The sequence below is a fragment of the Pelmatolapia mariae genome, linkage group LG3_W (genome assembly GCF_036321145.2).
Source record: "Pelmatolapia mariae isolate MD_Pm_ZW linkage group LG3_W, Pm_UMD_F_2, whole genome shotgun sequence".
Lineage (NCBI taxonomy): Eukaryota > Metazoa > Chordata > Actinopteri > Cichliformes > Cichlidae > Pelmatolapia > Pelmatolapia mariae.
The window spans coordinates 63,702,090-63,774,178 of NC_086229.1; the positions used below are offsets into that span (position 1 = coordinate 63,702,090).

At 39.5% G+C, this 72,089-nt stretch overlaps 2 protein-coding genes across 2 annotated transcripts; both read right to left on the reverse strand.

Moving 5' to 3' along the window:
* Window positions 1-11,429: 11,429 nt before the first annotated feature.
* Window positions 11,430-54,462, reverse strand: LOC134623861 (coxsackievirus and adenovirus receptor homolog). The gene is made up of 3 exons (XM_063468869.1): window positions 54,336-54,462; window positions 44,859-45,191; window positions 11,430-11,773 (listed from the first exon to the last, which is right to left on the reverse strand). Exons 1-3 carry the CDS (start codon window positions 54,460-54,462, stop codon window positions 11,430-11,432), a joined length of 804 nt encoding a protein of 267 aa, XP_063324939.1.
* Window positions 54,463-69,920: 15,458 nt separating this feature from the next.
* Window positions 69,921-70,997, reverse strand: LOC134623862 (Fc receptor-like A). The gene is made up of 4 exons (XM_065470220.1): window positions 70,926-70,997; window positions 70,601-70,846; window positions 70,360-70,514; window positions 69,921-70,028 (listed from the first exon to the last, which is right to left on the reverse strand). Exons 1-4 carry the CDS (start codon window positions 70,945-70,947, stop codon window positions 69,921-69,923), a joined length of 531 nt encoding a protein of 176 aa, XP_065326292.1. The 5' UTR covers window positions 70,948-70,997.
* Between the last annotated feature and the right edge of the window lie 1,092 nt (window positions 70,998-72,089).

Sequence of the window (72,089 nt, forward strand, 5' to 3'; positions counted from 1 at the left end):
ATACCGATGCCAACTTGGTATCGATATAATCGCTATTTGGATCGATCCACCCACCACTATAGCTTATTATATATGAGAGTCCCAACACGGAAGCGGGCAGCACTGTGAGGCGGAAATCATGTGTGATGCACTTAATAAACTGCAAGACTTAATAAAATCAAGACAAAAAAAAAAAAATAATCGTAAATTTTTAATACCACATTTAGTCTGCTAATTAACTCCTTATGTCGCAGTGTTAAAAGAAGAAACTAAACACAAACACGTTTCCAGTAACGCGTAACAAACCGAGTTAAGTAGCCACAAACTGCCTCAGCCTTTCCCCTCTGCACTCCTACACTGAGAAGAAAGGCTATTTGGTTTAACAGGTAAGTCTCACCTGCACAGATCGAAACGAGGAGGCAGTCTGACAGCAGAATCCATATGAGCGATGAAGATGTTCCAGCGGACATTTCAGATGTAGGTCTCCGGGACGGGACACCTGAACCTTCTGTGGAAAACAGAGAACATATTATATCCTTCTCACACTACCTTTGTGTTGTCCTCGGGTCAAAATATGGCAAACAAGTGTATGTGAATCCCGAGGATATTACAAGGGTTAAATGAAACCTAAGTTTTAAAATAGAGAAAATAGAGACTGACCGCAATGGATCCGTTTCGGTCGTCTCACGCTTCACGTGACTTATCTTGGCTTTAAATATCCGCTGATGGCAAGCACAGATCTGATATCAGTGTTACATTTATAAGCTAAGAAGAGGAGCCTGGGAATCATGCAAGATGGACTTAAACGCTGCTTTACTATATGAGAAAAACATTTTTAATAAATCCATCCAAGAATAGAAATAACAGTTCAATTCAGTTATGTTCGAGTTATGGCCAAAAAAACTAACCTTCGACCACAACTGTAATCACTTTATCGATGAGTCTAAGTGAACATTCAGTTCACGACCACTTCAGTACAACTGGTCGTGTACATGTGTACATGTCGTGTACATGTCGTCCAGGAAATTGGAGATCGTATGAAGCTCATCAGCATCATCTACCTGAGAGTTGATCCTCTAGGTGAGTGAGTAGAGTTGAGTGTGTGATCAGAGGTCTAGTTAAAAATAGAGAAAGAATCCAATGTAGCTTCACAGAGTCATTCAGCATTTCAAATCAAAGATGGCTAACAATGGATTACTAACACCAGTCAGAGTAGTTTCTATCAGCCGGAGCTTAAGAGACTGAATAAATAACATGAGCAGAACAACAGTCTAAACCAGCTACTTTGAAACTGTCTGATAATTGAGTGTGTTTTAATTTGGCTGCACATTTTTTAGTCATTTTAAAATTATTATCTTTACATTTCTTTTCCTGTAAGTGAAAAGTCTGACTGTCAAAAGGCCTGCACTATATTACACTTCTGTCTCCATTTTGTGACTTATATTTCAAATGTAACAATAAAATTTAAAGGACAGACTGTAATTAAGCTGGTTTTATTGTGTGTATTTTTGTGAGGGCATTTAGGTATGCCTTCTTTTAGTGGCACCAAATGCTCACTTTCAGTGTTTTGATGAAATCTACATCTTTTAAGAATAAAAATTCAGTTACATAAATTCATAAATTTAGTTTTGCCTTTGTTACAATATCAAAATCAATGACTGTTTCAGTAAGATCCAAGTTCTTCTTTGAGGTTTGAACACCACAAATGTAGAAATCAGCTGTTACAGTATAATTGCAGACACTGACACTGTATGTGATGATCTGGATGTGAATCAAATTTTTGGATGATAGACAATCACTAATCTAGTATTGTACAAGATCCACTGATCAACTATGAGTGACAAATTGATCTGATATTTAGGGAAATAATTATTTGGTTTCATTTAAAACGGTAGATGTTTTCTCTTATCTGTGATGTTTTATTTAACTTTTCCTTCATCTGTCTGTTACTTCACTTTAACCGTTTCAAGAACTGTTCACATTTGTTGTTTAATTTCATTTCACTTTGATATGAGGTTATTATTGATGGTTAATAAAGTTTCACACCCATAGGGACCAAATGTTTCCTAGATGGAGTCTTCCCAACATGCAAAATTAAATTTTTTTTTGCCATTTTTCAAGTGGTGTCAAACTTTTGATCAGGACTGTATGTCCTAATCAATGAGTTTTTCTCTAAAATGAAGACTGCTGACAGGAAGACCATGAACCAAAGATTTTATGTTATCCATCATGCTTCTTTCTGGATGATGTCACAAGCTTGAGTACCAAAATGGACCAAAACAACATTCACAGTTTTTGTTCTAACTTGAGAAAACTTCAAGTCATGTTTTTCAGTCTGGAACTAATTTTCTGATTATTTTAGGAAACCATAAATGCACAATAACACTCATTGTGTCTTTCTCCTCCTGCTTTTTTTCTAATCCTTTGTTTCCACCTCAACTGAAGAGAGCAGTTCCTCTCCTCTCCACAGGAAGTTGCATGACTACATTTCTGCTGTGAAACACAGATTGTTTTTTTGAAAAGATTTCTATTTGCTTAAATGCCACCAACATGAATATAACTATAATATATACAAATGTTTAAATAGACCACCTGCATATAATCAGTCAATTTTCAGTTCGGTTCAAATTATTAACTTGCTCTCCACTTCACCTCCACGTAAACTTATTTCTTTATATATTATAATGGCAATGCAATTGTATGTAAACGGTATCCAGCTTTTTGGAGGCTAGCACAAGCCTTAGAATTAGGGCCCCTGAGGTGGATGAATTAATTAACCCTAAATTAATTAAGGCTCCAAATGTTGTAGAGCGATCTTGGTTAACACACCTCTGCAACATCACATGGAGATCTGAGGCAGTGCTTTCAGCCTGGCAGACTGGGGTAGTGGTTCTCATTTTTAAGAAGAGGGACCAGAGGTTGTGCTCCAGTATAGACTGCTCACTGTCTTTGGGCTTCCCAGGAATGTCTCTGCCAAGGTACGGGAAGGAAAAAAGTGAGCACTCTACCACTGGTACAGTGCTCACTCAAGAGTTAGTTACTGGCCCAGGTGCAGAAATGTAGATATCTGAGGGTCTTGGATTGATGGACAGATTGGCACCCTAGCTGCAGTGATGCGGCTGTTGCACCCATCCATTGTGGTGTAGAGAGAGCTGAGTCAAAGTGAGGCTGTCAATTCAACAGCCAATTTATGGTCATGACTGAAAGAATGAGAACACGGATACAATCATGGGAAATGAGCTTTCTGTGAAAGGTGGCTGGCCTCCGGTCTAGAGACAGGGTGAAGAGTAGAGCTGTTACTCCTCTGAAAGAAGCCAGCTGAGGTGGTTAAGGAAATTTCTTACCTTAGATTTTTAGAGGATTTGATATTTTATCTATGATTTGCTATTAATACGATATTATGTGTAGTATGGCATTGTCACCCAATATTTAGTATTGTAATTAGTATTACTTTACTTGTAAAACTAATAATATTTGTTCATCTCCTTTGCCCCAAGGTGATGCCACAGCAGGTAATAATAATAATACATTTTATTTGAAAGCGCCTTTCAGGACACCCAAGGACACTTGACAATAGAATAAAATACATAATAGAACAATGACAACAAAGAAAAAGAAGAAAACAAAAGGACAAGGTAAAATAAACAAAAGTGAAAATGTTCACAATGAATGTGCAGATTTGAATAGATGGGTTTTGAGTTGAGATTTAAACTGGGGGAGAGAACCAATGTTTCTTATATTTGGGGGTAGAGAGTTCCACAGCCTGGGAGCAGAGCAGCTAAAAGCTCTGTTTTCCATGCTGCTGAGGCAAAAGGAAGTCACAGAAAGTTGGTAGAAAAAGAAGATCAAAGTGAGCGGGTGGAAGAGATAGGGCTTAACAGGTCAGAAAGGTAAGGAGGAGTAAGGTTATGGTCCTTAAGGTCCTTGAAGGTGAGCAGAAGGGAGCCAGTGAAATTCCTGGAGAACAGGGGTGATGTGCTGGTAGGAGGGGGTTCTGGTAATAATACGGGCAGCAGAGGTTTGAACCAGTAGATGCTTATGGAGGGATTTTTGGGGGAGACCATGCAAGAGAGAATTACAATAGTCAATGCGGGAGGTAACGAGACTGCGCAGAAGAATGGACGTAGACTAGGTGCAAAGAGAAGGACGTAATCTGTTATTGTTGCATAGATAGAAATGTGCAGAACGGGTGAGATTATTGATGTGAGATTTAAAGGATAGTGAACTGTCTAGGATGACAGTGAGGCTCTTAACCTGAGGTGATAACTGTGGAGTTATCAATAGTGAGTGAGAAATGGTTTGCCTTTGTTACGGCCCTGAGCCTTGGAGGGAGCGGGACCTTCGAAAGGTTGGATTTAGTGCTAATGAGGAGGATTTCAGTTTTATCCTCATTAAGCTTAAGGAAATTAGAGCTGAACCAGGATTTTAATTCAGATAAGCATTCTGTAAAAGAAGAAGGTAGGAGGAATCAGGTCTGCATGAGAGATATAACTAGGTGTGTCATTGGCAAAACACTGAAAATGAAGATCAAATTTATGGAAAATGGTACCAAGATGGAGGATGTAAATTATGAAGAGAAGAGGGCTTAAGACTGAACCTTGGGGTACACCAGAAGTGACTGGGGAGAGACGAGAGCGGAGTGATTTCAGTTGGATAAACTGGGAGCGGTCAAGGAGATATGATTGAATCCAGGCTAGAAGGATGGAGTGAGAGGATAGACGAGAATGGTGAGAAGACCAGAGTCAGCTTTGAGTAAAAGATCATTAGTGACTTTAAGTAAAGCAGTTTTTCTGTACTGTGACATCAGTGAAAATCAGATTGAAATCTCTCATAGATGTTATTATTGACCAGGTGTGAATGAAGTTGAGCTGCAACTACTTTTTCAGGTATTTTAGAGATGAAAGATTAGATTAGAAATCAGACAGAGGTTGTTAAAGTTGTTAAGATCTAAGGAAGGTTTTTTTCAGCACTGGAGTGACTAAAGAAATCTTGAGAAAGAAAGGAACGATGCCGGTGGTGAGTGAAGAGTGAATGATAGCAGAATGGTTGCCCCACAGCAGAGTCTTTGGCAGTTTTATCCTGGATGTACTTTCTGACACTGGAATAAAAGCAGGAGTCATTCATATGCCACCTGAATGTGTTGGACCACTACATTGAAGGCATCAGCTGTGAGCAAATATATCCAATATATGACAGAGAACAAATTGGCTATGTTTTAATCTGGTCCAATTTGTGTTAAACCAGAGGTTCCCAAAGTGTGGGGCCCGCCCCCTAGGGAGGGTGCAAAACCATTGCAGGGGGGCACGGTATGAAAATAAAAAAAATAGAAAAAGAATGCATACTTGGACACTGCTAGCATAATTGACATGTTTTTGATGGGGCTACCACACAAACGCAAAGCAGGAGATGAAGCATTGCCAAATATGTTTCCAAACCAATTTCCTTCCAAGCCAAAGACTACAAAATATGGTGAAGCACCTCTTCTCTTTGGCTTCACCTGTACTGGGCTCTCCAAATCACGGACAAACAGAATCCCACATTCTTGATTTTTAGTTCACAAACACTTGTTGTAATGACTAACTACTCCTGACATTTTGGAGATGTTAGCTCTTTATACAGTAAAGTTACAGTGGGATACAAATAACATCAGGCTGATCCTGCTGTAATATGTTCCCCTGGTTCAAATCACGGACAAACAGTATCCTACAGTTGTTTATGTGTTTGTACCCATTTTGCACAGAGAGGCATTTTTTGAAAAATGTATTGATAGCAAAGTTGAATATTATTACAAAACTACACAAATAATTACACCGTGACACCTCTGCCTTTCTAAATGGAGGGACAGTAGCTGCATGTGTATATGTAAGCGTGTAAAACCTGAAGATAGTAAGTTTAACAGTATTTTGTCTCTATCTGCCATTGTAGAAATTCATCTCATGTAAACAATAACGTGGCGCACAGTGTGACGTGAAAAGAGGAATATACCTTTGATGTTGCATGACGAACTCTGTATTCCTCGTCCACATGTAAATGCAAAAAAACGAAGTTTTAAAAGATCTCCATTTTCGGTGATTCGAAAAGCAGTTTATGTGCGGATGAAAGGTCCAAACGCATAGAAACAGCTGCGTTTTCAAAAATACCCGTGAAGGTGTGGACGTAGCGTAAATAAGTTAGTAGTTTATTTTATTGCTACCTGTAAAATATTGCAGTTTACTTTTATTTGTTTAATTGTTTACTAAATGTTTGAGGTGTGATATAAACCACAATCGAATTTGAAAACAAAATATAGGTGTTTGTGGTTGGAGGATGTGTTCGTGCGGGGGCAGGGGTTAGGTGGTGGGGTGGGGGGCGCAAAGATTTTTCTTGTAAAACAAAGTGGGGCCTAACAAAAAAAGTTTGGGAACCACTGTGTTAAACAGTGGAGGAAGAACGGTGTATTTGGAGGATGCTGTTGTCTCTGCTGGGCTTCCTATAAAGATCACCACACACCACTGCAATACAGCTATGGCAAAACATTTGATTATATTCTTTTATGCAACGTTATGAAGAGGGTATGTGAAAACGTTTATAAACCACAGAAACTGCACAGTTTTCTCTCCTCAGTGTCTCTGCTTTGACCCACAGAGTGACCACAGAGAGCTGGGGCATTACATAGGTGCCATCTTGTTTCAGTGCAGGCTGATACACTTCACCACAGAGCACAAAGCAAACAGGTTCTCACAACATGAGTACTATTATTAGCCAAACAGGTCTGCAAAAACAATGAAAAGTAGCTGCTGTGATTTTAAATGTAGAGAGGTTTAAAAGCAAAGAGTTAAAGATCGTTGGCCTGTTTGGTTTTTCTTTTTAAATACCTCATACTAACGGTTAATTCTAGCTGCTTATCCAGCTAACAAATACCAGATACATATTTGCCTTGTCTGAGCTTTTTTTAGTGCTTATTGATTAGTTATAATATTGCTGAATGTCTGCGCCCCAAAAGTTACAGTGCACATTACATCATAGTCCATACAGGGTGGACCTGTAGCTGAGTAAACTCTGATAGTTAAGGCCATCAGTGATGGATTTTAATCTGTCCAGGAAGCCACTGTTAATAACTTTCACCTGCTAACAAGTTCAATGAAGAGGCAACAAGACAACCCCTAAAAGTAATGATTTAGCAGGCTGGGCACCACCAGCCTCCACCCCCATTCATATTCCCACACTAGAAGTTGCCTCATTTAAAAAAAAAAAAAAATAGGTGCTTCACCCCCTTGATGGCTCCCAGTCATACCCCCTCCCACGTCACCACCAGCTCACAGATTATCTACTCCGAGGTCAGTCTTCTCCGAACTCGGCACCCCTTCATCTGAAGATAAAACGGGGGACCTTTAACATCCCTGGAGTTCCTTGGGATAACCCTCGACACTTAACGTTTCCAGGCTCGCCTGCCGATCGAAAAGGTTAATCGCATCACCCTTCTCCTCCAAAACTTCTTCCTCGCTCTCTCTTGCTTCAAACGATGGCTGCTCTCCCCGTTGGGATGCTTAAACTTATCCCTCACTTGCTTTCACCCGCTGCATCCAAACCACCACTCCTTGACTCTGCCATGCTGCATAGCTCTCCCAGGCCTGAACTGCGTCTCTGGCAACTTCTGCTCGCTAACTGGAACGGCATCACCTTCTTCTACAACGATCAGCTGCCCCACCTTGACGACGTCCTGCTCTTCACAGATGCCGCCCCTTCTGCCGACTTTGGGGGCTATTACGGCTGAAGACATTCAGAGCCTTGGCGCCCTACGCAGAGGCAGCTCCAACCCCAGGTCCTCCATTTTCAGCCACGTCTTTCGAGATCTAAACCCCAGCATCGCAGAACTCATCAGCATCTCCCAAGAAGCGATTATAAAATAGCCTTGCAGCAAGCACATTGTCCTCCATTGGACCTTGCGGAACACGTTCCGTTCATCGCATCACAACTTCAACCTGCCCTTTCCGTCACTCGACATCACAACAGTTTCCAGCTTCATATCTCATGCATTCCGGTTCCTGAGCATCAAAATTCCCTCCATAAAGACATACTTCAGCGGCATCAATTTCTTCGCTAAACTGTTCACAGGTCCACCATGCCCAACCATTACGTCACCCCAGATATCACTACTCATCAACAGTCTCCAGCCTCAGTCACCTGCCACAACCCTACACCGCTTACCCCTAACTTCAGATCTACAACATCGCTGCATCTCTACCCTCCAGCTGAAGCATAGCGATTACTTCCTGGCACGCACACTCGAGGCCACATTCCTACTCGCCTTCTTCAGCTTACACTGTTCCAAATTCACCTCCTCATCCTCGAAGTTCCATCCAACTCTTCACCCGTGCATGAGTGTCATCCACCCAGTCTCCGAAGACTGCTTCATTTTCATCCTCAAACGAAGCAAATCAATCAATCGGGCAGCACCACGCCTACATACTACTTCAAAATAAACTCTCCTTTAAGACCCTTTGAATCACTAACCCTTTACCTCAACCTCAGAAAATATATGCACACCTTACCTTCAGATCCTCTGTTCATCACCGAATCTGGCCACGCCCCAATCAGGACATGGCTCCTCTCACACTTTCGCCAAGCGCCCTCGTCTTCCGGTATTCCTCCAAATCACTTCCCTGGCCATCCCTTCCTCACCGGCGTCACGACTTCTGCCTCCCACAAAGGAATCCCTGACCACTTAATCAAGCTCCTGGGTCGATGGTCATCACAAGCCTACCTGGTATACATTCACAACATTCTCCAAAACCTCCGTTATGCCCAGTCTTTGCTCCTGCAGGGGATGCTGTCTTTGGGGGTTCTGCCTGGCCCGAGAGCCGTCGTCAGTCCCCTTCAAGGCCTTCCCCAAACTGCAGCACTAATCACACTTCCTCATCCCTCATTGCTCATCGTTACCAAGGGAGTGGTCCCTGCTAGTGAATATTATGTTACCTGCTGTAGTCTGATACATGTATCAAAACTCACCAGTCCAACCACTGGAACCCAGTTTCTGGTCTCCACCAGCAAACAGACCTGAGGACATTAGCTTACACCTGTGTTATTTTTTCTAAGCTTATATTCAAAGAAGCAGAAAAAATGTGTTTTAGTTTAAAACGTTTTAACAAATAACCTTTAAAGTGGAGGGTAAAAAAGAATTAAAATTAAATATATTTTCTTCATTTTTCAATCTTCTTTGTCTCAACGTGATTCAGTAGTTTAAGATGAAATCAGAAGCGACTATTTGGCTCAGATGGACAGAAGTACATTTATAGTAACAAGAGTCCAAGTGCATAAAGAAAAATATTGCACAAAAAAAGGACAATGTTTTGTATATAAAGAAATACATTTGCCAATGTTTGTAGCACTCAACGTTCTTATTACTAATTTAAAATGAAAGCATAAATGTATGAATTATATTACATGAGACTTGGCTTCTGTCTGTCCTGTAAATCCTGGACAGACGGAATTATTCCTGCCTGATTATTCAGAGCCAAGCTACACATATTGCTGCTCCACAATAATACTGATATGTTAATGAAACAGAGCAGGGTGGACACAAACATGCATATCTTTACATTCCTCCTGCTATTAGCAGATTGATAGTTACAAATCTGTTACAAACCAAACTGACAGACAGCAATTAATGTGACTCGTGGAGATCTGAAGTGTTTTACATTAATGTTACAGTATGCAACATATCCAATGACTATAATATTACCTGCAGCCTCACACAGCCTACTGAGAGAAAAAATAAATAAAAGTGGCAAAGAAAGAGTAACGTCACTAACACAGTCAGGGTCTGGTAGAGAACAGTGTTTATTTTTAGTTTTCTAAAAACCATCCAGATCAGCTGTCGGACACACATTTCATATTTATGCATTGGAAAAGCTTCAATTAATACACAATTACATCCCTAAAAGTACATTTAAAAAAAGAAAAAACGGTTTGTTCTCTGTGGATAGTTTCTTCCTTCAGCATTCTGAAAACAGAGGGTGGTGGATTTTTTTCCTTTACATCTTATTCATAACTCATAGCTTGCAGTCATTTTGACAGGCGTCCTAACACAGGTTGCTGGTTTGCTAAGTTTCACACCAGTCGCAGATATGTTACAGTCGTACCAGGTTGTTGTGCAGTTTGGGGAATCTGAAACTGGGGACTAACTCCATGACCTCTGTGTTGATGTTGCTGTGGCATTCCTGAAATGTACAATAATACCTTGGTCATAGTATTATTAAGACTAAGTTAGATCTATAACTTCCTCCATATACATAAAAATCACGAACAAACAAAAACCCTTCAGAAAAATACAAATATGTAATAATAATAATAATAAAAGTAATAACAGTAAAATTGAATTAAAAAAAAGCTTTACAGACATGAAGCAAATCACTTTTAAGAATTACATTTCCAGCTACATTAAAAAAAGATGTACTCAAAGCATCCCCTTATGGCTAAACATAAATAAATACTTGCTGGGCTCAGTCAGCTGATATTACGGTAATGTGCCATTATTGTCCATTATGAGTACGTACACTGTTGAAACATCTGTAAACAACACAATAATATTTGAGTTGGCAGTTATGTGTGAAAATTGCACAAAGTAAAGCTCCAGAGAGTAGTGCACCATGACTGGATGGAAATTTAAGGCGGTCACATGACAGGTGCAGACGTAAACTAAGAACCTTGATTCTGTTTGTTTTGGTAACATTTTCAGATGAATTTCCACAAGTTTTCAGACGTATCTGTACTGCTGCTGTTTTTTTTCACTGTGATGAAATGAAGTGGAATATAAGTATATTGCTACAGAATCCATTTCCTCTTCAAACTGCTGTCAGACATTATCTACTGCACTCTGATGTCTCTCTCCTCAAGCAGTCCTGCTGTTTCCTGAGAAGGAGGAGGACAAACTAGTTCATTCTCATGTGTCAGAGTGACATCAGTGACATCAGGAATCCTTGTGGAGTGTTGGTGACAGTTGTTTGCCTTCGAGTCACTTCTGTCTCTGTGTTCATCAGCAGTAGATCCAGAATTCAGAAAGCTCTTAGACATTTCAATCTGCACTTCAGCGGGATGACAGTGGGAGTCCTCACTCTGTTGTTTACATCTTCTGTAGATCAACAAAAAAGCAGCAACAAAAACAACTATAACAAAAACCAACACTGCTATCATTCCAAAACGTCCTCTACTGACTCCTTCCTCTGTGTGTCCTCCTGTCTGACCTGCAGGTGAGAAACAGGTGTGAGGTGTCAGCTGTCAGGTAGGTGATGAGTGAAGAACAGAACAGAATCCATTTCCTCTTCAAACTGCTGTCAGACATTATCTACTGCACTCTGATCACATCACTCAGACCAGCTGCTTTCTACAAAGTCTCATCAACAACATCTTTAGAAACAAACATCAACAACCAGGAAGCAGCTTCACCTCTGATCACACACACTCAACTCTACTCACTCACCTGGAGGATCAACATTCAGGTAGATGCTGCTGTGCTCCCACGATCCCGTTTCCTCCATTAAGACACGACACTTGTACATCCCACTATCAGCAGTCGTCACATCCTTCAGAATCAAAGACACGTCTCCATCCTTCATCTGTCTGTCCTGCAGATCCACCCGGTTCTTAAAAGATGGATGCTGGTCATCTGGAACAAACTGACCATCCCGGTACACAAACACATATTTCTCTCCCAGGTCAGCTCTGCTCCACTCTACAACTCTGATATTGCTGTTAGGAGCTCGACATGGCAGACTGATGCTCTTCTGTCCAGACTCCGCTGGGATGATTTTCTGGTCTGAAAGAGGAAACAACACAGAGCAAAGAGGTTAAAAGTACAAATGCTCACATATATAGCAGCTAATCTGAGGGAGGATCAGAAAGAGACTACTGAGCTCTCCTGAACTGGACCAGATGGAGCACATTATTTGGCAGACCGGCCCTCACCCAGATTATTTTAAATAAGTGAATTTGTTCATTAATAAAAATGATCAGATTAAACCCTCACTGTCATTGGCAGAAAATTCTTGTAGTACTCATGAAACAAAAATGTTAGATATGATAGATTCATTGTTAATCTCAAATACTGAAGTAAAGTGGGATGTACGCAAGACAGCAGCAGTCAGAGAAATGTTGAGCCAGTTAAGTGAGCTCTGTAGCGTTACGAGAGTGACCAACCAGCTAGCAGAGCTGACACCACAGTTTGCAGAAAGAGAAAACCTTCACTCACTTCTTTAAGACTCACTCTTGAAGAAGATGGAAGGTGATAAAGAGGATTTATTTCCCGACTTTAAGAAAGAGCAAACCCAAATATGTCTTGCATGTGTAAGATTCAAAGGAGGACACCAAAGTGTTAGTAGGACAGAAATATGATCCGAGTAGAAAGAAATCTTGGGACTCACATGGGCCTGTGGGAGACTCAGTAGAGTTCTAAATAGGTATGCCTAAGGTTTTAAGAGCAGTAGGTCACAATTCTCAGGTAATGTGTCAGTCTCTACTGCTACCAAAGGTTAAGGCATGTGACCATGATGATCCCACAGTCTGTATGAAGCAACATATTGCGCAAGTGCAGGTGTCATCACATGAGAGAGTGAGAGAGGAGATTGACCACAAAAGTGGCAACAAGCTTCAGTGTGCACACAAGCTCATGTTACCTCCACCTGGGGAACATGTGTGGGTGACAGGGCAACATCCAGCACCTTGTTTATCTTGAATGTGCCTTTTTGAAATAATCGCATCAAATTTCCTTTGGACAGACGAGGGAGGTAAAAGGATATTCAGACACCTGCACAAAACTGTAAACTAGTTCCTTCCCAACCAACTCTTAGATCAGGAGACTCCAACCTGTGGCTTTAAGGTTTCATGTAGCTCTTTTGCCCAGCATCAGTTGGCACTTGGCTCTGATTGTTTAAAAAAAAAAGAAGAAGATACAAACAGATACAGATACAAACAAATATATAAATGCAGAAAGTAACAGCAATTTTCTTCTTAAATTAACTAATAACTCTATTATTTGTAGCTCCAGAACTCTAAAGCTACTCTGGTTGAAAATCAGCCTAAAGACACCTAAAGACACCTTTATATTTTCCACACAAGCTGTGGAAAATATAAATAAATAGAATGCTTTGATTTATACATAAACCCATATGTTATTTGCAACAGAACATAGAAAACATATCAAAATGGCTGAACTGAGACTTTTAACTATTTAGAGATCTTAGAGAAAGGCACAGTTTCTAACAAGTACAGACAGGCAGAGATTCACCAGTCTGCAAAAAAACTGCATCTACAAATTGTGGAAGTTTTAAAATAATGTTCCTTGACATAAAATGTTAAGGCTTTGAATGTCTCATCATTTATCGTCAGAAAATTTTTTAGCACCTGGAGGCAAGGTATAAGCTGAAAACCATTTTGGAAGCCTTTGATATTTGAGGCCTCAGGTAGCTGTGCATGAAAAACAGGCATGTTTCTGTCGTGGAAATTATTGCATGAGCTCAGAGAAAGTGAAAAGTCATCCTATGGTCAGAAGGTTTGAGATCTTTCTGGAAAATATGGATGTCATGTCCTCGGAACTAAAGAATAGAGCAGGGGTCTCGAAACACAGGCCTCGAGGGCCGGTGTCCTACAGGTTTTAGAAGTGGAAGTGCTACACAGTGGTACATGTAACCCTGTCCCAATGTATGAGATATATTGAGCCATCAAATCCAAAATAAGCTAATATTATTATTTTTTTTTTTTAATGAAATTTTAAACAGCAGCCAAAGTTTTTATTTAAGCTGTGTTTGTGCTCAAATATTTTTTGTTTCCCTCTATTTAACAAATCTTTTTTGTTGTTTTGACTTAAAAACAATCGTTACATTTTATTGTTTTATTTCCTTAATTTAAAAATTGCAACATAACATACTATTATTATAATGAAGATGCAAATAATCCTAAATTAAGGTAAAATAGTATCAGTATTTACAGAATGGTAATGTTGATAGGCTTATTCACACTTACTGTTCACTGTTCTGTGGCTCCACACAAGTTAGCACCACAGTCTGAATCAAATCAGGCAAAGCAGTTGTGAAACCACAAAACTAAACTGAACTAAACGAGTATGACTGGAAACAGAAAACTACACCAGGTTTTAAAAAAAGTCCACATTCTTGTACTTCTTATACCAGACAGTGGGTAATTATAATCAACACAAGTTGTACAATGTACAACCACAGAAAGAAAAACACTGAGACTGTTAAAGACAAGAAGCTGTGTTTGAAGCCTGAGCTAGCACAATTTTTATTAACATTTGTGAGGCTGTTTCAGTTGTTTAGTAATTCAGTGTAATACACAATGAACCAGTCTGTACAATAAAATACAAAGAAAAAAGGTTTTGATGAGCTTGGTTGACTTTTAAGCTTCCTGGGAGTTTGTGTCATCAAGTTTATTTTGACACACTGTCAAACAAAGCTAGAAGTTTGTTTTTATTTTTAAATAATTCAAAAGTAAATATTTAAATAAAAACCACTTAATGCATTTTCTTTCCTTAAAAAAAATAACATTACATTTTTCAGTTACAATTCTGAGCTGAAAATTTCCTGATTTATGTTCTCTTTGAAAGCAGCACCACTTACTCTTGAGATAATTTAACTGTGCCCTCTCTCTAAAAGTATCTGTGCTTCAGAAGCTTAACATCACAAAAAGCAACTTTTTAGAATGTACGTTAAACAATAAATTTATTAAGATTGCAAGTCATAGTTTGGTATGTAATGTTGCATTTTTATTTCAACCAAACATCCAAAAGTCATGGATACCGTGCAGTTGTTTGAAATTAATTGAAGGCAATCGTTCACATGAGGTGAATGTTACACGTTGAAGCAAGACAAAGTTCGCCCAGGTGCACATTGAGGTTCATTGCTCTTAAACACAGCAGTTCTGTGTTACTGATGGCTTCGATTACAATAACTGGCATGCGTTACTTTTGCCAGTCACTCATTTGTCTGAGCCACCACTGCCACCTACTGGTGACACTCAGTATCGCCTTAGCGGCACATCAGGTGTGCGCAAATGATCACATAAATTATTGTCACAACACCAACAAAACAAAGTGGATGTGGCGGGTGGGCACGACCACATTAAAAGAACTTCAACAACAATTCTGAAACATGCTTTTAACGCTTAAAAGACTGTGCCATATGCACACCATACAAGGAAGAGCCGAGACTAATGCCTTGTAAGGAAATACCCGAGAGAGAGCCAATCACAACAGTACACTGTTACTGCATACAGTCTGCCTGATAAACTGAAAGCCCAGCGGTGTGTTGTTTCAATTATCCAACCCTCCTAATAAAGAGTCATTCGGAGAGCAGTCGATCTCCGAGTTTTTCCTTTAATGATAACGAAAGTAACAAATCAACAACTTCCACTTTTGACTTAAAAACTAACACACTGTGATTTATACACACAGATGCTCCGTGAGCGTGAATTTGAAGATTAATCAAACTGCCTTACCCGAAGAGGATGACGGCATCTGCATTATAAAAAGCAACACTGATAGTAGACATATTCCAGCCATTGCACTTGCTTAAAGCTTACAAAAATGGATAGGACTTCGACAAAACTCAATTAAAATCACATAATGAAATTAGTTATGCCTTAAATTACACTAAATATTACTGAGCGAAACCAATTTAAAGCGATCACCGATCGGTGAAAAAAAAAAAAAAAGGATAACGTTTAATCGTTTCCCATACAACTTTATGGTCAAGTAACAGTTACATAAAAGAAGAAAATATTGCACAGGCGTGGTTTATATAACCTTTGTTTTCGAACATTCTGGCTTCTTCTGGTTTCTTCTGGTTTTTTCTGGTTGTCAGGTAGAAGGTAAATCCTTTCACTTGAGGTACGATTGGCACTTCCGCGTTCATTATAGAATACAAACAAACAAGAGCTTGCCCTCCCACAAAGAATCCATGCACGACTTGAAAACACCCTGGTTCTACATATTTTTGATGGAAAAAAATAGTGAGGCTTTTTGAAACACGTTTGAGGCAACTGTACTGAAATTGTACCAAAACAATATAAGTTTCAAAACAACAACAAACACGTCCATACTGACACCTTCTGGCAAATTTATGGCATCGTCACATCTGGCAGGTCTGTTCTGTGAAACAGTGACGCATAGCGTTGCGCAATTTCGAACAACGCTACTTGTGATACCAGACTATGAATAATTATGAGCAAAGCATGTGTCGCAAAAATAAAGTCTATTGAGAAAAAATAAAATATATGTGTGTTTATTGGGATAACCTCGTTAATTTTCTGCTGCTTTTGGACTGGGTATGCTTCATAGGGTTTTTAAGTCCAGATGTGTTTGGTTAACTTTTAAGCTTTCTAGCCGTTACAGTTTTCAGGGTTGTTCTACACTCTATCTGCTCTGCCAAATAAAGCTTTAAGCTGTATGTGGGCATAAAAGCCAGGGCCCAGGGCCCACCATCTTCAACAATGGGCCCATCCTGAAGACCCATGACCAATCTTCCCTCTAAGCTGCGCGTCTGTGCAATTGCGCACTGCTGGCACGGTCTCTGCACACAGAAAAAAAAATCTAACCTGAATTGAAATTAAAATTAATATTTTAACAATTCTGTTTCGCGTTGTTAGTCAGTAAGTGACTGGCTGCTCCCGTATGGAATTAGAACGATGCCACCTTATCCCATAGTCCAGCCAATAATGCGATTCACATTCGTATATATGCAGCCAATCAACGTCATTGACAGGCTATGACAGCGTCCTTATGTGCCGACACCGGTGTTTTAGCTAGCAAAGCGGCGTGGCTGATGTGCAGTGAAGCCACGTTAATGACAACGTGTACAACCATTGGAGATGTGAGCAGGACAGAGGGAACAATTGACGGAAAAAGTGTGGACTTTATACCAGTTTTTAAATTGTGTTGATAGGCCACGTAAAACCAGAGTTATGATAAAAAAATATGCAATGTTTGGTTTTCTTCCTGAATACTATCGTTGTTTATATTTACTGCGGGGAGAAACGGTAAAAACAGCGTTTTATAAGGAAAACACTCGAAAGCCTGTGAGCAAAAACAAAACCAAAAACCCCCCACCCTTTCCTATTGGTCGAAAAATGTACCATGTCGACCAATCAAAAAATGATACGGCAACATGGCATTTAGTTGTTTAGGAAGTGGGAAGTTTTAGGAATGACGGCGGTTTTGAGATGTGAGAGATTTGCAACATTTAGCGCAAATCTTGTGTAGTTAGTGTGTAGTTAGTGTGTAGTGTAGTCAATAGTTTTGTTGTGTGTGTCAGAACAATGAGGCGGCTGCTGAATGTTACAGGTGTTACAGCAGTGATACATCTCCTGTTGTCAGGCCTGCAGGTATCAGGCTGCTGTTCTCCTTTATCTCATAGTGGACAAACTATTTTTGGAGTGGCACAAATAATTTGTGTGGCATCAAATTTGATGCAGAACAGCTGATTGTTCTGTAAATAGTTTGAAATGTTTATTTAAAACAAAAACGCCTTGGCTGCATTTTTAGGTAAACAGCTGCAAAAATTCTATGTTGTTTGCATAACCCAGTTACTTTTTTTTTTACTTTTTTTGAAGAAGTAACTATATAATTAATTGCCCAACATTGGTCATTATATACTATATTTTGCAGACAGAGTTACAGGACTCTCTCCCAGACCACAGACTCTTAATACAAGTCAGAGCTTTATATAAAAAGAAAAAAGAAAAAAAAAGAAAGTTGTGTTTTCAAAAGAGAAGAGAAGGACCCTCAGAGCATGATGCTGCCACCACCATATTTGACAGTGGGGATGGTGTGTTCAGAGTGATGTGCAGTGTTAGTTTTCCGCCACACATAGCGTTTTGCATTTTGGCCAAAAAGTTCCATTTTGGTCTCATCTGACCAGAGCACCTTCTTCCACATGTTTGCTGTGTCCCCCACATGGCTTGTGGCAAACTGCAAACGGGATTTCTTATGGTTTTCTGTTAACAATGGCTTTCTTCTTGCCACTCTTCCATAAAGGCCAACTTTGTGCAGTGCACGACTAATAGTTGTCCTATGGACAGATTCCCCCACCTGAGCTGTAGATCTCTGCAGCTCGTCCAGAGTCACCATGGGCCTCTTGGCTGCATTTCTGATCAGCGCTCTCCTTGTTCGGCCTGTGAGTTTAGGTGGACGGCCTTGTCTTGGTAGGTTTACAGTTGTGCCATACTCCTTCCATTTCTGAATGATGGCTTGAACAGTGCTCCGTGGGATGTTCAAGGCTTGGGAAATCTTTTTGTAGCCTAAGCCTGCTTTAAATTTCTCAATAACTTTATCCCTGACCTGTCTGGTGTGTTCTTTGGACTTCATGGTGTTGTTGCTCCCAATATTCTCTTAGACAACCTCTGAGGCCGTCACAGAGCAGCTGTATTTGTACTGACATTAGATTACACACAGGTGCACTCTATTTAGTCATTAGCACTCATCAGGCAATGTCTATGGGCAACTGACTGCACTCAGACCAAAGGGGGCTGAATAATTACGCACACCCCACTTTGCAGTTATTTATTTGTAAAAAATGTTTGGAATCATGTTTGATTTTCGTTCCACTTCTCACGTGTACACCACTTTGTATTGGTCTTTCACGTGGAATTCCAATAAAATTGATTCATGTTTGTGGCTGTAATGTGACAAAAATGTGGAAAAGTTCAAGGGGGCCGAATACTTTTGCAAGCCACTGTATTTTCAGGCGAGAATGTAGCTGTTCAAACTTCAAATATCTGCTTTATCAAGATATCACATATTTGCAAAAGTGCTTCGACGTTTTCGAAGACATCTCTTGCCCGCCAGTTTGATAGCTACCCAGGAGCTCGAGGGTCACTCGAGCCACTGAGAACGGCAAACTCCCGGCATTTTCCCCAGCGAAAGATCCCCACGTAATATATAAGTCATTTAGATGACCTCAAAATGTTATTGTTTGGCTTTTTTCAGTGTTTTATTTGTTCGTGAGTAAATTGGTTTGGCTGAGATTAAAGTTATTAGATTAGATTAGATAAAATAATAAAAATAATAATAATAATAAAATAAAATAAAACTTTATTAATCCTCCGGGTGGTTTTCACACAGCTGAATAAACGTCAAATAAAATAAAATAAATGTCAAACAGAAAACTGATTAAACAGAAGTGTGAGATGGTCGAAAATTTACACCAGTGTCCTGTTATATTTTAGATAGCAAGGAGCAGACGGCTGAGTTTATCAAACTCCACCGAGACAGCGGTGACGCAAATCAGAAGGCTAGACCGTCCAATTTCATAGTCGTTTACTTCCAGCCTACCCAACATTCTGGGACCCGGCCCACGTAGACCACAAAAGGACGGGTCCTCGGGAGGATGCAGCCCATGAATTTGGACACGACTACGCTTATGCTATGATTCAGCATAGGAAAGGAAGGGGGTGAGTAACTCAAATGTGCTGTTAGCATGCTAGCTGAGCGATGCTACTGTGAACTGAGCTATTGTCTTGATGTTAGCTTCTACTCAGGGTTTTTTCTTCCAGAGCAGAAATGTTTCTGTTAAGAAACTGGCTGTTGTTTTTTTCCCCCACAATTTTAATTATAAGCTAGATATATTTCTGCTAATGAAATTAGTTTGCTAACAGCAACAGGAATGAGTCAGTGAATGTGTCAGTTGTGCTTGAGAATCATGATTTATGAGTCAGTAAAGTGATTTTGAGTACTGAACGATTCATTCATGATTCACACATCACTACTCCTCTCCTCCTTGCACGGACGTGCAAGGAGGAGAGGAGGATGGCAGCAAAAAGGAAGAACCTGGATATAAGAAAGTATTTTCACTTAAAGCCAAGTTCACCCATAAAATGTGTCCGTCATAGTAATGTTACAGGCTATGCTAGGCTTTGGCCCACATCAGTCTAAAATTGTATGTAACCATGAATAATGTGTTTTGGAAACTAACTGCACAACAGGCAGCACTATTAGTTATCTCAGTCTCCCAGAGTAGCATTTCTAATTTTGATTGAAACTGTCAGAGAATACGGAGCCTCGAGGAGCCAGGATATTAGTTACAGAGGCTGTTAAAATTATTAATAATTAATAAAATGTTGGTGACACAATTTCATCCTAATGGTACTGATATATTCATAGGGTTAATTTTTTGAGACAAAATATAATGAGGTAATCATGATTTTGCAAATATTCCACCTTGTAGTGCAGTTTGCACAAATTGTTTTAAAAAATGCACTCACCCTACGTCTTGATGCATTCTCAATCATCCAGGAAAGTAAATCTCCAAAAGTTAATTCTGTTCATCTGGACGTAGCGTTTTGTGGAAGAAACGTTTCGTCATTCATCCAAGTGACTTCTTCAGTCTCAGCTGACTGCAGGTACATGCCCCAGACTAGCAAACAGTGCCTCTGCTGGATCCTGCAGCTTGATTGAACTCAGCTGCAGCTCTCTCAGATTGGAGTTGTTGGATATCAGAGCTGAGGTCACAGTTTTACAGTGATTCTCTGAGAGCCAAACATCATGAAGTCTGTGTTGACATATGTGTTAGAAAATATGTTATTATGAAGAAGACACATTATATTTACTTCATACACTTGATGAAAAACAACTGGACACTTTGTCTTCACATCAGTGTTTCAATTGATCTGAATGTTTGACATGAAACATTATTTCTTCTCAGTCTCTGTCAGACCCACCGATTTTTAATCTTTCTTTAGATTTAATATGCAAGCCAAGGAGAGAAAAGAGGGACAGCATTCAGGAATAAGCATGGCATAAATTATTTATCATAAGTCTTGTTTTACTTCACAACCTAAAACCTGGTAAATAGTTTGAAGAGTGCACTTTTGGCACAATTTGAATGGAGACTCGGCAAGGCTGCATCATGCTGCTACATTGTCTTCCATCTGTCATGTGATTTGGATGTGCAGACGCATTCGTCGACTCTTACGTGTTAGTCTCTTTCGCACATGATCAGTGGTTTATGGCCGCTCATGTTATGTTGTAAAGATTTATTAAATAGATATTGTTGTTGCATAAGATAAAAGGTCTATATATCTCTGACTTTATTCAGATTTCACAGAGTGTATATTTGTTAATAATTTGATTTGAATTATTTTGGATGAGGATAAAGTGTAAGATAATGGGGAATTTCAGTTTTTTTTTTTTTTTTTTTTTTTACAATTTTGTTTAGTGTAATGTTTACAGTTAAGTTGTATTTTCTTTCCTTATTTAGTTTTTACGTACTGATCCTTTAATACGTCGTAATTGTGCACAGGGGGAGCGGTCACAATCGGCACTGTGGAGTAACGGGGCTTTAACTAGCTGTGGAGTCAAACAGTTTTCAGTGTGCAGAACATTCAGATAGGCTACTGTGATCTCAAGACTGTGAAAATAAATGTTTGCATGTGTGTGTTCAACTACAAGCGGACTTGGTGGAATATTTTCAACTGCACAAGGACACGTGTACAGCCTGACTACCAACCAGTGTTTCCGCAACAATAGTTGTCACTGACTGTACTTAAACACTTCACTGATTTCATTTGTACTGCTGAAACCAAATCACTATGACAACATTCAGTGTTATCCCATCCTTTTCACATGTGGCCCCAATGGCTGCCTCAAGTGAAGCTATAGACATGCAAAAAATTAACTACCTAGAAAATTATTTAGTAAAAAATATTTTTATGGCATTTAAGTAGCTTTAAAAGATTTGTGACACTCTTAAACCGACATTTAATGTTTCTAATAAACAACAGGAACAGTGTAAAAAGAATCATGAGAATGTTATAGTAAGAATCATTTAAAGAACTATACTGTAAATCTACTCTAATTTATATTATTAATCACATCTGGACTCACCGAGCCTTTCTGCAGTTCCTCACAGCTGCAACCAGTCTCTGTCGTCCCTCCTGTGAGGTGTTGTATTTCATCAGATCCAACACATCCAAAACCTCCTCTGACATCTGCAGCATATATGCCAGAGCTGAGCACTGAATTCCAGAGAGTTTCTTCACTGATTTGTTCTCTGACTTCAGGAACTCTTGGATCTCCTGATGTACCGAAAGGTCATTCATCTCCATCAGACAGTGGAAGATGTTTAGGCTTCTGTCTGGACACTTATCATAAGTTTTAATCTCCTTCAGGTTGTTGATGACTCTCTGGATGATTTCTGGACTGCTCTTTGTCTGACTCAGCAGACCACCTAAGAGTTTTTGGTTGGACTTCAGAGAGAGGCCATGGAGTTCCAGGTAGCCGCTGTCACTTAGGAAAGATTTCTCCATGGCATTGCTCAAAAGATCTTCCAGAGATGAGATGTCTTTATTAAGGAAGTCCTGCAGCACCTCTGTCTTCCTGTTGGTGTAACAGTGGAACATGTAGACTGCAGCCAGAAACTCCTGAATGCTCAGATGAACAAAGCAGTAAACTGGTTTCTGGAAGATCACAGACTCTTCTCTGAAGATCTCTGTGCAAACTCCTGAGTGCACCAAAGCCTCTGTGACATCCAGACCACACTGCTCCAAGTCTTCTTGGTAGAAAATGATGTTTTCTTTCTCCAGATGTTCAAATGCTAGCCTCCCCAGCTTCAGAAGAACTTCCCTGTCAGCATTGGTAAGCTTCTGTAGACTTGTCCCATGCCCCTCAGAGTATTTGTGCTTTTTCTTCTTTATCTGAACCAGCAGGAAGTGTGAGTACATGTCAGTCAGGGTCTTGGGCAGCTCTGCTCTCTTCTCTGTAGTCAACATGTGCTCCAGAACTGTAGCAGTGATCCAGCAGTAAACTGGAATTCCACACATAATGTGAAGGTTCCTGGATGTTTTCATGTGGGAGATGATTCTGCTGGACAGCTCTTCATCACTGAATCTCCTCCTGAAGTACTCCTCCTTCTGAGGCTCAGTGAAGCCTCGCACTTCTGTCACCCTGTCAACACATGTAGGAGGGATCTGATTTGCTGCTGCGGGTCGGGAAGTTATCCAGATGAGAGCCGAGGGAAGCAGATTCCCCTCAATGAGATTTGTCAGCAGCTCACTGACTGATGACTTCTGTGTGACATCAGACACAAGCTTCCTGTTGGTGAAATCCAACAAAAGTCTGCTTTCATCCAGGCCATCAAAGATGAACAAAAGATTACACACAGTGAGCTGCTCTGCTGTGACGCTCTGTAATGTTGGATAGAAAACATGGATCAGCTCCAGGAGACTGTACTGCTCATCTCTGACCAAGTTCAGCTCCCTGAATGAAAGCAGAACCACCGCACTGATGTGCTGGTTTTCTAAGCCCTCTGCCCAGTCCAGAGTGAACTTCTGCACCAAGAAGGTTTTTCCAATGCCAGCAACACCATATGTCAGAACCACTCTGATGGATCTCTGTTGGTCAGGTAAGGTTTTAAAGATGTCCTGGCAGCTGATTGGTGTTTCACGATGGATCTTCTTAGAAGCGCTCTCCACCTGCCTCACCTCATGTTGGAAGCGAAATTCTTTATTCTGTCCCTCAGTGATGTAGAGCTCAGTGTAGATCATTCTGAGGAGGGCTCCACATCCTGTTCTATTAGTTCCCTCAGTCACATGTTCATATCTTGTTCTCAGACTGAACTTTAGTGCATCTGAAATTTTCTGCAGATGAGCATCTGTTGACAGACAGGTAAAACAAAAACCCATGAAACCAGAGAGCAAAAAAACTAATATCAATAGCATAATAAGAAGTCCAGTTTTTCAAAAAATCAGTCCATCAGCAGAAATGTGTTAAGTCTTTCCTTTTCCACAGCTGCTCTTACTGGCTGTCTGCAGACCAGGTCTGGTTCTGGATCTTTCCCCACATTGTGGACAGGAGGGCTTTCTTGATGAATCCTTCAAGACATTCTGACACAAAGGACAGCAGGACGGTGGCTCCCCAACCAGTGGCATATCTCTGTGAATACCAAAGTAAATTCAGAATATACCCAAGTTTACATACTTTCTGGAAACTGTGTTTCAAAGACAGAAACACTCCAATCTGTGAGGTAAATTATATATTAATCCGTAATGAAATAGGACATTTCAGTGCTAATAAATTGTGAATGACCCAGAAACATTTACTTGGAATAGGCAAAGATAGTTAGACTTCATAAAAACAGTTCTTCCTGCTGACAACTGACCATCAGCTCAGTTCTGGACAAACAGTCTATTACTTTATGTTTATGGCCTAGCTCTTTTTAAATCACTTTTAAAAAGAGCTTGCTTGGGGAAAAACAAAAAGACAAAACAAAAACAAAAAAGATTATCAAAAGCCTTTCTCAAAAAGACTAGAAAAAAGATGGCATCTTAAAAAAGTTCACCCAAATAATTCCCTGTTTTTGAAAGACAGAATTTACCCAGAGCTTTGAAGAAAGGTGCCTTTTTCTCTCCACAGACTTTATACTTCCAATAGCAGTCATTTGACACATTTTGATTTGTAATCTAAAAAATAACCTACACTGGATTTGGTTAAGTTTAATTTAGTGACTCCACTCCGACAAACCCCTTTGAAACAATATCAAAGCCTGCAAGAAAGAAAATCATCATCAGCTCGCTTTACAACAGAATCAGCCTCCTACTGTGTGACTGAGGGTCCAGGTTCATGACTGAAGACTGGAGGATAATCTCGAGACTTGTCACTGTTCATGGACATGGAGCTGGATCCTGGAAACTGTGCTCCATGTTTGTGCTGCTGACGTCTGGAAGCACAAACATAGTATAAAGCACAGATGTTGTTATTGTGTGTGTTCCTGGTTTTTCTGTTGTATACCTCAGGCAATTTTCCTTTATTGATTCACAAATTCTAACATTGGTGAACAAGATAATATTATATTATCCTAAAATAATTTTTCATCCTTAAATAATTGTAACCTAGGAATTGGCAGTCTTGCATGTTTAATTTCTCTGTGATATTTGTGCTGATTGGGACCCACTGAATGTAAAAACAAAGAATCTAAATAACCCAAAATGTGATGTCCACATATGTGGATGCCAGGTCCTAGGAGGTTAAAGATAAAACTACAAAACTTAATGGATAAACAATATAAATATGTTAAATAAATCATACAAACTGAAAGAAACACACAATTGTTGCTCATATATGAGACTTTCCAGAGAATGAATTCCTCCAAAAGCAGTCATTTCAAACCTTGATCTTTAATTTTAAATAAAATCTGCCGCTGGTTAAGAACAATCCAGTGACCCCACCCCAACAAACCCATTTGAATTAATATCCAAGACTCAAAAACCAAAATCATCTTCAGTTCAGTTTACAACAGAAGGAATCTCTTACTTTGTGCCTGAGGGTTCAGGTTCATGACTGAAGACTGGAGGATAATCTCGAGACTCACTGTTCATGGACATACTGCTGATGTCTGGAAACTCTGCTCTGTGTTTGTGCCGCTGATGTCTGGAAGCACAGACACAGAATGAAACACACATTCTTCTTCTACTTCTACGTTCCTGTTGTTGGCCATTAAGCTGGTGCTCTGTCAGTGTCAGACTCATGAGGCTGAAGCACTGGATGTTCTCAAAACCACTGTACTTTCTGTAGGGGAAGCTGGCACCATGGCCATCCTTTTTAGGCCACTTTTGAATCCTTGGTTAAAATTTTTGAGTTTGTTTTTTGTTTAGGTTTTTCTGTTACATATCAAAGTTATTTTCCTTTCATCTGGATTCACTAATCCTGTCAACGGGAATCGGGATAATAAGTCACACAAAGGTAGTTAATTAACTCGCTATTTTAACACAGGGTCTAGCTACACGCATGAAAGGTGTTTAGTTGGCATCATCTAACTAATCATCATGGATAAGTATACTGTTAAAAGAGCAGTTATTTTAAAAATGAAAAAAAATTAAAAGGTCAAACACATACAGAGAGACAGCAAACCAGCTGCTTTGTCAGAGGTTGTTCGGCATAAATAAATACATTTGTGATTGGTCAAGAGAGGTGGGGTTGAAACTGATTGCCTTCTGCTTGCCTCTCATTACATCTGAAAGAGGGTAGAAGGTCTTCATTTCCAGCCTGTTATGATAAAAGTTACATGGAGTCTTAACAGAGTTTATCCATATGTGCTTTTGCTAACAGTAAATCATCTTTCACTCTTAAGGAAAGACATAATGAAAGTAAATAAATTAAAATCTAAAAAATATGATGAATGAAAAATGGTGTTTGAGTCGTAATGGTTTTAATACCTAATCGTTTAATGTGATTTGGTGCCCAGATCTTGTTTGAGCGAGAAAAACCTTTAGCTGCTTGATTAGGATGACTAAGGGTAATTTAGATGATTGGGATTTCATTGTTTCTGAATGGAATACAGCTTCCAAGAACTCGGGTCTTTTCCTATTGCATATCTAGAGACTGAAATTCTTCTTAAATAATATTAAAAACTGCAAAAAACAAAATCATATTCATTCAATTTAAAACAGAATCAGTCTCTTACTTTGTGAATGAGGGTCCAGGTTCATGACTGAAGACTGGAGGATAATCTCGAGACTTGGCACTGTTCATGGACATGGAGCTGGATCCTGGAAACTCTGCTCTGTGTTTGTGCTGCTGATGTCTGGAAACGCAAATATAGAATGAAGCCCAGATTGTTCTTCTACATGTTCCGCTTGGTGGCCATTAAGCAGCTTATCCTTATGTAAGACTCATGAAGCTGAAGCACTGGATGTTCTCAAAGCCACTGGAACCATGGTCATCCTTTTAACATGACTCTTGAATCTATAGTTAAAATTTTCAGTTTTGTTTAGGTTTTTCTGTTACATATCCAAGTTATTTTTCATTCATCTGCATTCACTAATTCAAACGCTGGTAAAAAGGATAATGAGTCACAAAAAGCTAGTTAATTGAGTCTCTTAATTAAAGGCCTAGCTATGAGCATGTTCCTTTGTAAGGTGTAGCATCTAACCAAATCAAAATCATAGATAAAGTAGAAGAGCAGTTATTTTACAAATGAAAATAAAACTACAAAACTTCATGGGGAAAAATGTAAAGACATTAAACACATAATACAGAGAGACAGCAACACAGCTGTGTAAGTCATTGATTGAGGAAAATCACCGTGCCATGATTTATTGTTAAAAATATGACTGTGTGAGTTTTTCAAGTGCTTTGATCAAAATGACTGGAAAAGAGCTAAAATAAGCCTAAAATAATAATAATAATAATAATAATAATAATAATATTTCTTAATAATAATAATAATAAAGCCAGGAAACAAAGCTTTTTCCAATCCTAAGTGTGTAAGATAACAAACTTCATGACTGTATCATTAAGACACAGAAGAATCTGATGAATTGTAATTTACAGTCAAGTTGCTTAATTGTAATTTCAACCATGTGCAGTGTTACAGCACACAGTGAAACGAGACAGCGTTCCTACAAGACCAATGGTGCTACATACAACACAAAATCAACACAGGACTGCAAAACACAGGGCAACACCAGACAGAGTTGAATGATACAGACACAAGACAGTGAAACAGAAAAGTGCAACAATGAGAGTGGGTTGTGCAAAAGACTGTGTATTGTGCAAAAAGTGGTGTTGTATAAGTAAAACAGAAACAGTCTCTTACTTTGTGCCTGAGGATCCAAGTTCATGACTGAAGACTGGAGGAAAATCTCGAGAATTGTCACTGTTCATGGCCATACTGCTGATTCCTGGAAACTCTGCTCTGTCTTTAGCTAAACTTCTCATCTTTAGGCAGTCTGGCAGAACAACAACAACTGTGAGTGCAGGTTGAAAATCCTGACAAACATATTTATAGAAACCTGGGACTTGCAGAACAGGAAATACAACAGACATATGACACCTAAATACAAACACACACACATAATAAACCTAGTCGACCCGCCACCTAATAAATTAACAGATCCTTGTTCTCTCTTAAAAACCACAGAAAGACTGCTGACAGGAAGATGTCCTGACCATGAAGCAAAGATTTAATGTTGTCCATCATGCTTCTTTCTGGATGATGTCACAAACTTGAGTAACAAAACTGACCAAAACAACAGTCACAGTTTTTGTTCTAACTTGCGAAACATTCATGTCATGTTTTCCAGTCAGGAACTAATTTTCTGATTATTTTGAAAAACACATAAATAACACTCACTGTGTTTTTGTCCTCCTGCTTTGTTTTTAATCCTTTGTTTCTGCCTCACCTTAAGAGAGCGGTCCCTCCCCTCTCCACGGGAAGTTGAATGACTACATTCACTCACACTCTGAGACACAGATTGGCTTTTTGAAGAGATTGATATTTGCTTAAATGCCACCAACATGGAGTCACTCACACAGAGTGCTCAGATTACAAACTAAAACAAATAAAAATATGTCTTCAGATTTTCTTAAACAAGCTCATATTTTTTAAATGTACTTATAGTCTTAGCAGAACCTTTACTGTGTCATGTGCCAATTTAGCACCTGAAGGGTTTGCTCCACCCACAGGTCAAAGGTCAAACCTTCATCTACTCCTCATTTTGATAAGCACTGAGGTGTTGGTGTCACATAACAAGTAAATAAATGAAAATTTAAGGACAGTATAATCACCAAACATTTGGTTTCTTGCCCAAGAGCAACAACATGCCATAGAGGGAAATACATTCAGCAGGGAATGATATTCAGCACCCCTGTCATTTCAGCATTACCTTTTAGATAGTTATTTAATTTATTTATGTATTTTATGTAACCATTATCACTCCGACACTGCCGTTAAGTTTATCTAGTTGGACTTTTTGGTACAACATTGTTACCTTTCTCTGTACTTCACCTCCACCTAAACTTATTTCTTTATATAGAAAATGCAGCATCTTACATCATCATTGTAATTGTATGCAAACAGTGTCCAGCTTTCTAGCACAAGCTTGCTGATTTAGGATTAGTACTAATGTATACACAGCAGTAGGAACAATTGGCCAGTCAGCAAAAGTCATAAATCTGACAGGGATTTTTCATGTGAATTCACTTTTTTGTGCAGAGTAGGAACATTTTACTAACATTTCCATGCACATGTTTGTAAATGATGGGCATAATTCTTAAGTTTGCAGTCTTTCAAAGACTTATGAACCCCTCCCTGTTTTTACTTCAGAAAAACAGCCTCTCTGGGAGGCTTATTCTATAGCTGATTTCGTCACTCACTAATTTTCTACTATAATTTACAACATAGCATTTGAATAAATATAATTCAGTTCATTATATGACAAATCTTCAACCAGGGGATTTTTCTATTTGTTTTGTTGTTGTTTTTTATAAGATCATATGTTCAAAAATAGAAATGATTTAAAAAATCTTTTTTCACCATTTTGTTTTGACAAAATTAAAGTTTTGTTTGTTTATTTTTGTCTTGAATCGCAGGTCGTCTCCATGAATGTTACCCACGCACCTTGTCACATTCAAGATCAAAATCAGAGACAGTGAACATTAGGTCAGACATCACTTTGATGCTGCTCTCACAAACAGGACGATCAGTTATTGATTCATTTCCAACTCTTGTCTCATTTTTGCTTTTGTGTTTCATAACATCAGGGTTGCCTGAGGAGGAATTCAATGTGACACAAATGTACTGACAGTAAATGTGTCTTTGTGTTAATGGAATGCAGTCCAGCAGCTTTGGGGTGACTTTGTTTCTCATAAAGTCCTGATGTGAACTGACATGTTCTGCCATTTATTAAATAGTAGAGTAACAGCAACAGTTTCTGTTTGATTTAAAACCTCATTCACTCTGTTTAGCATTTAAACCAAAATGGGATGTGATGCTAAAATGCTGTAGAAACTAAGTAACATAAAGTAATATATACATAATAACAGTAAAATAACAGATTAAGTGAACAGACATTAAACTAAATAATTAAGAAACACAGGAAGCATAAAAGGGTGTTATCATCAATTTTATATAATCATTTTTGGTGCTCTCAATAAAATGCTGCTGATCCAGTTCCAGAACAAACACAACAAACCACAGATTAATGAAGGCTTAAAACAGTCATCCAGTGTTGTTCTCAACTGATCTTTAGACATTATAAAAATGTTGGGGAAATATTTCTTGATATATGATTGAAAAATAGTCACAAAACCTGCTTTACATCAGATATCAGATGTACGAGGTCGTACCTGTAGAAGACAAGTTTGACCAGCAGAAGCTGATAATCAACCTGACTGTGTATCTTCATGAACTAGAGTAAGTAAATAAGCTTAAAACAGATGCATATGATTTGAAGTTCATGATGCTCATGCCCAGTTGTCCGTTGCAGAATTGCTTTTGTACTTTAAAACAAGCTAATGAATAAAATCGAAGAATCGAATGAACATCTGACTAATGTGCTCAAATAAAAAGGATAAATGTTTTAAAATCCACTGCACTGATGACTGAGTTGGTTCTGGGGGGTTAAAGTTGGATGTGTTTTGCTTTGATGCTGCTCAGTAGGCCAATACGACTATTTCAAATTTCAAATGAAGAAAAGTGAAGGGTCAAAGTGAGCCAAATTTCACTTGAGTAAATAACATTCTTATTTACTCTACAGCAGAGTTTTGCCAGTGTTATCCTGGATGTACTTCCTGACACTTTCCCAAAGAGGATTTGTCTCTCTGACTGGAATCAAAGTAGGAACCATGTAAATGCCACCTGAATGTGTTGACCACTACACCACTGAAGGCATGAGCTGTCAGGAAATATATAAAATATATGACAGAGGAAATATGCTGTATTTTAATCTGGCCCAATTTGTGTTAAACAGTGGAGGAAGAGGGGTGTGCATTTGGAGGGTGCCGTTGTCTCTGCTTGGCTTCCTATAAAGGTCACCACACACCACTGCAATACAGCAATCGCAAAACAGTTGATTGTATTCTTTTATGCAACATTATGATGAGAGTATGTGAAAATGTTTATAAACCAAAGAAACTGCACAATTTTTTCTCCTCACTGTCTCTGCTTTCAACCACAGAGTGACCACAGAGAACTGGAGCATTACATAGGTGACATCTTGTTTCAGTGCAGACTGATACACTTCACCACAGAGCACAAAGCAAACAGGTTCTCACAACACGAGTACTATTATTAGCCAAACCAGCACACAGTGTGGTGAGAAGTGTCTGCAAAAACAATGAAAAGTAGCTGCTGTGGTTTTTAATGCAAAAAGGCTGAAAGCACAGAGTTAAATATCATTGGTCTGTTCAAACATTCTTTTTGAGCACCTCATAGTAACGGTTAACTCTTCCTGCTAATCCAGCTAACACATACCATACATATTTGCCTAGTTATAACTTAGTTATAATATTACTGAATGTCTGTGCCCCGAAAGTTGTGGTGCACATTACATCATAGTCCATACAGAGTGGACCTGTAGCTGAGTAAACTCTGATAGTTAAGACCAGAAGTGATGGATTTCAATCTGTCCACGAAACCACTGTGAACAAATTTCACCTCCTAATAAGTTCAATGAAGAGGCAACAAGATAAACCCTAACAAGATAAATCTGGTGCCATTTTCACTCCTGGTAGCATGTGACAGCGTCTGAGATTGTTTACAAAAAAATAACAACATGATAGTATTTTGGGGAATTAGACATGAGGGTATATAAGAAACCGTGACCATCTGCATTTAAAGCATAAACTGAATTATGAAACCATTTTTATGTGACCTTCATCTTCTCAAATCTCTTAGACTGAGTTTCAGACAGCTGAAGTGTTTCTTTCTATCAGAAACAGGATGCTGGACGACTGCAGAGCTGTTAGCTTCAGTTAACCACAGACCACAAACACACAGTCCAGCTCACAGTGTTTTCTATGAGGGGAATGATTTGACGATTGTGTTTTTTTCTTAATCCTTCATTTTATCAGTTTTATATCTTAGATCTATTCTGAAACATGAACCCAATCAGGTCATATCAGTGAGCATTTCTCAGGTTTAAACTGTGACAGAAGAAGGTTACTGACCTTGGTTTGTTGTGCAGCTCAGCAGTGAGATCAGAACTAAAGAGAAATGACACTCAGGTTGAAAAAAACAAAGTATAATTACTACATTATTATACTTATGTACAATTTTTAACTACCTGTACCCTACTTGAGATTTTTTCTGACCACTTCTTTGTGCTTTATTTTTTAAATTTAGATTTAAATTTGGCAGTGTGGTAGGTTTCAGCTTATCTGTTACTTTAGCTTGTTGTTCTAGGTTTAAGATATTTGAGAGGAGTTATTATTTCCTGTTACTGCATGGATATTAGTATATCCCTTACCATCACTTATTACACTCAAAGAGATGAACAGGTGTTGGGGACGAGTGACTGATTGTGACTCTTTTTACGTTGCAGTGACAGTCAAGGAGCGGAGTGACAGGTGAGCGGGAGTGTCTGTGTCCCATCCATTAAGCCGAAACCACAGTGAACAGTAATAATAAAAATAAGTGTGTTGTCACAATTCCCACGGTCTGTGTGCGTGTGTTGGGGTCCGACGTCACAAATACCATGGTGAACTTACAGTAGTGCGCCATGTTGGGCTGGAGTGACTGTGATGTCCATGATCGGTGTTAGGCTACATCAAGGGAAGCATTTTATGAACTGACTATGAGTTGGTCCTCGTGGTGTTTGAACTTGAATTCAGCCTGATTTGTTTTTCATGTCTTCTCCTCCATCATCAGTTATCAGGAGAGCAGACAGTCAAAGTACAAGAATTCAAACAAACACAGAGATTCTACTTACAGAGCAGACACAGCACAGATGTTTCCTTCATCGTCCTTCTCACTCATTTCAGCTTTTTTTCATTTCTGTCACTGACACTTTCTATTGGTTCAAACACATTGTGTGGTCAGTGTTTGCGTACGTCCCCCTCAGTGAGAGAGGCAGATATGAGCTGAAACACAGGAATCAAACCAGGGACGCTGCTGTTATGGAGCTGAACTGGAACCATTCAGACACTGAGGCCCTCTGAACACATTTTAATTACAGCTGAGCTATAAATCAGCAAGTCATGTGATGCTTGGACTGTTAACCTAACATGAATCACTGCTTCAATCTAGTGAGGAGTCAGAAGGAGATGCTACAGAGAGACTTACGCAGTCACTCTGTTTTGGCTTAAAACATTTTGCATTTAATCTAGTTATGTCATGAAGGTAGATTATTCTCTCTGTTGTTCGTAGAAAAAGCAACCTTTAGTTGTGTCAAATCCACACAACTAAATCTAAAATACATCCTGGAGCAGTTACTGCTGGACTCTGATATTTGTCAGTTTGCTTGTTGTGGCCTCTTTACGTGAGATCTGCCTGTTAAATAAAACCAAACAGCATTTCTGTTTTTATTTAGTATAAAGTCAAAGGTCACTCTCATCATCAGTCTTCCTCATTATTGTGTTTACAGCGCTCCTGTATTTTATTTTATTTATTTATTTTTATTTCCATTAAATTTCCATGAATTTTCTTTTCTTCATTTGTTTAACAGATTTTTTTTTTTTTTTTTAAACATGGTTTTCATGCTTGAACTGACTTAGTCTCAAATATGGGCATCTTCTATGTTTTTCTGTCCTGTTTACACTGATTAATATTCCCTCATTTTGATGATTTGTATTTGCTTTTAGTACTGATGTGAGAAGTTTATCAATGAACACAACAAATACATAACTACTGAAAGTTTCTACCCAACAGCTCGGGGAAAACCACAGAACCACATGACAAACACACATGACAACAACAGTTTATTTAGAAATTAAATCCCTGCTACAGTAACAACAGCAGGGTCAAACAGTAAAACGCTTTCAATGTCACTGCAGACATTAAAAAAATACATATTTATTCTACCATGGCTGATTTTACAAGGAAATGCACTTTAAAATTTGAGATAAAGAAGGAGAAATATTTTTTTTCTTATTTAGTAAGAAAGAAATATTAAAATCTGGTCATGTGAATGTTGTACTCTGGTCGGAAGTGTTGGGGGCATCAATTGGAGAACAGCAGCTGGATGTCACTGGTTGGACTGGTGGACTGAAGAGCAGATGATGTCAGGATCTGGTTTAAAGTCTGAACACAAACACACAGATTAAAACAATCATTCCGTTTGTCATGCTGGGCCTTGGTATAGCACCTTGGTTCATCCTCTGTCTGAAACAAATGGTTTTAGTTCCTCTCCTTTAGCACTTATTTCTTCTGACTGGCTGTCCCTCACTAACAGCAGGTTTGAACAGCATTTGGGAGAGACTTCTATGCCTGAGATTACCATATTGAAGGATCTCCCCTCTCTCTAACATCATAAAGAAACAAAAAACATTTTAATAAGAGAAAACGGCATTATAAACATATTATTAGGTGAATTACCCCTGAAATTAAATTTGATAGGACCTAAAATTACTTGTTGGCATAACAATGACACCTTTTGGTGAAGAAGTTAATTACAGTCACATGATTGGTTGCCCTTCAAGCTAAAGCAGCACACGAGCCAGTTTAGTTTACCATGCACTGGACATTTCCTTCTGTGCATTTACGAAACAACCTTCAGTAGTAATAGGTTTATTACCTGTCAGGACATTTGTGGTTTCAGTTTATTGCAAGACGTGTTAATTTTTGTTGAGGGTAGTTTCTATGGATGCTAACTGTATCTTTGTATTCCATGTTGTGAGTAGCATCCATATGCTAGTCTAAGCAGTCTTATGAATGTTCTTGTGTTACCTGATGAATCTGTTTGAATGTGTTCTTAATTGTTTCACATTTCCCAGTTCTGTTTATTCTGTTTGTTTAATAAGTATTATGTAAAGTAAACATACATTTCTGTATCAAGACTTCTGGAAGAATCAACAGTGCTTAACTAACATATGCTACTGTTGCCTCTGTTCACAGACTACACACATACACACATGTATATACACCCCATATCCAGTTCTGCATGTACTAGACTAAAAGTTAATATTGGTGTTGTTACGTGGTGTCAAGAGAATCTTTAATCAACTTTGCATTCTGCTGCATATCTTGCTTAGGAACAGGTCAAACGTAGAGGAAGTGGTTTACTTCTGACAGAGAGGTGCGAGGTTTGATAAGTCTGAGCCCTGAGCTTTAGTATTGATGCGGTTTTGTTAGCTTAGTTTAGCATAATGGCTGGAAACAAAGTGAGCAGTTAGCCTGTTTCTGTCCAAAGTCAAAGATAAAGAGCAGCTGTACCTGGGCCTTCTTGTTCTGATGATTGTTTGTCCTTAACTGATGTCATCAGGTCTCACTGCTGAGTCAGCTAAATCTGTCTCTGCATAATCAAATACATTTAAATTACTGCATGTACAACAACTGCAAGATTATTATTGCACTACATTTATAGCAAGACATTTTATTTTAATCTTCATTTCTGCATTGTTACGAAGACATTAAGAGATAATCTTGATAAACTGAAGCAGCTTTTCAGTTTCCTCCTCTAAACGCCTACTGTTGACTGCATAGAACTGGGGGGCATTTCTGTCCTTATCTTGGACAACATCTGCCTCTCAGACACCACTCTAACGGAGTCCAGCTCCATCCCCACAACATTGCTGGCCTTGTGGATCTGTTTATTTAGTCTGTTAGCATCTGTGGCCCTCAACCTGCTGCCCCAGCATGCAACAGCATAGAGGATAGCACTGACCACAACAGAGATATAACAAGATAACATCATCAACATATAAAAAAATGTCCATGTCCATGTCCATGTAGTTACGTCCCCCTCAGTGAGAGAGGCAGATATGAGCTGAAACACAGGAATCAAACCAGGGACGCTGCTGTTATGGAGCTGAACTGGAACCATTCAGACACTGAGGCCCTCTGAACACATTTTAATTACAGCTGTGCAGAGACACACTGATGACTGACTGGAACACTATGGTTCATATTTTACATTAACACCATCCTCACACATGGTTTATATATGGCCACTAGAGGGAGATGTTGGACTTTAAACACTAACATGGATACAAGCAGATTATCAGTGATGCTTCCACTTTTTGGTATTAAAATAAATATATCATCTGATAACATATATATTTAAACTCACATCACCTCTTTTAAATTCTAAAATGATGACACACTGACAACTTTCCATGAGACCCAGTACATGTAAAGCCCTAGTTGTTCTTTTAAACTTTCTACCTGATGTTAAATTTTGCCTGTCATAAAAATTCTGCAAGTCAGTTTCTACAAATCAGGAATCCTGTTCTTCAATCCTGTAAACATCTCAGAGTCTCAGAATTGGTCCTTTGCAAAAACATTAAGCAAGGTGGCAGCAAAATCAAACAGGTTCAGCAGATCGTCTCCTTACAGTTTTAAGCAGACAGCATCATATCAGCTGTATACTGGTTTCTCTGCATTGGCTTGCTGTGAGATTTACATTAAGGTATTACTACAAATTACTCAAAGCTGCTCCCTTAATCATCAGGTTTCATCACAGGGAGATCTCTGCATGTTTGCTTTCGCACTTTTTAAAAAAAAAAAAATTCCTACACCAGATGCATTTCCTGACAAAGTGATTCATGTCTCCTTCTGGAATAAAACTAGGGATCTCTTGCTTGTAAGGCAAAGGTTCATCTAAGTCTAGATGAACTAGAAATAATAAATAATGGACAAAACCTGAGCAAATTAATGTTTGTCACATGAATCCATCCCCATGCAGCAGCTGTATGATGGTTTCTACAGACTGAAGAACAGCTGGAATCGACATCTGCACATTTTTGTCTCTAAAACAGGAAAACAGTTACACACAGAGGCTGCTCTGATCCATCATTGACAGTCACCACTGAACTGAGGCGTTTCTCTCCTTTGACACAAATTAGTAAGCACCTCCTGCTTTTTTCTATCACATTGAAAGCTCACTTATGAAGGTTTGACTGCTACACTTTTGTGACTATGGCTGTGTCCCAATTCAGGGTATGCACGCTTGAAGTACGCACACTACGCGTACTACGTACGGTGCGTACTACAAGTACGGGAAGTGCGGAAGTGAGAGGCGTGAAACGGGACGGTCTAGCCTTCGTCGCGCCGTTCAGGTTGCCTAGCAACCATGATATTAACCGCGAGAAATGTTTCATACAGCTTTGTGTGACAGAAATGAAGGAGAAAAAATGTTTTGTTGGTCATTCATTTTTGTCATGACATCACTTTGATCAGTTGAGACCACAGGACTGTAAAACATGATAGTTGGGCTTCATTTCTGTACTGAACAGTCATTTCAAGATTAGTTAGTAAATAATAATTAGCTTATGTTATTCATGAGACTAAAGTCATCTCACTGTGGTAATGTTAATATAATATGGACAATATTATATGTATTGTCAGATTATATATATATATATATATATATATATATATATATATATATATATGAGCTTGAACTCTGGGTCAAAGATGCAAGTAGCAGTTATTTATATTTCCAATCACCTTAAATCTTCAGTCGAAGACAAGTATCTCTGACAGTGTATATACAGATGTATTATATATAAGAGACAAACATTGTTCTTTCAATATGTTGGCATTACTAAATTTGGCTCAATGCTTATATATGTGTGTAAAAAGAAAATGTACAAGCTGTGATAACTGTTTCTGATAGAATGAAGAGTAGACTGATATATGAAATATTCCTTTATTGGGTGAGAAAATCAGACCATGTCATAACTGCTTTAAGTCATACAGAATAGATATCAGAGCCTTAAACAGGCTGACTTCTGCTAAATGGGTCAAACTGGGCAGAAAGTAAACAAACACATAACATCCTTATAGAATATGATGTAACACTATAGATCAACTTACCTCAGAATATATAAAGCATATAAACAATTACAGCAATATGATGCAACAAACACAGCAGTGCTACTAATCCAAAATACTCAAAGCTTCATAGAACTGAAACAAACATTTATTTTTAGCTCCATTCTGCTGCTGATACATACTTTAGGTTTCTGAATATGAAACTTGTTGCTGCCTTTCATAGTGTGTAACTTGAAGGCCCTGAGTACTTTCTCCCACACTGAAAATACTGGAATGATAACATTATTTGAGCATTTCCTAATAAGACTCAGGACAGACAATTAGTGATGTTAAACTTTCCTAGCAGTCCTTCACAAACAGGGACGCTATGGATTGTGGGATATATGGGGCCACGAAGCGTGCACCGGACCACGCTTGATATTTGGGGAAATCGACGGCGCATTTGGAGTATGCATTTGAAGTACACTTTGAATTGGGACAGCCGTCGTCACGTGGCGGTGACGTACTCGCACTTGAAATGCGTACTTCAAGCGTGCAGACCCTGAATTGGAACACAGCCTATGACAGTATGGCCATTTATCAATGCCCAAGTACGCGAGTACGTACTCGCGTTCTCGGTGAGTACGTACTCGCCGAGAACGCGGGCACGGACTCGCGATATGTACAATTGGAACACCAGCGTACGTGATGATGTCACAGGTCCGGAGTTTTTACTGCCGTCCCCTCCTAATTTAACTGTGAGTAACATGTTATGAAGCTTAACTTTAATCACAGCCAAACCGGTTTACTCAGGAACAAATAAAACACTGAAATAAACCAAACATTAACATTTAGAAGTGATCTAAGTGACTTATATATCATTTTTAACCTCAGTAGTGAAACCTCTATTAATAAAAATAGTGTACATGTACATACGTGTACATACCTTAATAAAAACAAGCAGGTGAGATGTTAGAACGCTTTTATTTCTATTCTAGTGGACACTCAATACTATAGACAGCTGCTGGGGTTTCTTTAACCTGAGTAGTGAGAAGTCCGCGAGCGGGGGGGGGGGGAACGATGTGCCGGGAGTCCGCTGTTGAGTTTTGGACGAAATGCATTCTGGGATATATAGCTGTCCCAAGTCCCCATCGATGCATGCTCGATAAAACGGGCGGATCGAGAACACATCCGGGACTTTTTCGCGTTCTCGGCTTGATGCGTACTTCGAATTGGAACAGTACTTGGTCTCCGACTGATGACGTATCACGAGTACACGAGAACGCAAGTACGCACAAGTACGCATATTGATAAACGCCCTATATGTGTTGTAGGAGCCATATGAGTTGTTCCTTTTTTGATTAAGTGGGTTGGTTTAAATGGACTCACTGTATTGGTGCACGGGTGTGGGGCGTGTCTCATGGGTGTCTTAGGTGATAAATGTGGTTGCACTCACCTGTTCACCGCACCTGATGTTGATGAGCAGAAAGGTAGCGTGAGCATGAGGCAAAACCTTCTGTTGACTGCAGCTTGAATTATTTTGATGTATTTTGACTGTAACTTGATGGTTTATGTATATTTATGTGCTAATTGATGCCATAGGCCAATGTTGTAATTTGGTATAGGAATTGGTGCAGTTCTTTGTGAGTTGCAGTTATTTGTTTGTGCAGTCTGTGCATTTGTTTAATAGTTAATCCCATGTGCTGATTTGTATATTGGACAGTTGCATGTGGAATAAAAGGACCAAATGGTACAGAAGTGTATCTTATGTGTTTATTGTTGCGCGTCATCTGTGTCCTCATGTTTAGCCTGCCGCGGCCTTTGGTTGGAGGAGCCGCAATATGTGTGAAATGAATGTTCTGCAAGATGTTCAGAGACACGAGTTTAGAAATAAAAACCCTTTTATATGAACATGTCCCAAAAAGAGCCTTTAATAGTTTGTTACCTGCTGTTGTCTGATACATGTATGAAAACTCACCAGTCCAACCACTGGAACCCAGTTTCTGGTCTTCGCCAGCAATCAGACCTGAGGACATTAGCTTAAGTCTGTGTTCTTTTTTTCTAAACTTATATTCACAAAACCAGAAAATAACATGTTTTATGTAAACACTTTAACAAATACCCTGTAAATTGGAGGCTAAAAAGGATTAAAATTAAATAGAATATATTTTCTTCATTTTTTTTTTAAATCATCTTTGTCTCACCGTGATTCAACTCAGTAGTTTAGGATGAAAACAGAAATGACTGTTTGACTCAGATGGACCAAAATACATTTATAGTAACAAGAGTCCAAAGGCATAAAGACAAATGTAGCACATAAAGACAAAAGGACAATGATGTTTTGTATATAAAGAAACTACACAAACAGTGCTCGGTAATGTTTGTAGCACTCAATATTCTATTTACTAATTTAACATGAATGCATAATTATATGAATCAAATTAAATGAGACTTGGCTTTGGTCTGTCCTGTAATTCCTCTGCCTGATTATTCAGAACCAAGCTCCACAATAACACTGATATGTTAATGAAACAAAGCAGAGTGGACGAGCCATAAAAATAGGAATCTTCTAAATTCCCCCTGCTATCAGATCTGTTACATATCAAACTGAAAGGTCATTAAGCAACAATTAATGCGACTCGTGGAGATCTGAAAAGTTTTACATTAATGTTAGAGTGTTACTGTATACAACATATGAAATTACTTTGATATTACCTGCAGCCTCACACAGCCTAGGGAGAGGAAATACAAAAGTGGCACAGAAAGAGTAATGTCACTAACACAGCCTGGGTCTGCCAGAGAACACTGTTTAGTTTTAGTTTTATGAAAAAGCTTTGGTCTCTGTGGATAGTTTCTTCCTTTAGCATTATGAAAACAGAGGGTGGTGGATTTTTTTTTTCTTTACAGCTTATTCATAACTCATAGCTTGCAGTCACTTTGACAGGCGTCCTAACACAGGTTGCTTGTCTGTGAAGTTCCATGCCAATCACAGATATGTTACAGTCGTGGCAGGTTGTTGTGCAATTTGGGGAATCTGAATTTGGGGACTAATTCCATGACCTCTGTGTTGATGTTGATGTGTGGGACCTGTTCTTGGCATTCCTGAAATATACAATAACACCGTGGTCATAGTATTATTAAGACTAAGTTAAATCTATAACTTCCTCCGTATACATAAAAACACAAAAACCAAACCAAAACCCTTCATAAAAATACAAATATATAACAATAACATAAAAAATAAATAAAAAAAGCTTTACAGCCATGAAGCAAATCACTTTTAAGAATTACATTTCCAGCTATATCAAAAAAAGATGTACTCAAAGCATCCGCTTATAGCTAAACATAAATACATACTTGCTGGGCTCAGTCAGCTGATATTACAGTAATGTGACATTATTGTCCATTATGAGTCTGTACACTGTTGAAGCATCTGTAAACAATGCAGTAATATTTGAGTTGGCAGTTATGTGTGACAATTGCAAGTAATTCTCCAGAAAGCAAATCTCCCAGGACTCTGAGTCCACAAACTCCACCACAACAGGGAGGAAATTGAAGGGAGTCACATGACAGGTGCAGACATAACCTGAGAATCTTGATTCTGTATGTTTTGTTAACATTTTCAGATGAATTTCCACGAGCGTTCAGACATGTCTGCACTAGAGATGGACCGATCCGATATTACGTATCGGTATCGGTCCGATACTGACCTAAAGTACTGGATCGGATATCGGAGAGAAATAAAAAATGTAATCTGATCCATTAAATATCACAAAAGCACCTCACAAAACTTGTGACATGGCATAACCCAGCTCATAACCTTAGTACGTCGGAGCAGTATGCGTCACGTGATAGAGCGGCTGTGGTGTGCAAGACCTGTCGGCGGTCTGGTTGAGCATTTGGAGCCTCGCTACGAGACCAGCATTTCATCTCTGAGAAAGTTATCCCAGAGAGAAGTAAAGCAAGTGTGTAAGTTCATCTCTGAATGTTAGTAAAGCATTCCCGCGTTAAGCTTAACAACCGATATGTGGAGCGACTGCCTCTCTCTCTCCATCTCCTGCTGCTACTTCAATCATGAAACTGATTAATGATCAGCTGATCGGCTTTTCTCTCTTGTTTGTTTTTGGTCAACTTTGCGCCAGAAAGAGGAAACCAGCGGCTGAACAACAGCAGCACATTTAAGCTTGATAAGCTGCTGTTAGAATTTATTTAATATTACTTTCTACACCAGGATCCTTTTCTACGCAGCTGACGGCTGGTAACTGTGCAGGGGCGGATCTAGCAAAGTTTTGCCAGGGGGGCCGATAGGGCATGAACAGGGAAAAGACATACTTTTCTTTCTTATTCTCATTTAAAATGTCTAGCTTTTAATAAATAATTATCTGAATCTTACACCCAAACTTTTAATCTGAGATAAAATGTATAGAAATCCATTATTGTATATAGTAACTATTAAGTCCAATATACCCTAGTAAGCTATAGTACTTTTTCCTTTGTGAAGGTTCCATCTGTGCAGTCTGCAATTCTGTTGAAGAAAGATGTTGAATCTATGTAATTATTGTAAAAAATAATTGATTTCTGTGCTTTTGTTTTTACACGTGCATTAAATTAAAGTCGATTATGTTGATTAAGCATCATGAGGTGGAGGGTGGTTCCCAATTTTTTTTTATTTTTTTGCTGGGAGTTGGCAACCCTATTAGGTAGTTTAATATTTCCAGCTTAGTACACTTTAAAATACCAGAATAGGGAGGATGGTTTAAGTTTAGTAGATTGATCAGTATTGCTGAACTATGAAATATTTTGTGCAGTGCATTAAAACTTGACGATGAACTTACACAAAATGCAGCAAGATATTTTAAAAAAAATTTGTCGAGTATAAATTACACTATATCAGATTCATATCATTATCGGCAGATATTCAAGTTTATGATATCGGTATCGGACAAAAAAAAAGTGGTATCGTGCCATCTCTAGTCTGTACTACCCCTGTTTTTTTTCACTGTGACAAGTGAAATATAAATATATTGCTTTCTTTCCCTGCTCTTCATCACTGGACAGAGGCAAGAATTCTTTATCAGTTTTATAGTCATCACAACAGCAGGCAAATTGCACAACAACTGATATAACAGCTACCAGTCCAAGATGTCTATTGACTCCATCCTTCTACCCCCCATATTTTCCGAGTCCTCCTGTCTGACCTGCAGGTGACAAACAGGTGTGAGGTGTCAGCTGTCAGGTAGGTGATGAGTGAAGAACAGAACAGAATCCATTTCCTCTTCAACTGCTGTCAGACATTATCTACTGCACTCTGATGTCACTCTCTGGAAGCAGTCCTGCTGTTTCCTGAGGAGGATGAGGATGAAGTAGTTCATTCTCAAGTGTCAGAGTGGCATCAGGAATCCTTGTGGAGTCTTGGTGACAGCTGTTTTCTTCCGGGTCATTTCTGTCATTGTGTTCATTAGCAGGAGATTCAGAACTCTGAAATCTCTCAGACATTTCAATCTGTGGTTCAGTACTGGGGCAATATGAGGCCTGGCTACGTTGTTTATATTTTCTGTAGCTCAAATAACCAACAAAGGCACCACCAACAAGAAGAAGGAAAATAACAACTGGAAGACCAACTTTCAGTCCAACAGATCCATCCTCTGTGTGTCCTCCTGTCTGACCTGCAGGTGAGAAACAGGTGTGAGGTGTCAGCTGTCAGGTAGGTGATGAGTGAAGAACAGAACAGAATCCATTTCCTCTTCAAACTGCTGTCAGACATTATCTACTGCACTCTGATCACATCACTCAGACCAGCTGCTTTCTACAAAGTCTCATCAACAACATCTTTAGAAACAAACATCAACAACCAGGAAGCAGCTTCACCTCTGACCCAGGGCTCTAGACTAACTTTTTGCCATGGGCGTGCCGGTACACACAAATTTTATAATAATTTATATAATATAATGTGTTTTCTGGATACACTGTGCTTTTTCAGCATTCAAAAATTGATGACACCGTGTCAGAGCTGGCTATGAATTTCAGACGGATCAGGCCTTAACCTAACAGAAAAGTTAGCAATAGTTCTTTTCTTATTACAGCTACATCCACTTCTGTCGTGCCTAGGCTGCTCACTAGGGCTGGGTATCATCAGTCCCGATTCAATTCAATTTAGCCTCAGACAGTCAGAAATATTATAATTCTGATCATTTATCAGTACTGACACTTGTGAGACTTCATCAGAATTGTGAACATCACAGCAGATGCCTTTGTGTGAAAGTTTAAATTTCTTCAGTATTGAACAACAGAAAAAACAGGCTTTCTTGTCCGAGGTCATTTAAGTGAAAAAAAGAAAAGAAGAAGACAGCAGCCGACAGCGCTGTAAACAACGGTAGACTGGTGGGTAATAAGCGAATGAATAATACAGAAAACAGAGATTTGAGATGGGAAACTGTTCTTGAAGTACAGAGAGAGAGAGAGAGAGAGCTGTGCATGAAGTGTGATTTTAATAGTTGTGGAAGCAAAACATCAAAATTCATGACGACATTGATCAAATGTGAAGCGCAGTTTGCTGCTTCTTTTGCTGCTGGCTCGGTGAATTTTGGTTGGAGAGACAAAACCTGCAGCTCAGAATCAGCGCAAAAAGACGTAAACACAGCGCGGACCCGACGCAGAATCGTCGAGTTCCGACAGCGTGTCCGTCTGCGGGCCGTCGGGTGAGAAATCCGAGAAAGACAAAGTTGATTCTGATGCGTCGGGTCTGCTCTGTGTTTATGTCTTTGTGTGGAATCCGTGTACCTGCTCTCATTTGCTGTTTGGTTGTTGTTGAAATGGTTTTGTGAGGTTTAATCTGAGAATCTGGCGTTTCTGGCAAAACACAGTTATATTTAAAAGTCGATTCAGGATTTAATGAATCGATATCGCTTTATTCAAGCTCCCTCTTCCGACTGCACTTTCAACTGGACCACGGCCAATCAGAGAGGTCCCGCCCCTGACTATCACTGATTGGTTTAGTCCACGATAGGGGCATAATGTGTGTCTGTTGTTGACCACAGGGAAGGTTGCAGATTTATTTTTATTTTTTTTGCTACCCGAACAGTTGGTCGCACAGGTGCAACCAAATATTTTTTTTAGTCACACCACTGAAAAATTTGGTCGCATTTGCGACCAAATTGGTCGCACTCTAGAGCCCTGTGATCACACACACGCTCAACTCTACTCACTCACCTGGAGGAACAACAATCAGGTCGATGCTGTTGATGAGCTTCATACTGTCTAGCTCGTTCTTGACACGACACTCGTATGTTCCAGTGTCATTAATCGTCACATTCTTCAGAATCAGAGACACGTCTCCATCCTTCATCTGTCTGTCCTGCAGATCCACCCGGTTCTTAAAAGATGGATGCTGGTTATCTGGATCAAAGCGCTCATTCCGGTACAAAAGCACATATTTATCTCCCAGGTCAGCTCTGCTCCACTCTACAATAATTATGGTGTTGTTGTTAGGAGCTCGACATGTCAGAGTGACGTTCTTTTGTCCAGATGTGATGTTTCTGTGATCTGAAAGATGAAACAACACAGAGCAGAGAGGTTAAAAGTACAAATGTTCACATATACAGCAGCTAATCTGAGTGAGGATGACAAAGAGACTGCTGAGCTCTCCTGAACCGAACCAGATGGAGCACATTATCTGGCAAACCGGCCATCACCCAGTTTACTTTGAAAAGGTTAATAAATGTGAGCCATGTAGTGTCATGAAAATGACAAACCAGCAAGCAGAGCTCACACCACAGTTTGCAGAAATAGAAAACCTTCACTCACTTCTTTAAGACTCACTCTTGAAGAAGATGATAAAGAGGATTTATTGGCCTAATTTAAGGAAGAGCAAACCCTCAGCTGTCTTGCGTGTGTAAGATTCAAAGGAGGACACCAAAGTGTTAGCACGTCAGAAATATGATCCGGAGTAGAAAGAAGTCTTGGGACTCACATGGACCTGTGGGAGACTCATAGAGTTGTAAATAGGTATGCCTAAGGTTTTAAGAGCAATAGGTCAAAATTCTCAGCGGGTAAAATGTCAGTCTCTACTGCTACCTCCAGGTTAAGGGCATGTGATCATGATCCCACAGTGTGTATAACCCATCACATTATGCAAGTGCAGGTGTCATCACATGGGAGAATGACAGAGGAGAGTGACCACAAATGTGCCAACAAGCTTCAGTGTGCACACAAGCTCATGTCACCTACATCTAGGGAACATGTGTGGGTGACAGGGACTGTAGTAAGGCAACATCCAGCACCTTGTTTATCTTGAATCTGCCTTTTTGAAATATTTGTGTCACCTTTTCCTTTGGACAGACCGGGGAGGTAAAAGGATATTCAGACAGCTGCACAACACTGTACACTAGCTCCTTCCCAACCAATTCTTAGATCAGGAGACTCCAAACTGTGGCTCTAAGGTTTCATGCAGCTCTTTTGCCCAGCATCAGTTGCTCCCCCTCTTGGCTCTGATTTTTTAAAACAAAGATACAAAAAGATACAGATACAAACAAATATATGAATGCAGAAAGTAACAGCGTTTTTTTAATTAACTAATAAATTATTTATTTGTAGCTCCAGAACTTTAAAGCTACTCTGGTTGAAAAGACGCAGAACATAGAAAACATATCAAATTGGTTAAACTGAGATGTCTAACTATTTCGAGATCTTAGAGAAAAGCAGAGTTTCAAACAAGTACAGACAGGCAGAGATTCACCAGTCCGCATAAAACAGATTCTACAAATTGTGGAAGTGTTAAGAAAAGTTTGTCACAATAAAATGGTAAGGGTTTTGAATGTCTCATCATTTACAGCAGCGGTCCCCAACCCCCGGGCCTTGGACCAGTACCGGTCCGTGAGTCGTTTGGTACCGGGCCGCGAGAGTTGAGGCTCAGGTGTGAAATGTATGGTTTTCAGGGTTTTTATCGGTTTTCAGTGTTATTTTGTTATCGTTTTTATCGTTAACTCTGTTTTCCTGGGTCTTTTCAGGTGTGTTATGAATAACTCTTCTTTTTTTCAGTACTAGTTTTATTTTGTTGTATTTATCCGCGACACCTTAAAGGCCGGTCCGTGAAAATATTATCGGGCATAAACCGGTCCGTGGCACAAAAAAGGTTGGGGACCGCTGATTTACAGAACATGTTATCATCAGAAGATTCTGAGCACCTGGAGGCAAGGTACAAGCTAAAAATCAATGTTGTAAGCCTCTGATATTTGAGGCCTCAGGTGGGTGCATGAAAAACAGGCATGACCCTGTCATGGGAATCGATGCATCAGCTCAGGGAAAGTGAAAAGCCATCCTATGGTCAGAAGAGTTAAGATCTTTTTGGAAAATGTGAACATCATGTACAAGGGACTAAAAAATAGAGGAACCGTCCAGCTTCATTTCAGGGCTCACTTCAAAATTCTGAGGGGATGGGGGTGTATTAATCCCAAAATAAGCAAATAATATTTCATTTTTTTTAATGAAATAAAAGAGTTAGGGTCTATCCCTAACCCTAGGGCCTGAGCTAACACTATTTTGTAACATATGTGAGGCTGTTTCAGTTATTTAGTAATTCAGCGCAATGCACAATGAACCAGTCTGTACAATAAAATGCAAAGAAAAAGAAGTTTTGATGAGCTTGGTTGACTTTTAATCCTTCTGGGAGTTTGTGTCATCAGGTTTATTTCGACACACTGGAACAAACAAAACTACAAGCTTTTTCTTATTTTTCAGATAATTCAAAAGTAAATATTTAACTAAAACTACTAAATGCGTTTTCTTTCCTTAAAAAAAAATTACATTTTATTTTCACGGTACAATTCTGAGCTGAAAACTTCTTCCTGTTTTATTTTCTCCCTGAAATCAGTTCCGGTGTTGTGCCAAAAAGTGATTGTCTGCCAGAAACTGATTGCCGTCCGCGGGAGCGCGTGCAGCTGCTTAAAGCTGCAGCGCCCAGATTACTTGCGTTGCCAGCTACTTCCGTGCAACTGATATAACGTGTGGGGGGGGAAAAAAACCAAAGACATTTATGCCTTTGTTATTAGGCAAAGGTATGCATTTATGGAACTTTAACGTTTCTTGTAGCCGAATTATGACGCTTATCAGAAGGTTGCTTTCAGTGTGTAGCGCAGTCACGAATGACTACACGCATCACGATGGAATAATTAATGCCTACAGGTTTAGTATGTCTACTCTCGTTGTTCATATTTGTTATAAGACTGTCGAATAGTAGTTAAAACAATAAAGACCTATTGTGCCAGTATCACCATGACTCTTTCTTCTTTGTTCAGAATAACGACTGAGAACATGGCATTTTAGCGCTACCGAAAAGTGATTGTGGCCTATAACTTGTCACTGAAACAATATTTTGGCTTCAAACTTGTTGGATATATTCCAGAAGGGTTACATGTGATATATTATATCCCAAAAACTCTCCAAGAACTGCTGAATAACTTGTACAGGAACAATAAAACTGACAATATGCAATTTTCAACCTGCCAAAAAGTGATTGTGGTCTATAACTTGTCACTGAAATACTATTTCTGCTTCAGCTTGGTGGATGTCATTCAGAAGGGTCCTCTGTGACATATTATATCTCAAACAGCCCCTTAGAACCGCTGGATAACCTTTAAAGGAACATTAACAGTGATAATATGCCATTTTCAGCCTGCCAAAAAGTGATTGTGGACTATATCTTGTCACTGAAACAATGTTTCTGCTTCAAACTTGACTGATATCATTCAGAAGGGTCCTATGTGACATATTACATCTCAAACAGTCCATTAGAACTGCTGAAAAACTTTTAAAATAACATTAATACTGATAATATGTCATTTTCAACCTGCCAAAAAGTGATTGTGGACCATAACTTGTCACTGAAACAATATTTCTGCTTCAAACTTGGTGGATGTCATTCAGAAGGGTCATATGTCAAATATTACATCTCAAACAGTCCCTCAGAACTGCTGAATAACCATTAAGGGAACAATGAAACTGACAATATGCAATTTTCAACCTGCCCAAAAGTGATTGTGGCCTATATCTTGTCAGTGAAACAATATTTCTGCTTCAAAATTGTTGGGTATCATCCAAAAGGATCATATGTGGCACATCATATCCCAAACAGTCTCTAAGAAATGCTGAATAACTTTAAAGGAACATTAACATTGATAATATGCCATTTTCAGCCTGCCAAAAAGTATTTCAGTGACAAGTTATGGTCCACAATCACTTTTTGGCAGGTCGAAAATGGCATATTATGGGTATTAATGTTCCTTTAAAAGTTATTCAACAGTCCTTAGAGACTGTTTGAGATATAATTTGTCACATATAACCCTTTTGGATGATACCCAATGAGTTTGATGCAGAAATATTGTTTCAGTGACAAGATATAGGCCACAATCACTTTTTGGCAGGTTGAAAATGACATATTATCGGTATTAATGTTATTTTAAAAGTTTTTCAGCAGTTCTAATGGACTGTTTGAGATATAATATGTCACATAGGACCCTTCTGAATGATACCAGTCAAGTTTGAAGCAGAAATAGTATTTCAGTGACAAGTTATAGACCACAATCACTTTTTGGCAGGTTGAAAATTGCATATTGTCAGTTTTATTGTTCCTGTACAAGTTATTCAGCAGTTCTTGGAGAGTTTTTGGGATATAATATATCACATGTAACCCTTCTGGAATATATCCAACAAGTTTGAAGCCGAAATTGTTTCAGTGACGGGTTATAGGCCACAATCACTTTTCGGTAGCGCTAAAATGCCATGTTCTCAGTCGTTATTCTGAACAAAGAAGAAAGAGTCATGGTGATACTGGCACAATAGGTCTTTATTGTTTTAACTACTATTCGACAGTCTTATATCAAATATGAACAACGAGACTAGACATACTAAACCTGTAGGCATTAATTATTCCATCGTGATGCGTGTAGTCATTCGTGACTGCGCTACACACTGAAAGCAACCTTCTGATAAGCGTCATAATTCGGTTACAAGAAACGTTAAAGTTCCATAAATGCATACCTTTGCCTAATAACAAAGGCATAAATGTGTTTGGGTCCCCCCCCCACACGTTATATCAGTTGCACGGAAGTAGCTGGCAACGCAAGTAATCTGGGCGCTGCAGCTTTAAGCAGCTGCGCGCGCTCCCGCGGACGGCAATCAGTTTCTGGCAGACAATCACTTTTTGGCACAACACTGGCTCTCTCCTCTTAAGATCATATGACTGTATGCTCTCTCTAAAAACATCTGTGCTTCGGAAACTCGACATCACAAAAAGCAGCTGCAGTGTTTTAGAATATAAGTTAAACAGAAAAACTATTAACAACACAAGTCACAGTTTGATGTGGAATGCTAATGTTTTTAACGCTTAAAATACTCAGGGTGCCACATTAACACAATGCAAAGAAGAGCAGAGACTATTGCCTTATAAGGAAATACCTAAGAGGCAACCAATGACAACAGTACACTGTTTTTCACATATTATAAAAGTTATTTATCTGTGTGACTCTACATGATGCCTTGAAAGCCCAGCGGTGTGTTGTTTCAAATATACAACCTCCTAATAAAGACTGATTTTAGTTTAAGTAGTCGGTTTCGGAGTTTTTCCTTTAAGGATAACGAAAGTAAAAACAAAAATCCGGACAACAACTTTGACTTTCGACTTAAACCCACGGTCATTTACACACACACGTGCTCCGTGAACGTTTCTTTGAACTTTAAACGAACTTTCTTACCCGCAGAGGACGATGTCATCTGCATGACAAATAGCACTGATAGTAGAGATATTCCAGCCATTTTCACTTGGTTAAAACTTATAACAAACAAATAAATTAAATTGACTGAATCAAATTATTTATTATTAGCGAAATAAATTTAAAGCGATCGGTGAAAATAAAAGAACGGCTATCGTTTCCCTTACAACTTCATGGTCAGGCAAAAGCTGCATAAAAAATGAAGAAATCATTGTGCTGGCGCAGTTTATATAACCTTTGTTTTCCAGAAGATTCTGGCTTCTTCTGGGTTTTTCTGGTTGTTTGGTAGAATGTAGAAGTCTTCACCTGAAGTCCGATGTTGGCACTTCCGCGTTACAGAATACAAACAAACAAGAGTTGCCGTCCCATAAAGAATCCATGCACGACCTTAAAAAACCATGCTGCTACATTTTTATGATGGAAAAAAAATACTGAGGTTTTTTGAAACACGTTAGAGGCAATTTTACTGGAATTATATCAAAACAACGCAAGTTTCAAAACAACGACAAACATCTCCACGCTGACATCTACTGGCAAATTTATGCCATCGTCACATCTGGCAGGTCTGTTCTGTAAAACAGTGACGCACCCAGGCATTACGCAATTTCGAACAAGGCTGTTTATCATACCAGACTATGAATAATTCTGAGCAAAACACCTGTTGATAAAATAAAGTCTATTGAGTAAAAATAAAATATATGTGTGTTCATTGGGATATTGAGACTGAATAGGCTTCATTGTGTTGGGGAGTCTTTAGGGTTGTCTTATGCTCTATCTGCTCTGTCAAAGCTTTAAGCTGTCTGATGGCCTATTAGCCATTTCTCTGTGTGAACTGCCAAATGATCTGCAACTCGTTTTGATTCTGTTATTCAGTAACGCAAATGATGTTCTAACATGACCATACATCTATCATGTCTGTTGATCCATCTGTGTAAATGTCCATTTAAGTTTTTAATTTAATATGCAAAGACATTTTTGCTCTTTTTACTTTCTGCCCCTTGAAGTTACATAGCTGACTGATTGTTCATGGAGGAGCAGGTGGATCCATTTAAACACTGAAGCTTCTTTTCCCACAGCCTAATAACAGAGAAGTGGAAATGACCTCAGTTTGTAAAAAGATCAAAGTAAAAATAATTAACTAAACAGTTATTCGTGCTGTGTGTGCTGTGTTACAGTAGCTGCATTTCTAGCAAAGCAGAAGACACTTAGCAACAGATTAAAATCAAGTGTAACAACATTTATATTTTTCTCCATTCATAAAACTAACACATTCTAATTTGAGTCAGAATGCACTCCTGTAACGTTACAACTGGGTTTATTCACGAGTTATTTAGAAATATACATTCAAAAGAGACTCACATATAAAACGTATTCCCCAGGCAGGAAACCTATATTGCAGTTAAAACTTGCTGTAACTAAAAGAATAAGTGAAAAAACACACATAAAAATAACATTAAGCACAACACAGCTCCATAACCCATTACTCTCATTTGATATTAGACCTGTGGTTAGGGCTTGTCGCGAAATCAATCGAAACTGCAGACCAGGGAAACAAGCTACGGAGGCAGATGAGTGCAATCAAACGATGAGTTTATTAGCACAGGAGAAGACATATCAGCATATGTCCTCTGACAAAAATACATGTTGAGAACACTTTTAAAGCAGCGGGGTATCCGCCCCCCCATGGCGTCAACACAAGTCAAAAATACATTATGTGCAGTCATTGTTTTGCAGACAATGGTACATCTTGTACATTTTAATAGCTAGACACAGACATATAACTTCCCCTTTCTGCAACACCTTCCATGCACAATCATAGTCTTAAGCCTTCGGAGTGTCTGACGGCTGGTTATCGCCTCCAGTCATCTGCTACCAAGTAGGTAAAAGGGCAGCCAGTTACAAAAAGGTCAAAGACACTTGGGCCTGCGCTCAGGCCTGTTGCTAGATTTATGTATTGTAAGCATGCATGCAATCAACCTGCTATGTTCTCATCCTCCCTCAACATGTATCACCTGGACACTCTCACCAGTGAAGCTTAAAACCCTCTTGAATAGAACATCAACTCTAAACAAGCACAGTTATGCATTGTGTATAGAATGAACTCAACCTGTGAATAGAATGAATGTGATGACAAACATATTCAATGCAATATGAACCCTGTAAACAATATTACTGATAAAATAATACTGTAGAACATGTTATTAATGCATTTATCATAAGGCAGAGTATATGGCAGCAATAAAAGAATCTCTAAAGCCCAACATTCCCTCTTTTGACATTCCATCAAGGAATGTCACCATACCTCATGTTGTATCACTCCCTGCCCCACTTTATGGGTTCTAAGTTCATCTGGTAGATGACCTCAACCCAGCCAGGGTTCGCAACCCTCGCCATTACTTTTACCAACAATCCTCTGAGACAAGGAATGATACAACAACCACCGATGACCAGTATTCCCAAAAGTACAGTCAAAGAAAACATCACTGACATCGCCACACCTTTCCATTGTCTAAACACAGATGTCATCCAGGACGCCAGCAGATTTTCGATACCTGAGTGCTCATGCATAGTTTCAGACAAAGTTTTCAGGCCCTCCAGAGCTCAGGTTACTGAGCCATCTGGGTCAGTATTAATAGGGATAAGAGTGCAGCACATGTCTCCGAACATGGGGCATACGCCTCCCCTCTCATGTTAAGGGCCATTCGATTTCCCATCAGCAAACTCGGACCCAATTGTTCTGCGAACCCCATCATGGCATCCGTGGTTAGGTTAGAGAGTCTCAGCAGGTTGCAATGAACATAGTTAATGCGATCAACATTCTTGTTAGGTGTCACCCAAAGAAATATACTTTCAAATCCTGCAGCTACCAGATTTACCAGCTTGTACTCGTCTGGAACTCCCCTGGGCACCCCAATAGAGTCTATCCAGGTCGGAGAGTTTAACCTAGGGTCATATGCATGTGTACCCTGGGTCCCTCTTTTGGCCAAAATATGTCTCTTACCTCTGGCGGCTAAGGTACGTGTGTTGTGTTGTGGAATCAAATCCTTAGGCTTCAGTCTAGAGTAATCTGTCGTCAGAAGTAATCTCTCTTTTGGTTCCTGTTCCTTTTGAGCTACTGTTCTTGAAGTTACCATCCGATCAGTCAGAATGGTGATTAAGCTTTCTGCGAGCGGCTTAGACTTTGCATCAACTAAATTTGCCCTAAGCATATCATGGGGTGATTGCAGACCCATACCTCATACGCTCTCCAGCTACTACTAGCTCCTGTACACTTAATGACGTCACACAAATCAAACGTGAATGAGCTGGTAGACCCTTTACCATAATTCAACTCTATGCCATTATTCATGCTGAGACACTCATCACCTTTACCTGACACCTCGCGCTTTTGTCTTTTTTACTGATCCTGTTTTAGCAACTACAGTCTCAGGAAGTGCTGGGCTGGACTGGCCTCCGTGTTCAGACAAGTGGTCCGGAGTGCCCTGCAAAATATAGACAATAAACAACACAGCCATAGTTAATATCATTGCATACAATAAACATGTAGTTGTAAGGAACATTCTAATCAGTTTTCTCATTACGTGTCTCTGATTCGTGTGTTTGCATCATGTTATATAAACTTTGTATCCTGGAATGAAACTCCCCTGCTTTTGTGGAGTCCTCAACTTGTCACCGCTCCTTTCTGCTGGGGTGGCGACCTTCTGCGCTGCTCCTCTTCTTTCTTCGGCCTCCCAGGTAGACTACTGGTTGGCCCGTTGCACAGGTGAGAGGATTTATTTTGCCTCTGCTCGTTACCACCTGTGTTGGATGTAGAGGAGTTTTCCTCTACCAACCTCTCATGTGCTGGTACACACTGCGACCAATGATACCAGGTATCGCCTTTCCCTTTTAGTTGAACTGCTGTAGTTGTTCTGGCAACGACCTCGTAAGGACCAGTCCAGCGTGGCTCCTCTCCAAAGACCACCCTCTTTTCGGGCTCCTTTGCTCTGCCACACCTCTTTTTCCCGGGAAGACGCCTCCTGTTGGGCCTGTCCGGCCTCCTTCCACATATTGGAGTTCCTCGTGGGCTCAAATTCAGTTCCTTGTTTGCAGACTATAGCATAGCCACTTTGGCAACAGTGGGAAGGAAAAACTCCCTTTTAACAGGAAGAAACCTCCGCCAGAACCACGCTCAGGTCCGGGCAGCCATCTGCTGCGACCGCTTGGCGTGAGCTAACAGAGACTTTGGAGAGAGAGACCTAATATTTAATAATCCACATTTCACTGTTTTATTCTTCGGTTCAGATGTGGATTCTGTATTGTTCTTGCTTTGTTATTATTCATGTTTAAGTTGTTTATTGCTAGTTTTTGGTTTGTTGTTGTCTGTTTGGGAGCTGACATAGTCTCTAGGGATAAGGGTCTTTGGCAGGGTAGCATCAGGAGAGAAGCTCCAGAGAGGCATGTTCCCTGTTAAAACTAAAATATAACAAAAGAGATTATGCTAAACAAACAAAACCCTTCAATTCCCCAACCCTATCTATCTCCTCAACGGGTTGTATGTTTTCAATGTTTCCTTATTATTTTGTCATAAAAATAAATCTAGCAAATAACTTAAGCTGTGTGACGACACCTTGCGTTTACGCCAGGCTGTGAGCTGCCCTAAATCTACTTGCTACACCCCCTTTCACCTAGTTTAATTTTTTCACTCCTAATTTAAACTATTCCTGACTTCCCTCAGTGCACACTATAAAGTGTAAAAGATACAATTAGCTTTCTCCTGGTAAAAGGTCCTACATTATTTTCTCGACCTTTGGAAACATCCTCTATCGAGTTAACCCATTTCATTTTTCAAACTTAGGCCTGATTTCTTCGCCCCCTTTAACGGGTAGCGAATATCCGGTCTGAACGCTGTGTTTGGGCAATTTACGAATTGTTGCAGGATTTCTATGTTATGTAAAGTTCCTCTCATCCCTTTTATGCTTCCATTATAACCTATGTCTAACAAGCTTTTGATCTTCTTTATAATATAAACAACTAGGTGTATTTGTGCTCTGTTCTTCTCCTTTCTCTGGTTGGTTCCGTTCGGTCTCGGGCTTCCAGGATTCTCGCCACCCTATGGTCGCTGTGGTCCTGAACTCTTCTCCTGTAAAGGATAGAAAACAAACAGCCTCTCTCTGCTACACCTCACTAATCTACTGTGTTCATCTAAGGTTCCTTTAATCATTCAAAGTTGTTTCACCATATCATGTTCTGGGCTCTGTCCTTTATATTAACTTTACTTAATCTCCATGCCCTTCATGTGTGTGAGCAACACTTTTAGTTTTATTAAACACGCCCAGGGTAAGATATAAACCATCACCATCTGAGCATAGAAACAGATCAATAAGAACCACAAAACAATTTCTGCCTCAATTTTACCATATCTCAGTTATCAAAAACCCCAAACGTCATCGAGTAATCCTAAAACCCATTTCAAATTAAACCTTAAATCCTGTAACTCCCCCTTTTGTGACACATCTTATGTGTTACAAACTCAAAATCCTTCACTCGAGCTTAGGAAATTAAAAGAAAAAGGTTAGTCATATCATATTAGGTATACATGCTCCGGCCCTTCAAACCTGTGTTTAAGGAATGAAGTCAAATTAATCATTATGTCAAATCTTTTCTTGGCTCCATCCACAGCCTGCATCCTTGGAACTTCCTAGAAACAAAACCTGTGTGTTAACCAGAACTTCACATTTCATACTCAGTTTTTCCTCACTTATGATCCAACCTGTATTATAAAAGAGAAGACTTAAAACAGAAAAATTATCAGTCATGTGTCTAACCTTAGTCCAGTCTTTATCTCAGTGTCCAGTCGGTCCAACCTATGGTCTGCCTCGTCCGTCCAGTCACCATCCATTTACACACATTCACTCACATGCATTAACATCAGGTCTTGCTGACAGTGGAGACTATCTCGCAAATATTCAGTCTTCACTCTCAGCAACATCAACTCATTTATTTGTTTTACTTTGTTTTTAGGAAAATAGTTCTTTCTGCTTTTAGACTGGATTGGCTCGCGGCAATCCTTTTAGACAGAGACTTAGCCTTCTCCTCTGCCCATTGTAATCTGGAGAAGGTCACCGAGAATTTTCAGCGCTGTTATCCACTCTTTTGCAGGCCTGCTTAGAACAAAAATGAGAAAAAGAGAGCTGATTATTAGCTCATCAAAACACAAAACAAAATCACCTGACAGGTTTTTTCTAAGTGCACTGTTACAAAAATGATGGACCCCCTTAGACATGTGCATGTTTGATAAAACTCCCTCTATTAAAATAAGAAAACAACACAAATCTAACCGATAGAAATAACCCATCACTACAACAACAACCTCAACAATCTTAAACACAGAACATTTTGCCACAAGTTCTTCAGGGTCCTGACACTCTCAGGTCAACTAACATCACCTCACCTGCTCAATACACAGAAAATCTCGTTAAACACCACACAACTTGCACACCATCATCACTAAATTCTAAATTTTCTCTTCTAAAAACTACTACACACTAAGCGAGTTGGACAAGATGATAAACAGACTCCTATGCTAAACCTGCAACCTGCTATCTGATCTTCATGAACTCTTTTGTATTCTAAGGCTAATGCATTTTCTATTTGTGTGTATGATTGTGTATATGTTTCTTTTCGTGGTTTTTTCAGACTCCCCCACAAGGTTCCACTTAAACAGTCAGTTTTTCTCTTTCCCAAATTTGATCTCCCTCCTTAAATAACAGCATTCCTTGTCCTCAGCCAGAAGTTAGAGCTTGATTTCAGGTTCAGGGAACAATTCACCCTGAAAGACAGTGAGTGTCTCCCCTCTTTGGCTCATCACTCGTCATTGTTAATGACGTTTCCCCCTCTGCCCCAGCGGCTTTACCCTTGAAGTCCCGTCTCCACCAGTGAGTCCAGCTCACTTAGGGACCTAGGTTCAAGCAATCGTGACTGCGCCTTGCCTTAGGTTGTCCCAGGGTTTCGAGGTGGGATCTTACCCGTCATGGGCTGTCCAGCCTTCCATGCTTCGCCTGATACGGGGGGCCAACTGGGCACGGGTGCTATGAGGGGAGGGGACACACTGACTCTGGAAATCAAAGGAGTGTAAGCTGCTTTCTTCATTTCATCAGTATATTAAGCTATCTCACTTCTTGATTATTCCCAACATTTCACCTGTAACAATTTGTGTACGTGTGTTTTCTATTCATTAATGTAATTGTGTCATAGTCCGTGGTCCTGGGTCTGTGGAATGCGTGCTGCTTGGGTAGCCACACCCCCGGACTGGGCCATCACCGACACACCTGCTCTCCATCGCGGTGATTACCTGCAGAGCTTCTTTACCTGGCGCTGACGGATGCTCCACGCCAGTCCGTAATCACCTCACAGTGGTTTCAATCCGGCGTTCGGCGTCTGCCACCTGCCTGTCCTCCTGCTCAACTGGCTCACCCAGTGCATCATCTGGCCCTTTCACCATCTCCACGGACTCCCTGCTCACGGGCTGCCGCACCTCCCTTCCGAGCTCCCACGGTCTCGCTCTATCGTAAGCCCACTACTCTAACGCAGTCTTAATGTGTTTTCCGCTTCCCGGCTTCCTAGTAATCCTCTCCCCTTTCTGTTGCAGCCTCCCGCGGTCCCGATTCCGGCTTCCTTGTGTCATTGTTTCCCCGGGTTATTAGTTCCTCGTTTTGCTCTCTAAGTTTCCCCCGGGTCGCCTTTCGTTAGTATAATAAAGTGTCTTTTCTGTTACCGCTGGGTCTGCGCCTGGATCCTTTTTGTGCACGCGCGCTGTGGCGCCTGACAAATTGTTAGTTCATGTATTTATTTTCTCAGTCTTTCTTTTTTTAAAACATGTAATTAATATATTTTATTACTTTTTCTTAAGACATTCAGTCTCTAATTGCTCTCTTTTCATGCTGCAACGTCTCTCCCCAGCTATAATCAGACTTCCTGTTTGACGCACACACACTCTCTCAAGCCTCCTCTATTCACGCACTCTCCTATGAGTTATTATTACTAATTTATTATTTTGTACAAATCACACAGAATCATTCAAATCAAGTACTCACAACATTCACACACTTAGAAGCACTCAAAATACGCTTTCCTAAGAGTATTTTATCAAACATGCTTGCTTAGAATCAGAAAGAGCAAGTAGACAACACTCAGTAACTGTGTCTGTCCTCTTGAAAAAAGAGAAATAAACACATATGGGACAATTCTCCCCATCTTAGACGAAATGTGACCTTTAATGTCCGTTTCCAAGTCATGTTCTTCTCTACACACGACTCTTGGCCTCCAGGGCATAAAACTTTGAACATAATATTTTACTTTACCAGAACTAGTGCTGTACCAGAACCCTCATACGTGCAATAAGACTGCTATATGTGCAATTCTTTCTTTGACAAAGTTGTATTTTGTATTTTCTTACTCAGCTGCACATAGTATTGGTATTCTATTTTGTTCTATTGTATATATTATTCTATTCTACTTTATTTTATTGCATTCCAGTGTTTTCTAATTTCTGCTGCATAACTTTGCACTTTTGCTGTAACCAAAACAAATTTCAAAGGTCATCTTTATTTTTAACTAGCTCTAATCTAAATCCTGTCTCATCCACTGCTGAAATTCTAGTTCAATGAACCCATGTGTTGCAGTTTTAAAATTAAAAGAGGAAGTAACTCACACTTAAGAACTTTGTGTGTGTGTTAATGTCTGTGTCCCTTTAAATAAAAAAGGTGAACACATGTGGTGAGTTTTCCTCAATTTACACAAAATATGACATTAAATATCCTTTTCTAATTCCTGTTCTTCTTTAAACACCATGAATGACCTCCAGGTCCTCCACCTTTGGACTTATAACTCTAATATAAGTCCACACAGCGCACCAAGCACAGAGAAAATTCAACCTCAGTGCTTCAGAATTCTCCTCAAAATTCAGAAACTGTTTCTGTCATTTATCTGCCCAAGAACTTCATCATATGGACCTCACCGGGTCCAGTAATCTTCAACACATGTATCTCACTGCAGCCAGTGAAAATTTAAACACAGTTTCTTGTCTCAGTTTACCCAGTATTAACTTATCAGATGGACTGCAGCCGATCCATCAATCTCAACACAATTGTGTGTTCACCTTTACACAACTTATTCTTCACCTAGTAATATCATCAGAATTACTTCAACATGGTAAACATTGATTTTCCTTTAAAATCAACTTACCCTTAAAACTCAAGATCACAGGTGACTCGATTCTCTGAAATCCTGAGTCAGTTAAAACACCTTGCTCAACTCACGGTGTTCTTTTCTCGGACCCCTTCGTCCGAGCTCACTCTTTTTACCCCGGCATCTCAACCGGAATGTTACAAGATCTTCATAGACCCAAAAGTAAGCCTATTATTATTTCCCTAGTCAAAAGTGAAGCCGTTCCTCACACAGTAATTCTTCATCCAACAGCCTTTGTGTTTTGAAACTAAAAAGAGGAAGGAACAGGGCCCAATTTTAAACTGTGCATGTTGTCACTGAACAACACACACCAGACACAGACCCAGGGCAATTCTTCCTGGATCATTTATCAACGTTCGAACAAACACAGTCCGCATTGATTATTTTCTGGACCTCAGCGGATCCACCAAAATTCATATAAATATATCAGCCATTAACCAATTTATTTCTTTTCCTCATACCACACTGGATCTGTTACTTCAGCACAATAAACACTGATTTTCCTTCAAAATCAGTTTACCAAGAGCCACAAAACCATTTCTGACTCGATTTTCTGAACTTCTGTGTCACTTAAACATCCTGACAGCACCAGGTGTTTTCTGTCGGACTTCCTCGTCCGAACTTAATCCTTTTACTTACAAATAAGCGTCTCCCAAAATGATCCTCTTGATCATTAGCTATTCACCGAGCCCAAAACTCTCGGCAACACCACCTGACATATGCCCACGCCGGAGCTCCTCTTTGAAATCTCAAAGAGGTACAGGATTCTCCAATCCCGTGAGTTTGACACTTATTAAACCATAAACTGACCAATAACTCTTATATTCTTCTATTCTTAAACATGCATTGGTCTCTTTTTCTTTTTTTACCATGAAATACCATATAACCTTTTAACTCAGTACTGTCTGTTTCTCAAAGTTTCATTATCCTTACTTCAAAGCTTCTCATTACTTCAAAGTTACTTATTCATTACTTCGACGTTTTACTTTATTCTCAAGAATTCAGTTTTGCCACTACTGTGCCAATAGTTAAGATCATCTACTCAGAGTTTAGTCCGACTCAGATACTGCGCAGTTCTATATTTCAGGAGTTTTTTTTTTTTTTTTTTTAAACATGCCCAATGTCAAGAAACAATCCTCTGCTCTTTCTGCTTAAAGTCAAAATCACACTGTTCAGCTAAATGAGATGTTTTAAATCAGTGCTTACTCTTACAGACGCCTATAGTGCGTATTTTCCTACTTGTAATAGAGGATGCATTTCATATAAACAAAATCCCCTGCACATGAATACTCAATTTGACACGATCCAGAAATGAGCATGCCTTTTTATCTACCTCTCATTTAATCGATGTGTGTCCTTTGTTAAAGTTAAAAAGGGAAGTGACCGCACCCAAATTTTAACTGCGCACTTTTCACCAGACACAAAAGAAAGGAAAAAAGACTGTTTAAAGCCTCTCACACACCCAGCCTGCAGCCGGCTGGCACTTTTAAATCATTTTAGACAGTTTCTTACGTCACAGCTTCAGTTCTGTTTACCCCGGATATGCATAGTGCCGCTCGTCTTTGAGAGACGTCACAGGTCCGCGGATTCTCGAGGAATATCAACAAAAAACACAGCTTTTCACGGACCATGGCAGGTCCACAAATGCACAGATATTGCTTTTAATCGTCTCTCATAGCTCAGAGTATTTATTCTCAGAGTTTCACTTTTAATTTCACTTTTACTGGTCGGCTCAGTTTGCTACACCTCAGGCTCACGGCTGGCCTGAGTTTCTCTTAGCTCATATATCAACGCCTCGGACCTTCGTGTCCGGTATTTATTCTCTTAAAACATGTCACACTTCCTCGGACCTTCTGTCCGGCATTTACTCTTAACACATGTTACTATTCCTCGGACCTTCTGTCCGGCATTTACTCTTCACATGTGTCACAGTGTCTCTCAAGATGATCCTCTGATCACCAGGGCTATATCTGAGGCCACAAAATCTCAGCGCGGCCCTACCGCTAGTTTAATCCTAGGAAACGTCTTTCCCAGGGGTGGAGTTCTCCAACTCCGTGACTTTTAGACACTTTTAATCTCTTTATTCCTTAATCAAAACTCAGTCTCTAGTTACTTTTAGCTCAGTACTGCTTCTTCCGAGCCGACCTTAAACGCAACGCTACTTTAAAGTTTCACTTTCACTCTAAGCAACACTCAAAACAGAGATCAACCGGTAACTTCTTGACCACATATTTTAGAATTATACTCCAATACAGCACAATTTCAGCTTAAGAGGTTTGTGCCTTACCTTTGTAGTTTTTTGTGGGGCCCCAGTGGTCAAGGAATTACCGTGACGTCTGCCGTCTGATCACCGATCTGGTCCTGACCTCCGCCGAGAACAACAGCTCTAATTCTTCCTAGTGCTCTGCAATTTTGCCCGCATCCTCCACCATTCTGTCGCGAAATCAATCGAAACTGCAGACCAGGGAAACAAGCTACGGAGGCAGATGAGTGCAATCAAACGATGAGTTTATTAGCACAGGAGAAGACATATCAGCATATGTCCTCTGACAAAAATACATGTTGAGAACACTTTTAAAGCAGCGGGGTATCCGCCCCCCCATGGCGTCAACACAAGTCAAAAATACATTATGTGCAGTCATTGTTTTGCAGACAATGGTACATCTTGTACATTTTAATAGCTAGACACAGACATATAACTTCCCCTTTCTGCAACACCTTCCATGCACAATCATAGTCTTAAGCCTTCGGAGTGTCTGACGGCTGGTTATCGCCTCCAGTCATCTGCTACCAAGTAGGTAAAAGGGCAGCCAGTTACAAAAAGGTCAAAGACACTTGGGCCTGCGCTCAGGCCTGTTGCTAGATTTATGTATTGTAAGCATGCATGCAATCAACCTGCTATGTTCTCATCCTCCCTCAACATGTATCACCTGGACACTCTCACCAGTGAAGCTTAAAACCCTCTTGAATAGAACATCAACTCTAAACAAGCACAGTTATGCATTGTGTATAGAATGAACTCAACCTGTGAATAGAATGAATGTGATGACAAACATATTCAATGCAATATGAACCCTGTAAACAATATTACTGATAAAATAATACTGTAGAACATGTTATTAATGCATTTATCATAAGGCAGAGTATATGGCAGCAATAAAAGAATCTCTAAATCCCAACAGGCTGTAATATACACTGAATAGGTGAATATATTTAATATGAAGAGCCAGCAGCCAAAACTATTTTCAGCTTACTGGTCAAACAACACCAGAAAAGTTAATGTGCAGCAACTGAGCACCAGCAAGTTGCTGGTTAAATGGTAACTTTAGGTCCTTCATATTATTTTCAGTATCACATTTAATGACATGTAATTTTCTTTTTTTTCCCCCCCTTTTTTTCCAGCCTGTCCTATTCAGCAGTGTAGCAATCACAATTATTGTCTGTAGGACCAGAAAAATGCCCAACAGATTTACTTTCCCAAGTGGATCATTACAGCGTTTGCTATACTGGTCCACTTGATTCTCACAGCTTATTATATTTTTATTAGGATTTATTTATTTTCAGTTATTACAATCAGAGCAGACAGGACTGAGGACAAGAAAGAGAAAAAAAAGGAAAGAGAAGTTAAGGAAGAAGTTAACACAAGGAGAGGGGAAGAAAAATAGAGGAGAAGAGGAATAGAGAGAGAAAAGACACTGCAAATTTGCTTTAACACCTGCTGAAAACAACACGCAAAAAACAACACAATAGAGAAACAACAGCAACAACCAAAATATGCAAAAGTAACAGTAAATAATAAACATAAAATGTTACTGAGCAGCATACAGTACCAATAATGCATCATATGTTTAGAGGCAGTGGCCAACCAAGTATGCATTTGTGAGCACCTGTTTATACACTAGTGTGGGTGAGTGTGCTTGTGTTCATAAGGTTTCTTCATGTAACTATCTAATGGTGGGTGTGGGGAGCCACAGCCCTGCCCCCCAGGACTTAAAGCTGGCATGGAGGAGATCCAGGTCCCAAACATATAGAGACCCCACCGAGAGCCCCCACCTAGAAAAGAGCTGAGAAGAGCCCAGCAGCCACAGTGGGCTCAGCCAGGAACGGCTACGCCAGAGCAGACCAAGCGCTGGGACCAGGTAAAGGTCAGCGTCATCATCTATCTTCTTCTTTGTGCATTTGTAGAGCTTATCTCTTATATTATTTTTTCTGTTTTTGTTTCTGTTCTCAGACTGCGTGTACAGCAAACAAACTGCAGAGGGTAATTCTACAGTGAACCTGAGAGGTCAACTAAAACAGCAAATAGAAGGGAAAAAAACACTGCAAAAGCACACAAAACACACTGTAAGATAAATAAAACACAATAGAAGTAGAAAACACCCAAATCTCATAAAACACAACTGAAGTATTCTTAGAATGACAATAACATAACAAAATGGAAGTAACAGAAACCAAAACACGTGAATTACTGTTACGTGTTTGAAAGAAGAGGATGGTTCCCGGGTGCTGTGATGGAGAAAAAGATGCAGGGTAATGTGTGCTGTAATCGCTGCTAAACCTTCCTCTTGTGTTAGCTTTCTGTTATCATCTCTTATGTTAACGGGTTGGTTTTGACCCGTCTATTAAATCAGCTATAAAATACACTAAAAACAGTAAGTTATCATCCATACTGTTTCTCATCTCTTGGTTACCTTGTTAGGCTTCCTTATCCATGAAAATCTTGGTTTTAATACTTTTGGTGTGGACCTTTGGGTCTTTTTTGTCAGTATACCCCTCGATTTCAATTTTAAAAAATCGTAAAATTAACCTCAAGTGAATCATATTAATAAATAAAAGGTTTTTGTGTTACCTGACTAATACTGAGGGGTATAGGACACATCTCTTAAATAAATTTGTTTGATTGATTTTTTCCTTTTAATATTAATAACGAAAGTGACATCTATAGTGTCGTGGGTCAATTTCAACCCATATAGATTTACATCAAGAAAAGGCAAAAAAAGTATTTTTTTTTCAGTAATAGACCTTTAATATAATCTGAAAAAAAGAAAAGTCCACTCCTCCTTTGTTTTGGTTATAGTCGTGGGTAATTGTGGGCTTTTTGTCACTTCCTGATGATACAGCTGCGTCTTTGTGAAGTTTCTTCTTGAAAAGTTCTTGTCCGAGGTCATAGCTGGTAAAAAATAAAAAATAAAAATATCACACCTTATATTGTGACCCTGCAGTCCAGTGGTCATATCGAGGACCACACATTTTCATTGGTTCTTCTCAGGGTGCCACTCCCAGCCTTGCCTGTATAAATCTGTACTTTTCAGGCATAGTTGGTTTTTGCATCACAGGCTTCCCAGATTTTTATGGCGTATTTCCCTGGCTTACTGGGTATGTATTGCCGGAAGGGACATTTTCCTCGAAAAGCAACAAGACGTTCATCCACTGTCACCTCTGGCCCTGGGATGAACATCAGTGGAAGAAGTTGCACCCATCTCTCCCAGACATCCCTGATGGGAGCAAGCTTGTCAGACCTCGGTCTCTCTGTTGTCAAATCCGAGGACTCTTGATATAATGTGTGTATATATATATAATGTGTACACTCCAGCAAGAAGAACACCAGTGAAAGCATCCAGGTATTCCTCATCAATATCTTTCCATGTGTTGGCATGGACTTTTTTTCCTTCAAGGTTTATCATAGTAATGATGATTCTTTTTAGTGACAATGGCATAAATAGCTCAAAACATCTCTTGATGTCACTGACTTTGGTCAGAGCAAACCTTGTGATTCCAGGGGTCATTTTGATGACATTTGCAGCAGCTGCCCTGCTATGTACATCATGAGGTACTGAGCTCCAAAAGATCTTACCATTTTTGGACTTGAATCTTTCAGCAGGAGCAGCTTCAGCACCAGCGACCTCCACCTCTGATCAGACGTGTCTGTGTCTTCTGGATGATACTACATATTGTCTTCCTCCTTAGAAACCTGCTCATCTGACTCGCTATGCTGTTCTGTGTCCTGTCTTTCATTTTCACCAAAAATATGATCCAGAACTTGGCTCACTGTAAATCTTCTTCTCATTTTTGTATGCTGCAAATTGTAAATGTGCACTCTAGAAGTCAAATGGTTACTCAAATGAGTGAATTCACCTCACATGCCTTGACAAAATGAGAATCCCCTAAAGCTCATATGATTAGGAGAGGAGCTGGCTGTCAGTCTGTCAGCTGACAGTGCACTTATGATTTCAGTTTTGGCTTTAATTATTGCTTTATACTCATAATATTATAACTGGGTCGAAACTGACCCTAACAACACAAATGTCATAATTTCAACTAGAGCATTTTATAATTTAGTGAAAATATTTTTTGTTTGTTTGTTTTATTTTGTAGAAATAGAGGTTGCTGACAAAGTCAAAAAGCCTTGATACAATAAACAAATGTATGTGATTTTTTTTATGCATTTAAAATTTTAAATGGGTCGGTGCCGACCCTAACACAAGAGGAAGGTGAGCAGCTTTGCAGAATTAAACTGTTGTTGTATAAAAAGCAGCTGCTCTCCTGTAACACCCAACTTCACCAGTACTTGGCAGAAGACATTAAAGTCCAATCGTTCATTTCAAGCTTCAGTGAGAGGGTTAAGAGGAGGACATCTGAGCTGGTCCAGGAGACGTAATCCAGAAGGAAGTCCAGTCTAAGTCACATGTTCATGAGTATTTAGTTTATCAGACACTAAATACAATAAATAATCTCTGTTTTCATCTTAAACTATATATTTTGACACTGAATGTTTCCCAGTGGAAGGAACAATAAATGAAAAATCAGTCAGTCAAACAATAATTATTACTGACAGCAGTAGCGGTTTTTGATACGGGCGACACGGGCGGTTGCCCGGGGCGGCATCGTGGTGGGGGTGGCATCACGGGCATCGGCAAAAAAAATAAAAATAAAAAATTGCTCGTACTCATGCTGCCCCGACATCAGCCAGCGCATACTGGGAATGTTGTAGGCACCGATCGGTTTTCTATCGCCCATTTGCTGGGAGTAAGGGCGCCCTCCGTTTGCGAGGTGCGCCTGCTGCTTGCGGCACAGGGAGGAGAGGGCGGGGCGGCGGGGGATTCTCTAACCGGCTAGAGCAGCATCTAATAACCAACTCACAAAATAAAACAAAATAAAAACAAACCAACAAACACGAAAACACCAGACATCATGATACAGACTTATAATTTGCACCGGTGTTTTTTCCAAATTCAATACGGGAAAAGTGAGCGCGAGAGCCCTCGGTGCGCGTGCTCGCTGCTGAAGTCAAAGTAAACTTTATTGTCATCTCCGCTACATACAGTCCAGTATATAGAGAGACGAGACGACGAGGCTCCAGTTACAGCAGTGCAAGTAAACAAACAACAAATATAAGAACAGTAAGAAAATAAATATACACTTTAGGACTCGGGGTAAAGGGATCAATAACAATTTAAAACTTATAATTTACAGTTTGATGATTTAAAGTCTCACAGACAACCCGTCGAAAGGGGAGGGAGACCTGCTGCTTCCAAATAGAGCACATTTCATTCATAATGAAGTAAATCCAAGCCCATTATGTATTCATGATTTGAATCCTGGGTTGTGTGAAATCCCAGAAATACACAAAGTGAATCTGTGAACTAAGCTGTAGGTCTGTTAGGTTATGTTGTGGTGATCCTCGAGTTGGGGGATTTGTGTTCATACTGGAGTGCAAAATTAAAACCAAGATGGACAAGAAAAGTTCAAAGCCATCAGGTGCTCAGTTTAGAAAAAATAAAAAAGAAGAGGAAGAGAAACGAGCAAAAGATACAGGTGTGTGTGTGTTTCTCTGGCGAAATTCAGTATGGTTCCGACAACAGTTTTATGTTTATGTATAATCCTTAATATTTTTTTTTTTTGGGGGGGGGCGCCAGAGGGAGTGTTCGCCCGGGCGCCAAACAGGCTAGGACAGCACCAGGTTTATTCACTTCTACACTTACATAATAACACGAACCATAATTGTAAAATGTAAGTTTTCATAATTTTCTACATTTTTGGCTTAAAAACAAAAACAAAAAACCTCTTCAGTCTCAAATATAAACATCTAGCACACACATGTAGTGGAGCTTTTCTGTGCAGTCTGATCACTGAAAGATGTTTCTGCTGTTTTTAGTCTGATTATTTTCTTTGCTTTCAGCACTGAAGAGAGGAGTATTTTGGTTAGCCACAACTAAACAATAACAACTCAGATTTTCTACCTGACACTTTAGTGAAACCCACAGAACCACGTGGGAAACGCACATGACAACAAGGGTTTATTCAACAAACACAGAACATACAAATAACAGTAAAGTTATTGAGGACATAAATAAATAAATTACATATTTATTTTACCAGAGCTGAATTTGCAAGAAAAGTCATTGTCACTTTTTAAAAAGCCAAATTAAAACAGGATGTTATTTTTTTCTGATTTAGTGAGAAAAAAAATAAAAGAAACATAAAGATCAGTGTTGATGTCCTCTGGTCTAAAGTGTTTGGGGGACCAGCAGCTGGACGTCAGTTGGACTGGTGGACTGAAGAGTAGATGACGTCAGGCTCTTTTTTAAGATCTGAACATAAACACACAGTTTAAAATAATCATTCTGTATGTCATACTAGGCCTTGGTGCAGCACCTCAGCTCATCCTCTCTGTGAAACCAACAGTTTTAGCCCATCCCCCTCTAAGACAGCTTTCTTCTGATTGGCTCTCCCTCTCCAACACAAGGTTTGAACAGCATTTGAGAGGAGCTCCTGCGGCTAATATAATATCAGCCATCTTCTCTCTCTGACATAATAAAACTGCAAGAGTGTAAAACTTTTAACAAACTGAGTGTTTAGGGCAGTCTGCAGCCAGAGGTTTAGGCTCACAGCTATTACTTGGACATACATTGACCTCAGTATTTTGTAGGGCTTAGGTACTATAAGGTGATTAACATAAGATGGGGCCTGATTATTAAAGTCTGTGTATGTGAGAAGGAAGATTTTGATTTCAGGCCAAGGTAATGCCACCCAGAGTAAGAATCTGGTTAGATACCATATTTCTACGATTTTTAGGGCAGGACAAAACCCTCTTTTTTTAAATCTGAATTTAAAATCAGTCCCCAAACGGAAAAAAACAAAACAAAACAAAACATATGACAGGGAATTAGGAAAAGCAAAACAGGTCCATTGTAAACCAGCTTTTTCTTTGCCACACCTGAATTACAAAAAAAATAAAATAAAAAATAAAAAAATCAGGTTCTTTTTCCACTCTGCAGATTATTTCACATTTGTTTTAACCTAATTAGTCAAGTACAAATATTACAGACTTAAATGCTGTATATTAGCCATTAGTAAAGCGTATTATCAGAGTTCACAAGTCTGACATTGGTCAGGATATTTTTTGGTTAGCTTAGCTTAGCATGGAAGCTGGAAACAAAGTGAGCAGCAAGCTTGTATTTGTGTACAGTAAAAGATAAAGAGCAGCTGTACCTGGGCCTCCTTGTTCTGATGGTTGATTTTCCATAACTGACGTCTTCAGTTCTCACTGCCGAGTCAGCTAAATCAGTTTCTGCATAATAAAATACATTTAAATTACTGCAGGTACAACAACTGCAACAGTACTGTATTATCACACACCTGTATAGGAACTATTAATTTATTTTCTGCAGCATTATGAAACAATTAAGTGATGATGTTTACAAACTGCATCAGCTTTTCAGAGTTTCCTCCTCTAAACACCTGCTGCTGACCACAAAGCACTGGGGGGTATTTCTGAGAAAAACAAGCTGGACGACCACAAAGCTGCCATCTTGTTTCAGTGCAGCCTGAGATACTTCACCACAGAGCACAAAGCAAACACTTTCTCACAGCATGAACAATATTATTAGCCAAACCAGCACACACTGCAGTGAGAGGTCTGATCAGACTGACAGCAGGAAGTAGCTGCTGTGGTTTTACATGCAGAACTTTAAAAATGATTCATGCTTTGAAGAACAGTTTGAGAGGATCGAAATGAATAGTTAATGCTCTTTCTTTAATGATCTGTCTTTTCAGTCTCTCTGTTTATGTCTTATAATAAAAGTCAGTTATTCCTGATAATTAGGCTAACAGCTAGTGTCATCACAGACAGATAGCAGACACATCTGAGCTGCTTTTACTGATCATTGGTTAGTTCTAACATTACTGAATGTTCTGTCAGGTCTCTGCACACATTACAATTGGGTCTAAATCTTTTATCTATTTATTTATTCGTAGTCTGGGATGTGTGGTGTTCTTGTCACTGTTCCGACAACCTCTGAACTCTGATCTGCACAGTGCTGGGTTGTGAGCAAAGGTCCCAAGAAACAATGTCAGGACCTGATACCAGTGAGGGTTTATAAACATTCTGGTAGGAACACAAAGGAGCAAAAATCTTAAAGAAAATATGTGAACTCAAATATTACCTCTGCTTCGGCAGACTGGCTGTGGTTCTTATCGTGACAGCTTTGTACATGACATGAGTGATGATGTCATCCTGTCCAGCATTCAATTGATCTGCTGAAATTTTCCAAAATGAAGAATAATATAAATTAAATATCTAAACAGAGATTATATTTAAGAAAGTTGTTACTGTGATCATAATGAATGTGAACTTTATTCTACTAAACAAACTCAGACATGAAAGATCAGGAAGTCTGAGTCTCACCTTCAGGTTTCCTGTGAACACATCGTCTCACCAGCAGAACCAGTAACACCAGTAGGACCACAACACAGACTGATCCAACAGATGACGACACAGAGAGAACAGGAGGAGAGAGTGATGGAGGAAGAGTGATGGAGGTGGATGTAGGTGGAGGTGTGGATGTAGGTGGAGGTGTGGTGGTGTGTTTGTCTAAAATAAAGCAAACACAGTCATTAAGTTGTCGTCACATTGTGAATGTTGAAAGCTGCAGAAACACAGACAGGTGAGTGTGTCACCTGTGACAGTGATCCAGCTGGATGGAGACTCTCCATGACCGCTGATGTCACACTTGTAGAGGCCTTCATCAGACCTGGAAACATGCTGGATGGTCATGTGACCTGTAGGCCGCTTCCTGATGAGGGAGCCATCTTTATAGAAAGCAGCTGGGAGGTTGGAGGGAGTGGTCTTTGTTTTACAGAGCAGAGTGACGTCATCTCCCTCCATCACAGGGAGGACAGGACTCTGCAGGATCACTGATCCACCTCAACACAGAGACAAACTACAGCATTTCATCCATTTACACACAGCTTCATCAACACTAACTCCACACACTCAGCTTACCAGTGACTGTCAGGTTAACCATGTTACTGATGGGACCCTCTCTGGACTCACACCAGTAAACTCCACTGTCATATGGGTAAGCATAGCTGATGTTACAAAAAGAACCAGCTGGTTTTCCCCACCCATCTCCACACCTCTGTTTGCTTGTGTTTCTCCTCAGAGTCCATCCAGCAGAGCTGTCGTCCTCCTCACAGCTCAGAGACACAAAATCATATTCAAAGAACTGAGAGCTGCTGGGACTCACAGTCAGACGAGCTGTGAGGGACAAAATGAAAAAAAATGGTGAGCTGCTATACTTGCGTTATAGAGGTTTAATTAACCCTTTATTTGATGAGTTTATATGTGAGCTCCATTGTGAAACATGAACCCAATCAGGTCATATCAGTGAGCATTTCTCAGGTTTAAACTGTGACAGAAGAAGGTTACTGACCTTGGTTTGTTGTGCAGCTCAGCAGTGAGATCAGAACTAAAGAGAAATGACACTCAAGTTGATTCTTAACCAATTATTCACTCTCCCAGTTAACCAAACATGTCTTTGGACTGTATGAGGAAACCTACACAGACACTAACCACTGCACTTCTGTAAAACCTGTACTGTTAGATATCATTTACAGATCGTTTTTATAAACATCTTACACTTTTTCTGACTGCTACTGACTTAATCCATTTTTATTCTATTCTGTTTTTTAATCTGACAACAACAAGAAAAAACACATGCTGACTATTCCTTATATTTTTAATAAGACAGTAAAGTCATGTGTCCACTGTGCAGCTGTGTTGATATAATGAGTGAATGATTTGATCTTTTCACTGCCTGCTGTGTTTCCTCGACTCCTGAGCAAAGATAAAGAGTCAGTTCAGACCTGCAGTTGGTCCTCGTGGTGTTTTGAACTTGAATTCAGCCTGATTTGTTTTTCATGTCTTCTCCTCCATCATCAGTTATCAGGAGAGCAGACAGTCAAAGTACAAGAATTCAAACAAACACAGAGATTCTACTTACAGAGCAGACACAGCACAGATGTTTCCTTCATCGTCCTTCTCACTCATTTCAGCTTTTTTTCATTTCTCTCACGGACAGCAAGTAAAGCCCGCCCTCTTCCTCTGAGCACCAGCTTTTTCTATTGGTTCAAAGACAGTGGTTGGGGACTCACTTCTTTTGTTTGT

Coding starts and splice junctions, on each gene's coding strand:
- LOC134623861 (XM_063468869.1), bottom strand. CDS start 54,462: ATGTGGAAGGAGGCCGGACAGGCCCAACAGGAGGCGTCTTCCCGGGAA. Junction 45,192..54,335: donor GCTGGACTGGTCCTTACGAG/GTCGTTGCCAGA, acceptor TTCATCTTTCAG/ATCACAGAAACATCACATCT. Junction 11,774..44,858: donor CCTGATTGTTGTTCCTCCAG/GTGAGTGAGTAG, acceptor TTCCTCTTTCAG/ACCAGAAAATCATCCCAGCG.
- LOC134623862 (XM_065470220.1), bottom strand. CDS start 70,947: ATGGTTAACCTGACAGTCACTG. Junction 70,847..70,925: donor GGTTAACCTGACAGTCACTG/GTAAGCTGAGTG, acceptor CTCTGTGTTGAG/GTGGATCAGTGATCCTGCAG. Junction 70,515..70,600: donor CAGCTGGATCACTGTCACAG/GTGACACACTCA, acceptor GCTTTATTTTAG/ACAAACACACCACCACACCT.